Below are 60,948 nucleotides of genomic sequence, written 5' to 3'. Positions count from 1 at the left end.
GATGAAGATCTGTGGCGAGATCTGAATCTATAGTATTCCCTGCCTTACCCCTTGGTAAACATCGCCAATTTTACCCACTAATAAATTAAAGTTGTTTTAACAAAATATTAAAACAACGACTATGGGATTAAGCCTGACTATTTTGTAAAACAAAATAGAAGTCGTCATCCCAAACAAAAAAACGCCAGCCCTCATAAAAGAAAATATTTAATAACCGTTGTTTATTTTGCATATTATAATAGATTTATAAACAAATTTATAAAAATTCCAAATAGGGTCACTTCGACCTGCTTTTATACCAACTTATTAAACAAGAAATGTATATATTTTTTCATAAACACGCACTGGGATCCTATAAACAAAATCTGACCCTTTTAGTGTAAATTGATAAATTTTTTTTCGATTTTTGGCCAGGTTTTTTGGAAAATCGGACACTGTGCGTTGGTACATCTATCATACACTCCATCAGTGGCCCTCATTCCAAATTACAAAGTTCTAACTCTACCGGTTCGTCAAATACAAACTGTACCATATTTAGTACTTTTTAGTACTTTTCGTACCGTTCCCGTACGAATTTCCAAAAACCCAGCCTTATCTGACACCTTCGGACCAGGACTGGCCCTCAACCAAAATTTCAAGATTCTAGCTTCAGCCGTTTCGTCTGGTCGTTGATGAATCATAAAGTCAGTCAGTCCGTCAGTCAGTGAGTCAATCAATTTTCTCTTTTATTAATATAGATTATATATAAAGTATAAAAAATTAAAATATGAAATATTTATACGCATCTTTCGTAGCTCCAAAAAATCCTGCTAGAACCAACTTAAATGATTAATGAGCACGACAACTATGGAAAGGAGTGACTGTCATTGACATTCATACACCTCTCGCTCTTATGTTTTTAGTAGTCTTTGTGGTCTTTATTACAACGCTTTAATTTTATACTCCATACTTCTCTCGATAATGGCTCGAATGTTCAAGAAACACAGGTCAACTTTTCGTAAATTTTTGTGATGGCTTGTCAGTGAAATTATTTGGCCCACTGTATCTGATACTACCCGCACAAACGTCTAAAATGTACATTGTTAATTTCCAAAACTTATTTTGCAACCTACGAAAATGCTATTTATTTTTATAATCATAGTACATATAAGCCCACCCTCCAATTATTGTTTTTTTTTTGTACAGTTAAATAAATATTTGTTTCTTTCTGTAAAACAACAACACACACATTGTCTTTATTTTATGATTAAAAATATAAAAAAATTAAAATCATATTTAAATAAAATTACATATTAAAAAATTAAGGAATTAAAGGCAGATTGAAAACACATTAAAGTAGGTGTGTAGAGATTTGAAATTAGGACAAATATTATAAAACTTAACACTGGACTGAATGAACCATATTTTCAGTATGCAACAAATACTATAAGGGCAGAAAACAATAACAGAGAAAAGTTGTGAGAAAATACGGAAATGGCAAAGAACTAAGTAAAAGTCTAGTCGAGGGAAGTTTAGAGAGTAAGTATAAATTCAATAAATATACAAGATACACAGTACAATAAAATCACAGAAAAGATTCTTCGAAAGGATACTGTTGTAAAGGTAATGGAAAATAAATATTTAAAAAATGGAAAGTTATGTCGCCGTATGCTGTTTAAAAAACACATCAGGAAATTTTTTCACACAAAGCCTTTTTTAGTGAGCATTTCAATTCAATCACTTGTGATATGGTCCACCATAATGTGGTCCACCACCATAGTGTGGTCCATAATGAGGTCCCTCAGCTGGATATGGAGCATAACCATGATATAGGGCTGGCAGTGGAGCTGGTGCTGGGGCTGGTGCCGGGGCATGTGCTAATTTCGGTACTGGAGGTAATGGTGGTGCCGGTGGTACTGGTGCAACATGTGCTAACGGTTCAACAGGAACAGCCACTGGAGCATGAGCCTTATAGGCTAATGGTTCTTTGCGTACCACAGCATTAAAACCATTATGTGGATCGGCGGTATAATCTACGGTGCGTTTTGTACCATCAGGATCAACAACGGAATAGCTACCTTTCACAACATCGCCATGACGGGTCTCGTGTTGACTCTTCAAATCCCCCGTATAGCCATCTTGTATATCATAACCGAAACTGTATTTCGGTGCGGGGTCATAGGGTTCGGGAGCGGCGGGTTTGGGAGCTGAAAGGAAATTGAAAATTTTTATTAAAATAAAATAATATTTAGATTGTTTATAATGAAGAAGAATGAAATTATCTATAAAATAAACTTACCTGGTGCTACATGTGGTGCTGGACCCGGTCCGTAAGGTCCGTAAGGACCATAGTGTCCATAATGCAATGGCCCTGGATATGGTCCCACAACACCACACTCACATAGGGCTAGAAATGCTGCCACAAAGAGTATCTGAAACGATGAAAGAGAGGATTTTAACCACATGGAAACATGTAAACTTCTCTGCAAGTAGTGTCTTAAGATAAGCCGTTCGCACTCGGCGATAAACACTAGGTCCCATATCATTGAGCTTATACGAATCTCTCATTGATATGAGAGAAGTCTACATTGTCTCTTCTGGGAGGTTTTTTTATTTTTTGCATAATTTTTAATTTCTCATAGCAATGAAGAGCCCCGCGTTGGGCGCCACTTCTAACCACAGACAATTTTATAGAAATTCTTAACTGTAAGTGAATTATGACAAGGTTGTTTTTTTTGATACGCTAGAGAGTTAATGTGCTGCTGTGACTGACATTACCACGTCACGTGCCCTATATAATTTTACCCATATATCTGACTAGCAGGTATGTAGAGGTGATGTACGTTTGAAATAAATTTTGTACATTATTTCGGCCGAATCAGATACTTAATTCGTATGTTATCATGTAAAAACTTGTCCCGAAATAGTCGTAATAGGGGATATATTTTGGTCGCCTATAAAAACTACAAAGGCTAACGACTACTTACTATTCAATTAAAAGACTACATTCTGGTCGCCACCAATTATTCCCTTCTGGTCATCTATAAAGAGTTGGTTATAAAAACTGTCTTATGGTCGCCTAAAAAATTCCCATCTATAATTGTTCCACAAACATCCCAGATGGGACAGGGAAGACTTCTCTCATATCAATGAGTGCACCCCGATTCATATTAGCTCAATGATATGGGACCTACTGTTTATAGCCGAGTCCGAACGGCTTGACACCACTTGTAGAGAAGTTTTACATTGCTGAAATACTCAGGAACTGTCGCCAACATTACTGAGGGGTATTTTGCCACAGTTGAAAACTGTATGATGTTGCCTGGTCGGGGAATCTAACGCACGACCTTCAGCGTGCAAGGCGGGTGTGTATACCATTGCACCACGGTGGCACCCAAAAAAATTCCCATCTAGTCGCCTATAAAGTCTCCCTTCTGGTCTCCTATAAAAACTTCTATCTGTTCGCCTGCAAAGTCTTCCTTCTGGTCGCTTATAAAGACTTCCTTCTAAAACTAAAAAACTCCCATTAGCCCGTCTGTGAAAACTCCCATCTGGGCCCCTATAAAGACTTCCTACTGGTTGACTGTAAAGACTCTCATCTAGTAGTCTATAAAATCCACCTTTTGGTCGCCTATAAAGACTGCACTGTTCGCCTCCTGGTCGCCTGCAGTGACTTCCTTTTCGTCGGCTATATTCAATCACTTCTGGTGATTTATATAATCCTTTCTGGTCGCCTATAAGGACTGTACTGTTTGCCTAAAAGGCTCCTTTCTGGTCGCATTTAAGACATCCTTCCTGGTCGCCTATAAAAATTCCCTTCCGTTGGCCTATAAAGGCTCAATTTTTGTTTCCTATTGAGTCTTCCTTCTGGCCACCAATAAAAAATCCATTCTGGTCGCCTAACAAGACAGCCTTCAGGTTGCATAAAATGACATGGGCCACCTAAAAAACCTCTGTTCTGGTAGCCTATAAAACTTCCCTACTGCTCGCCTAAAAAGACTCCCCACTGGTCGCCTAAAAAGGCTCTCTTCTGGACGTCTATAAGGAGTCCCTTTGGGTCGCCTGCATCTTATCTTCTGATTGTTTATAAAAGCTTCTTTCTCCCATCAGCTCAAAAAAAAAAGATTACTTTCTGGTCACCTATAGAAAACTCCCTTCTAATCGCCTTAAAAGACTACCTGCTTGTTGCCTATAAAAACTATTTTCTGGACGCCTGTGTAGACTCCCATCGTGATCGTCTATAACGAGCTTCAAACGTCCCTTCTAGTCGCCTGTAAAAACTCCATTCTGATCGCCTACAAAGGCACCCTTCTGGATGCCTACAAAGTCTCCTACGGGTCACCTATAAAAACTTTCTTCGTGTCGCCTATAAAGTCTCCTTTCTGTTCCCCTATAAGGCTCCCTTCTATTCGTCTATAAATCCATCCTTCTGTTAACCTATAAAGAAACATTTCTGGTCACCTATAAATATCCCTTCTGTAGCCTATTAAGACTCCATTCTGATCACCTATAAAAGCCTATTAAGACTACCTTCTGTCCTCGTATAAAGACTCCCTTCTGGTCGCATATATAAACTCCCTTATTGTTGCCTATAAAAACTCACTTCTGGTTACCTTTAAAAACTACCTTCTGGTCGCCTATACAGACTCCCTTCTGGTCACGTATAACAACTCCATTCTTCTTGCCAATTAAGATTCCCTTCTGGTCACCTATAACTATACTTTTCTGCTCACCTGTAAACATCCCTTCCGTAGCCTATAAAGACTCCCTTCTGGTCACCTATAAAAACTCCCTTCTGGTCATCTATTAAGACTCCTTTCTGGACTTCTATAAAAACTCCATTCTGGTCGCGTATAAATCCCCCTCTTCGGATTGCCTATAAAGACTCCCTTCTGGTCACCTAAAAAAAACCTTTCTGCTCACCTATACAAACTCCTATTAAAACTCCATTCTGGACATCCATAAAAAACTTCCTCCTGATCACCTATAAAGACTTATTCCGTTTGCGTATAAAGACATCCGCATCACTTTTATAAAGATCCCTTTCACAGCTTGTCAGTTAATAGTTTCTCACAGTTTGTCTATAAAGAGCCTTCAATCACTTCACAGATTACCTCTGATCTCTTATACTGTCAATGTAAAATCCTTTATGACTTTTACGAAGCCTCTCATTTTTCTTTGCTTATACCAACATTTACACACACACACCTTTAACATTAACATATCACAAGGATATGTTACAACAATCTTCTTTCCGATCGTACGCACAAATTCACAAATCTCTGTGCCTGTTACAGCAACTTTTCTGGGATCCTTTTCAAAAATAATTATTTATTCAGATAACTGCGACAGCAACAATAACAACAAACAAATGGTCGTTCGTTTACACACTCACTATCCGTTGTTCGCGCTGTTCTCAATGGAAACGAAAAAGTTTAAAAAATTAACTGAGGCTCAAGCCCTGACAGTTCTTAACTTTTATAGTCAACGTTGGTCGTTTAGAAGCTGTTCAGGAACCCCAAAGACAAAAAACGCTCTTTTTGTTGTTGCTTCGTTTTTTTTTTTGTTTTTCAAACTTTATGTGGCTTTTGATTTGCTATGAAGTTTTCTTGCAGTTGTTTTTGTTGTTGATTTGTCGTCGCTAAATGTCGCCAGCTTCACATGCAGCTTCAATAACCAACATAAAGTCAAAATTTCCCGCTTAACTATGGAGTGTTTATTGGCAAGAGGAGCATGTAGCGATGGGGATAGCATTACTAGCTAGCTGCTAGAGTACGGCGGTATGCTATTATGTTTTTTATTTTTTGTTCTTGTTTTTGGTGTTGTTTTTGATTTTCTTAACTAACAATCGATTTACCACCAAAACTAGACATTTGGCCACTTGGTTTGGAGTGGTATGCGGAATGGTAAACAATGAGCTAATTTAAGTAACAAATCTTTAAGAAGAAAACCATAAGGACAGACAGATAGAAATACATAGTGACACTTAAAGGAACAGTGTGGCGAAATGGACTTAGTTTTTTTTTTAAACTAGGAAGAGAGTTTTTGTAAGCGATAAGAAGGGAGTCCTAATAGGCGATCAAAAGGGAGTATTTAAACGAGACCGAAAGGGTGACCTTATAAGAGACAAGAAGGGCGCACAGAAGAAGGTCTTTAAAGACGACCAGGAGAAGGTCTTTAAAGACGACCAGAGGAAGTTCTTATAAACGACCACAAGGGAATCTTTGTAGTCTTTATAGCAGGCCTGCTCAAGGTGCGCACCTGAGCTGTCGGTGTGTGTCAATTTTCTCACACACACAATTTAAAAAGAGAGCTTTTGTTTTTGTTTTGAATATTTTCAAAATTAAAAATCAGTCTCTATTGAACATTCAATGAGGAAGGTTCTGTTTTCGAATTTGTGTATGAATTTATATGCGTACACTGAAAAAATGAATGAAGATACTGAATACGAATTTTTATTTGCCTAAAATTTTTACGGCAAATTAGAGTGTTTGGTTTGTCAACGCACTTTGGTTTGTCACGAACTTGATTTGCAACAAATTATAACATCAACAGTCACATTTGGTCAAAATAAAATAATTATTCTACTCTATATTTTGAAATATAAAATAAAAAAAAAAACTGTTACGATATTTCTCACAGTATACAGAGAGACAAAGGAAAATTGAAATTTGTGTATTTCAAAACCAACACAATTACAAAATGTGTTTGTATGTGTCTGAGCAGGCCTGCTTTATAGGCAACTAGAAAGAGTATTGGTAGACGACAAACAGGGAGTTTTTACAGACAACCAGAAGGTAGTCTTTATAGACGACCAGAAGGTAGTCTTTATAGACGACCAGAAGGGAGTCTTTATAAACGACCAGAAGGGAGTCTTTATAGACGACCAGAAGGGAGTCTTTATAAACGACCAGAAAGAGTCTTGATAGACGACACGAAGGGGGTCTTTAAAGACTACCAGAAGGGAGACTATATAGACAACCAGATGGTAGTCTTTATAGGCAACTAGAAAGAGTATTGGTGGACGACAAAAAGGTAGTCTTTATAGACAACCAGAAGGTAGTCTTTATAGACGACCAGAAGGGAGTTTTTATAGACGACCAGAAATGAGTTTTTATAGACGACCAGAAGGTTGTCCTTATTGGAGACCAGAAGGGTGTACTTATAAGCGACTAGAAGGGAGTTTTATAGGCGACCAGAAGGGAGTCTTTATAGGCGACCAGAAGGTAGTCTGTATAGGCAATCACAGGTGAGTCTTTATAGGCAACCAGAAGGAGTATTTATAGGCGACCAGAAGGATCATTTAAAGGGAAAAGATGGGATTCTTTATAGACGTCCAGTAGGGAGTCTTTGTAGACGACCAGTAGGGAGTTTTTATAGGCGACCAGTAGGGAGTTTTTACAGGCGATCAGAAGGAATCTATGTAAGCGACCAGAAGGGTGTCCTTATAGAAAGAGTCTTGCTAGACGGCAGGAAGGGATTCTTTATAGGCGAACAGAAAGGTGTCCTTATTGGAGACCAGAAGGGTGTACTTATAAGCGTCTAGAGTTTTATAGGCGACCAGATTGGAGTCTTTATAGACCACCAGAAGGGAGTATTTATAAACGACCAGAAGTATCCTTTAAAGGCGAAAAGAAGACGACCAGTAGGGAGTCCTTATAGACGAGCAGAAGGGAGTCTTTATAGACGACCAGAAGGGAGTCTTTATAGACGACCAGAAGAGAGTCTTTATAGACTACCAGAAGGGAGTCTTTATAGATGACCAGAAGGGAGTCTTTATAGACGACCAGATGGATCCTTTAAAGGCGAAAGGAAGACGACCAGTAGGGAGTTTTTATAGGCGACCAGAAGGGAGTCTTTATAGATGGCCAGAATGGAGTCTTTATAGACGACCAGAAGGGAGTCTTTATAGACGACCAAAAGGGAGTCTTTATAGACGAGCAGAAGGATCCTTTAAAGGCGAAAAGAAGACGACCAGTAGGGAGTCTTTGTAGACGACCAGCAGGGAGTCTTTGTAGACGACCAGCAGGGAGTCTTTGTAGACGACCAGTAGGGAGTCTTTATAGACGACCAGGGGGCCTATTCTCTAACTTTTTAACAACTTTACTCATTGTTTATTTTACAACAATTTCATTTGTTTGTTTTATTTTTGTTACAATAACAAAAGAAGTAGAACATTGGTGGCGTTTATTTAATTGGGATAGCTGTTACAATTTTGATTTTTCAAAATAGTCTGGCTTAATCCCTTTTGTTGTTTTAATATTTAAAACAACGAGTTTATTAGTGGAGAAGGTTTGGCATTGTTCGCCAAGGGGTAAGGCAAGGAAGACTAGTTTCGATCCACGCCACTGGATCTCATCAGTTCCCTTTGTTTCTTGTTTGTGGATATTCTCCACCGAAGTTATTTTTCAATAACTTCTTCAACAAGGAACTTTTTATACCCAAACATCAATCGTCAGCTCGAAGTATAAACGTAAACGCATTTGTTGAAAAATCAACGACACATACGAGTGGAAGAAGGTTTGCTTTGTTTCGTAAACACTTTCGTCGGAGTTGTGTTAGGTTACCAAAGAAAAACTTCTCATTGAAGGGTTTTCTTTGTTTACGTTTATACTTCGAGCTGACGATTGATGTTTGGGTATAAAAAGTTCCTTGTTGAAGAAGTTATTGAAAAATAACTTCGGTGGAGAATATCCACAAACAAGAAACAAAGGGAACTGATGAGATCCAGTGGCGTGGATCGAAACTAGTCTTCCTTGCCTTACCCCTTGGCGAACAATGCCAAACCTTCTCCACTAATAAACTCGTTGTTTTAAATATTAAAACAACAAAAGGGATTAAGCCAGACTATTTTGAAAAATCAAAATTATAACAAAAGAAGTTTAAACAATATCGATAGTTGTTAAAAGTTACAGAATAGGCCTACAGAAGGGAGTCTTTATAGACGACCAGAAGGGCGTCTTTATAGACGACCAGAAGGGCGTCTTTATAGACGACCAGAAAGAGTCTTGGTAAAGGACAGGAAGGGAGTCTTTATAGGCGAACAGAAGGGTGTCCTTGTTGGAGACCAGAAGGGTGTACTTATAAGCATCTAGAAGGAAGTTTTATAGGCGACCAGAATGGAGTTTTTATAGACGACCAGAAGGACCCTTTAAAGGCGAAAAAAGACGACCAGTAGGGAGTCTTTATAGACAAGCAGTAGGGAGTCTTTATAGACTACCAGAAAGGAGTCTTTATAGACTACAAGAAAGGAGTCTTTATAGACGACCAAAGAGGAGTCTTTATAGACAACCAGAAGGGAGTCTTTATAGACTACCAGAAGGGAGTCTTTATAGACTACCAGAAAGGAGTCTTTATAGACTACCAGAAAGGAGTCTTTATAGACGACCAAAAGGGAGTCTTTATAGACGACCAGAAGGGAGTCTTTATAGACGACCAGAAGGTTGTATTTATAGACGACCAGAAGGATCCTTTAAAGGCGAAAAAAGACGACCAGTAGGGAGTCTTTATAGACGAGCAGAAGTGAGTCTTTATAGACGAGCAGAAGCGAGTCTTTATAGACGAGCAGAAGGGAGTCTTTAGACGACCAGAAGGGTGTCTTTATAGACGACCAGAAGGGAGTATTTATAGACGACCAGAAGGACCCTTTAAAGGCGAAAAAAGACGACCAGTAGGGAGTCTTTATAGACAAGCAGTAGGGAGTCTTTATAGACTACCAGAAAGGAGTCTTTATAGACTACAAGAAAGGAGTCTTTATAGACGACCAAAGAGGAGTCTTTATAGACAACCAGAAGGGAGTCTTTATAGACTACCAGAAGGGAGTCTTTATAGACTACCAGAAAGGAGTCTTTATAGACTACCAGAAAGGAGTCTTTATAGACGACCAAAAGGGAGTCTTTATAGACGACCAGAAGGGAGTCTTTATAGACGACCAGAAGGGAGTCTTTATAGACGACCAGAAGGGAGTCTTTATAGACGACCAGAAGGGTGTCCTTAAAGGCGACCAGAAAGAGTCTTGGTAAAGGACAGGAAGGGAGTCTTTATAGGCGAACAGAAGGGTGTCATTGTTGGAGACCAGAAGGGTGTACTTATAAGCATCTAGAAGGAAGTTTTATAGGCGACCAGAATGGAGTCTTTATAGACAACCAGAAGGGTGTCTTTATAGACGACCAGAAGGGAGTATTTATAGACGACCAGAAGGACCCTTTAAAGGCGAAAAAAGACGACCAGTAGGGAGTCTTTATAGACAAGCAGTAGGGAGTCTTTATAGACGACCAGAAGGGAGTATTTATAGACAACCAGAAGGGAGTCTTTATAGACGACCAGAAGGGAGTGTTTATAGACGACCAGAATTGAGTCTTTATAGACGACCAGAAGGGAGTCTTTATAGACGACCAGAAGGATCCTTTAAAGGCGAAAAGAAGACGACCAGTAGGGAGTTTTTATAGGCGACCAGAAGGAATCTATGTAGGCGACCAGAAGGGTGTCCTCTTAGGCGACCAGGAAGAGTCTGGGTAGATGACCAGAAAGAGTCTTGGTAGACGACACGAAGGAAGTCTTTAAGGAAACCAGAAGGGAGTTTTTATAGGCGACCAGAATAGAGTCTGTATAGACGACCAGAAGGGAGTCTTTATAGACGACCAGAAGGGAGTCTTTATAGACGACCAGAAGGGAGTCTTTATAAACGACCAGAAGGGGGTCTTTATAGCGACCAGAAAGAGTCTTTGTACGACACGAAAAGAGTCTTTAAATACGACCAGAAGGGAGTCTTTATAGGTGAACAGAAGGGTGTCCTTATTTGAGACCAGAAGGGTGTACTTATAAGCGACTAGAAGAGAGTTTTATAGGGGGCCAGAATGGAGTCTTTATAGGCGGCCAGAAGGAGCCTTTAAAGGCGAGAAGAAGGGATTCTTTGTAGACGACCAGTAGATAGTTTTTATAGGCGACCAGAAGGAATCTATGTAGGCGACCAGAAGGGTGCCTTTATAGGCGACCAGAAGGAAGTCTTTATAGGAGATCAGATGGGAGTTTTTATAGACCGACAGAAGGATAACGTTATAGGCGACCAAAAGGGAGTATTTATTGTTGACCATAATGCTGTACTTTTAAGCGACCAGAAGTTGGTTTTTATAGGCGATCAAAAGGGAGTTTTTATAGGCGACAAGAAGAGAGTCTGTATAGGCAACCATATGGGAGTCTTTATAGGCAACAAGAAGGAGTCTTAATAGGCAACCAGAAGGGGTTCTTTATAGAGTTTCAGTAGGGAGTATTTATAGACGACAAGAAGGAAGTGTTAGAAGGAATATTGATAGGCGACCAGAAGGGGGTCTTTATAGACAATCTTCTGTCTTTGTAGGTGACCAGAAGAAGTTTTTGTTGTCGACCAGAAGGAGTCTTTATAGACGACTCAATAGGCAGTCTTTGTAGGTAACAAGAAGAAGTTTTTGTTGTCGACCAGAAGAAGTTTTTATTGTCGACCAGAAGGAGTCTTTATATATGACCATAGGGGAACCTTTATAGATGACCAGTAGGGAGTTTTTATAGACGACCAGAGGGGAGTTTTTAGAGACGACCAGAGGGGAGTTTTTAGAGACGACCAGAAGGGGGCCTTTATAGACGAACAGAAGGGAGTCTTTATAGACGTCATATATGATCAGAAGATAGTCTTCATTTGCGACCAAAAGCAGTTCTTGTATATAACCAGAAGTGAATCTTTATAGACTACCGGATGACAGTATTTATTGCCTGAAGTAAGTTTTTTAAGGAAGGCTTTGTAGCAGTTCTTTTGTTTGCTCAGTAAAAGCCACATTTTCCTCTATTTCTCCACACTGTGTCTACCCCATATGGTTTCGGCTATCCGAGAAAAAAAATAATAGCCAATTTAATATGCCATTGCTGGCAAGGAAAAACAGCAACAACTACCAACTCTTTGTACACTTTAGGGATTTTCCTTAAAGACCAATACGATACAAAAATACCCACCTCCACCTTTATTATACTGAAAGTAAACATGAAATAAAACACACCAAGCTGAAGCTGAGACGGCTAAATAGCAAAAGGTTACTTTTCAGCACACACACATAAATAAAACGCTAAGTAAGGGCTTTGAACAAGTTTTCCCAATTTTTTTCTTCTTCTACCTCTTTTATTCCTAAAATTACACTAAACAATTTGGTGATTATACAATTCTTCAATTGGAAAATAATTTGGCCAATGGGTCAGTGGTGGATATGCAGCAAAACAATGGACATTTTCAAAGACATGAGGAAATATGTGGCAAATTTTAAAGAGAGAGAAAAAAATCCCATAATTTATTGTTTATATTAAACACAAAGAACAACAACAACTACAATCACTTTCAATTGTCTTGTAATTGTCATTGATTTACATCTTTGGCTCATAACCTCTTTTTTGCTATCGAAGAAGATGACGATATGTCTTCATCATTGTTTTGCTATTGAAATCGAATGTTGCGGGTGAATTCTTCTCTCCAAGTCATTCATTGATGCTGCAGCCTGCCATAATTTCGATCAGTAACCATGTAGAGGAGCGGGGAGGATGTTATGCTCATTAAAATGCTTGTCAAACCGATCTCGAGAGGATTACTTTTTATAGAGATTCCAACATTTGGTGGTGGCATGAATGAATGGAAAGACATGTCAACTTCGTACTGATGGCAAATAAATTAAATTATAAAAGTCGTTTAGAGACAAAAAAAAAAAAACAATGACAAACATATAGAGAGATTTTTTGCATAATCGAAGTATTGAGATCGAATAAGGACTGTTGAGGAACGGGCAAAATATTTATATATTTATATAGGGAGGAAATCTTGCAAAGCTAGTTTTTTTAAGGCGATCAGAGTGGAGTATTTTTAGGCGTCCGTAGACAGTCTTATAATCTAGCAAAATAGGGGCATTAGAGCTCAAAAAGGGAGTCTTATAGACATTCAGAAGGGAGTCTTTATAGACTAACAGGAGGCAGTCCTTATAGAAGAGCTGAACGGAGTCTTTATAGCTCAACAAAATTGTGTCTTTATAGATTTCTATGGAGTATTTATATACGAGCATAAGGTAGTTTTTATAGACGTACATGAGGGAGGCAAAAGAAAGTCTTTATACAACAACTGAAAGCAGTCTTTACAGACTTTATAAAAGAAGGAAGCCTTTATAGGTAACTAGAAGTAGTCTCTATAGGTAACCAAATTGTTTCGTTAAAAGTGACCAGTAGGGTGTCTTTACAGACGAAAGAAGAAAGTCCTTATAGGTGACGTGAAGGAAGTCTTTATGGACGAGCAGAACGGAGTATTCGTATGCAACCACAAGGAGTCTCTATAGGCGACCAGAAGGCAATCGATAGAAGTAGCCAGAAAGGAGACTTTATATGCGACCAGAATTAGTCTTTATATTCAACCATTTAAAACCATTTATTAAAAGGTGACCAGAAGGTAATCTTTATTGGAGACCAGAAGGGTGTATTTATATGCGACCAAAGGGGTGCTCTTATATGTAACTAGAAGAAAGTCTTTATAGATCATCAGAAGGGAGTATTTATAGACCACTCTGCGTAGTATTTATAGTCGGTTTGAAGGAATATTTATAGGGGACCAAAAGGAAGTCTTTTTAGGCGACCAGAGGGAAAGTCTTTAGCTTTGTTCCTTTTCTTTTTTGATAGTAAAAGTAGCAAAAGATAGAAGTTCTCTCTTCTCTCAGAAAACTGTGAAAATTGCTCTTACGTAACAAGTTTTGCACAAAAGTAAAGAAACGGAAAAATAGTAGATCTGGCAGCAATCTCAAACAAACATGGCTGTTAAAAAAATAACAAACAAAATAAATTTCACTGTTTTTTATTTTTTATTTCACTGGTTTAATTTTTTATTTTTTTATTTTATTTCTTTTTATTTTGATTTGACAAAGCTCGTAGTTTTCTTTTTTTCCTTTTGCCTTAATTGTCAGATAAATGTCAAATCAGCAGTTTGACAGATTTTCCACTTTTTACACAACGAAATTTGTCGAGCAGAAAGTATTAAAAGAGAAAGCCATTTTTGATCTCTCTCCTCTCTCACTCTCTTAAAAATTGCTTCCAGTTTTACTACTTTTTAGGGTTAAGGAACGCTTTCCGAGTTAAAAATGGTAAAACTGGTAAAACTTGAAGAACTTTAACGTAAAGGAACAAATCTCTTGTAGGTTACCATAAGGTAGTATTTATAGGTGACCAGAAGGGAGTCGATCAAACGGCAGTACTTATAGACAACCAGAAGGAAGTTTTATACACGACCATAAGGGAGTTTTTGTAGGGAACAGAGGGTAGTCTTTATAGGAAGCGGAAGCGAAGCGAGTATTTATAATTACGTAATCGGGATTGTATGCCGGCGCATGGCGTCAGGTACCACCGTTGATAACATTAGTGTCATTAGTCGAGTTCTTCCTTCTGAAGCTCCCACCGAAAGTGCAAGTCGATAGGTTAATAATTCCAACCAATAATTTCCACAAAGTTCTGGTAGTCACATTTGATTTATTGTATAAGTCGTCCGCTCATCCCACAGCTACAGACATATATAAGACCTCTTGAGGTTTTCTATATCGAGAGGAAGAAGACCCCTTGAAGTCATCTATAAACAGAAAAAGACCATTTTAGGTCTTATTAAGAACGATGAAGACCTCTTGAGGTGTTCTGTAGACAGAAAAAGACTTTTTGAGGTGTTATATAGACAGAAGAATACTTTTTGAGGTGTTCTATAGACATAAGAAGACTTTTTGGGGTGTTCGTTAGACAGAAGAAAACCTCTTGGTGTCTTCTATAAACAGAAGAAGATCTTATGAGGTCTTCTATAGAGAGAAAAGAAGCTCTCTTGAGGTCTTCTGTAAACAAGGGAAGACCTCTTGGGATTTTCTATGTAAAGAAGAAGACCTCTTGAAGTCATATATAAACAGAATAAGACCTTTTTAGGTCTTATTAAAAGAGATGAAGACCAGTTTAGGTGTTCTCTGGACAGAATATTACCCTTTCTATAGGCAGAAGAATACCACTTGAAGTCTTCTATAGGCCGAATTAGAGCGACTGAAGTCTTCCATACACTGAAGAAAACTTATTGAGGACTTCTATAGACGAAGGAAAAACTTTTGAGATTTTCTTTAAACTGAATACGACCTCTTGTGGTCTTCTATAGACAGAAAAATACCTTTTGAAGTCTTTTGTAGACTGAAGAAAATCTCACCAGGCCCTCTATTGGCAGAAGAAGACCTCTTGAGGTGTTCTATGGACAGAAGAAGATCTCTTGAAGTCTAATATAGACAGAAGAAGAGATATCGTGAGTTCTTCTACAGACAGAAGAAGATCTCTTGAGGTCTTCTATAGACAAAAGAATACCTTTTGGGTTTTCCATATAAAGAAGAAGACCTCTAGAGATCATCTATGAACAAACGAAGACCTCTTGAGGTATTCTGTACACGTAATATTATCCTTTCTTTAGGTAGAAGAATACCACTTTTATAGACTAAAGAAGACCTACTGAAGCTTTCCATAGACTGAAGAAGGTTTATTGAGGTCTTCTATAGACGAAGGAAAAAGTCTTGAGGTTTTCTCTAAACAGAAAAATACCCCTTTAGATCTTCTGTAGACAGAAAAAGACCTCTTAAAGACTTCTATAGGCAGAAGAATACCTCTTGAGGTCTTCTATAGACAGAAGAAGGTCTCGTGAGTTCTTCTACAGACAGAAGAAGACCTCTTGAGGTCTTCTTAAGACATACGAAGACCTTCTGAGGTCTTCTTAAGACAGACGAAGACCTTCTGAGGTGTTCTTTAGACAGTAGAAGACCTTCTGAGGTCTTTTATAGGCAGAAGAAACCCTTTAAGGGCCTTCTACAGACAGAAGAAGGCTTCGTGAGGTCTTCTAGAGACTGAAGAAGACATCTTGAGGAGCTCTGTAGACAGAAGAAGTCTTTTTGAGGTGTTATATAGACAGAAGAAGACTTCTTGAGGTGTTCTATAGACAGATGAATGCCTCTTGAGGTGTTCTATAGACAGAAGAAGACTTTTTGAGGTGTTCATTAGACAGAAGAAGACCCCTTGTGGTCTTCTATAAACAGAAGAAGATATTATGAGATCTTCTATATACAAAAAAGAAGCTCTCTTGAGGTCTTCTGTAAACAAAGGAAGACCTCTTGGGATTTTCTATGTACAGAAGAAGACCTATTAAAGTCATATATAAACAGAACAAATAAAAAAGTATCAGTCGGCTTTGCCGACAGAGATATACCCTCAGCCTGTGTATATTAAAACAATTATTTCCCAAAAAACGTATGTATTTAGGGGGTTTTAAAAATTTTGGGCGTTTGAACCGACAAAAATGTTGATTAGGATTAAAGATCTAAAGTTTTGCGGAGGAGATACTAAAAGGAATGGATCGACATTGACCATTATGGAAGTGGATCTCCAGCCACTGCATATGGTGCCTATGGGGTTTTACACCCTTCGGACTCTTTGCTCAAGAAGTATGGACTTGCCCCTGAAAAAACTTTTACCATTGTAATTGAAGCAGTGAATGCAAGTTGCTTAAAAAAAATGATTGATTCGATATCAGGTCTTAAAGTGAACTTATCCGAAATTTTGTGTGGGAGGTACCGGATGGAATGGACAAATATAGTCTATATTTGAACCTGATCTATATCTGGTAGACATATTAGGATATGTAAAGTATGGACCAATTCGGCCACTCCCTTCAAGAGTTACCGTACGAAAAAATTTTCCGAACATTTTTGAACTTTTGTGGGGGAGGTACCAGAAGGAGTGGACCGATATGGCTTATCTTCGAACTTAAACTATGTTTGGACAAAATATTACTAAGGCCAAATGTTGGACCGAATCGGCAGATCCGTTCTAGAGTTATCTTGCGCTCCAACCACCTCACACGGTGTCATAGGGTTTTTTTGCACCTTTCAGGCTATTTTCTCAAGAAGTATGGACTTGCCCCGGATGAAACTTACACCGTCGTATGGGGGCAGTGAATACAAGTTGCTAAAGTAAAAATCAACGCGATTCAAGAGATGGCCCTAAACTGAACTTTTCCGAAATTTTGTGTGGGAGGTACCCGAAGGAGTAGACCGATTGAGCCCATATTGAAACCTTTTCTAAGTCTGGTACACATTTCACGATGTGCAAAGTATGGACCAAATCGGTTACTCCCTACAAGAGTTATGGTGCGCACAAATTTTCCGGACATTTTCGAACTTTTGTGGGGGAGGTACCGGAAGGAGTGAACCGATATAGCCCATCTTCGAACATAAACTAAGTTTGGGCAAAATATTACGAAAGCCAAAATTTGAACCAATTCGGTCATCCGTTCGAGAGTTATCGTGCGCTCCAGCCAGACTGACAGACGGACGGACATTGCTCAATCGACTCCAAATTGTCTGAAACACATTTCGTCCAAACATACTTGGCGTCTAAAACCATTATTTCGATGAGGCACATTTTGCCCGTATGAAAGTGTATATACCCTCGTTAGCATAAATGCTGAGGGTATACAAATACCTTTTTAGATCTTATTAAGACAGATGAAGACCCCTTGAAGTGTTCTGTAGACAGAATATTACCCTTTCTATAGGCAGAAGAATATCACATTAAGTCTTCTACAGGCTGAAGTAGAGCTACTGAGCTCTTCTATAGACGAAGGAAAAACTTTTGAGGTATTCTGTAGACACAAAAAGACCTCTTAAAGACTTCTATAGGTAGAAGAAGACCTCTTGAGGTCTTCTATAGGCATAAGAAGATCTCGTGAGTTCTTCTACAGACAGAAGAAGACCTCCTGAGGTCTTCTTTAGACAGTAGAAGACCTTCTGGGGTCATTTATAGGCAGAAGAAAACCTTTAAGTGCCTTCTACAGACAGAAGAAGTCCTCGTGAGGTCTTTATAGACAGAAGAAGACCTCTTGAGGCTTTTTTAGACAGAAGAACACCTGCTGGCAGAAGAATACCTGTTGGGTTCTTCAATAGACAGATGAAAAACTCATGAAGTCTTCTATAGAAAAAAGGAGACCTCTATAGGTAGAAGAAGATTTCCTGAGGTCTTCTATAGACGGAAGATGACCTCATGAGGTCTTCTGTAGACAGAAAAAGATGTTCTATAGATAGAAAAACCCCATGAAGTATTTTGTACAGACAAGAGGATCTCTTGAGGTCTTCAAAAGACAGAAGAACACCTCTTGAGGTCTTCTATAGAGAAATTAACACATCTTGATGTCTTCTATATACAGGAAAAACCTTTTGATGTCTTCTATAGGCAGAAGAAACCCTTTTGAGGTCTTCCATATACAGAAGAAATCCTTGAGGTATTTTAGACAGAGAAGAAGACCTCTAGAGGTCTTCCATAGACAGAAGAATACCTCTTGAACTCCGCTATAGACGGGGTATACCTTTTTCGGTCTTCTATAGACAGAAGAAAACTTGTTGAGGTCTTCTATAGACAGAAGAAGACCTCTATATATACAAGAAGACCTCCTGAGTACTTCTATAGACAGAAGAAGGTTTCCTGAGGTCTTCTGTAGACAGAAGAAAACCTCTTGAGGTCGTCTATATACAGAAGAAGGCATTTTGAGGTCTTCTATATACAGAAGAAGACCTCTTGATGTCTTTGATAGACAGAAGAAGACCTCTTGAGGTCTTCTATAGATGGAAGAAGACATCTTAAGATCTTGTATAGACACAAAAATTTTAAATTTAAATTTGAAAAATACCTCTTTAAGTCTTCTATAGACAGAAGAAGACCTCTTGAGATCGTCTGTAGACAGAAGAAGACATCTTGACCTTAACACTTACCCATATCCATAACTCCATTTCGTATTTTGCCACAAAACCTCAACACTTTTCTTTGTTTCGTGTTTAGTGACAAATGAATAGCAAACACTGCAAAAAATAAATATCATCTGGAACAGTCCACCATCTGACCATCTGTTGTTCATTTGGACACTCCACATGCATACACACAATTCCCCTTTTAACATATTTTATGAGTTTTGTTGTTGGTTGGAATTGTCTTCGCCGCGGTTGTGGCGCATGGAAAATCATGTCATTATGCTTCGTGACCTTTTCCTTCATGTCAACAATAGCAACAACAACAACAAAAGCGAACACCAATTCGCGGATACTCAGTAAGAAGTCGCACGACGTCTCAGGCGGATGGTCGAGAATATATGGCTCGTTGACACAATCGTTAAGTGCTTGGAACAAGTACTTCAATCCGGACTTGTACACAACAAACACTCATCTAATATGTGGCATGACTTCAGCAACAACAACAAAAATAAGCCTGTTGTGTTGTTTCAGTTTGTCACAAAAACACTGCAAGTGGTCACATTAAGCGTTTGGCATATATTTTGACTTTTGTATTTCGCGTTTTCCATGATCACCACGATATGCGTTTGATTCAGCGAGTTCAAATCAATTCAATCGCGTTGATGTTGTATTTAGGTCCGTGTACTCAAGAGACCATTCGCCAGCTGCCACATGTATTTCCTTAGACCACTGCTAACCTTTTCGTTATTGTCTATCGGCATGATTTTGTTTAAGTTTTTTTTTTTCATTTTTTGCTTGGTGTTCAACTACGATTTTATGATCCAATAAAGAAACAAGAAGAACACAGGGAAAACATGCAGCAGTGCAATTGTAAATTGTATTTTTTATGTTTGCTTAGATCTTGTTTTCCTATCAAATTTTAGGTTATTTATTGCCTGATCTTTAAAAGTGCAGGTGATTGTTTTTTTTTCTATTTTTTCTTTGGATCGTTTTGGAAATGTTGTGATTTGTATTAGGAAATACTTTGACATGATGTCGAAATGATTTCACGCAAAATTCTATGGTGATTTTATGTAATGTCCAATTTGAAATATTTTGCAATAAATAAAATATGTTCGAATAGATGACATTTTGAACGAGAGATTGGGAGTTTAAAAATTGCAAAGATTCATTTAAAATGAATGAAACATTAAAGACCTCTTAAATGAGGCAAATAGAAGAAGACAAGAAGTGGTTATTATAGAACAACAGAAGGAAATCCTTATGCAGAAGCAGAATGGAGTTTACAGACGACCTAAGGGCAGTATTTATAGACGAGCTGAAGAAAGTCTTTATTGAAGAGCTGAAGGAAGCATTTATAGACGCAATGATCAAGTTCACTGATATAATAACTTGAGGTACCTTCCTCACAAAAATTCAAAAGTTTAAGGGCTGTTCAAAGATGGTTTTGAAATTTCATCGACGGTAGTCCTTATTATACTTACTACAATGATATAATTTTTTCCATAGGTAACTCCATGCTTTCCAATATTATGACCCATAAGCTCAAAGAAAATCATACGGTGACCAGCTAAAATAATAAAATACTTACCAAATGAATGGCTTCCTAAATTACATTCAGATCCACAATGAGCATTCTCGGTCCATTCCTTCAGGCACTTCTCTAGAAAATTAAAATTTTTTGCATTTGAAGCCATTTCTCGAATCGTGTGGAAATGGTAATAGCGGGTAGCCTTTATGATCATGACTACTTGCCCAGATATGGGCCCCGAAATATCCTCCATATTTAGGGAGGGAGTCTTTTTAGACGCACTGTTGGCAGACTATATGAATGCACCGAAGGGATTCTTTATAGAATCACAAAAGGGAGTATTTTTTAGGCGAGCTGAAGATAGTCTTTATAAACGAGTCCTTATAGCCACACTGAAGGGAGTCTTTACAGACACTCGTCTAGTCTTTATAGATTAGCTTACATGAGTATTTATAAAGGATGTCATTCTTATAGACGAGTTGATGGTAGTCTTTATAGAGGAGACGAATGTTCTGTTAAATTTCTGTTAAGTAGCATATTCTGTTATGTGATATATATTCCTGAAAATGTTCTGTTAAGTAACACTGTATGTAGAAAAGTTTCTGTCAGTTAACATTTTCTAAAGAAAATGCTCTGTTAAGTATAATTTCTTTATGAAAATGCTCTGTTAAGTAACATTTTTCTAAGAAAATGGTCCGTTAAGTAATTTTTTGTGTTCTGTTAAGTAATTTTTTGTGTTCTGTTAAGTACAATGTTCTCCAGAAAATTTCCTGTTAAGTAACAATTTCTCCAGAAAATGTTCCGTTAAGTGATATTTTCTCAAGAAAAAGTTCTGCTAACATTTTTTTAGAAAATGATTTATTAAGTAACATTGTTGCTAGCTAACATTCTGTTAAGTAACATTTTCTCTAAAAAATTCTCTGTTAAGTTAATTTCTCTAGAAACTATTATACTAAATAAAATTTCCTTTGGAAAATATTCTGTTAAATACCAATTTCTCCAGAAAATGTTCAGTTCAGTAACATTTTATATAGAAAATGTTCTGCGAAGTAATATTTTCTACAGAAAATGTTCTGTTGGGTAACATTTTCTCCAGAAAGTGTTCCGTTAAGTAACTTTTTCTCCAGGAAATGTTCTGTTAAGTAAAATGTTCATTATCTGCAGAAAATGTTCTGTTAAGTAACATTATCTCCAGAAAATTTTAATTTTCACCAGAAAATGTTCTGTTAAATAAAATTGTTTCTAGACAATCTAATGTATTACGTAACATTTTCTTCAGAAGATGATCTGTTAAGCAAGATTTTCCCATAAAAAAAATTTTAACGTTGTTGGCGTTTTTTATTGTTGGACTGCAGAATTTTACATCTTTGTGTTTATTTCAGCTTTAGTCCATATTTTGTTGTATTCAAGTATTTGAATAACAACAAAATGTTTTACAGTGGATATGAAATTGATTAGTTGCGGGCGGAGGGTCGGGAATACTATAGTTTCAGTTGTCACCAAACAACTTCATCAGTTCCCTTTTCCGCCGACTCTGTATCGATAAACAGGTCAATAAGCCCATCCAGCAAATTAAACAAAATGAGAAATTTGCTATATGGCCCTAAAACTGATTACCCTACAATTTGAGTCGAACTAAAGAATTTTATATCCACCACTGTTTTTATGTCGTCTTTGCATTGCAAAGAATACGAACATAGTGTGTTGCTTCAATAAGCGGGGGTAAAACAACGAGAAAGTTGTTGTTTTTGCATTACGCATTGATCAACAAGGCCGTGCTGATGCCTATTATTGTTGTTGGCGTTTTTTATTGTTGGACTGCAGAATTTTACATCTTTGTGTTTATTTCAGCTTTAGTCCATATTTTGTTGTATTCAAGTATTTGAATAACAACAAAATGTTTTACAGTGGATATGAAATTGATTAGTTGCGGGCGGAGGGTCGGGAATACTATAGTTTCAGTTGTCACCAAACAACTTCATCAGTTCCCTTTTCCGCCGACTCTGTATCGATAAACAGGTCAATAAGCCCATCCAGCAAATTAAACAAAATGAGAAATTTGCTATATGGCCCTAAAACTGATTACCCTACAATTTGAGTCGAACTAAAGAATTTTATATCCACCACTGTTTTTATGTCGTCTTTGCATTGCAAAGAATACGAACATAGTGTGTTGCTTCAATAAGCGGGGGTAAAACAACGAGAAAGTTGTTGTTTTTGCATTACGCATTGATCAACAAGGCCGTGCTGATGCCTATTATTGTTGTTGGCGTTTTTTATTGTTGGACTGCAGAATTTTACATCTTTGTGTTTATTTCAGCTCTAGTCCATATTTTGTTGTATTCAAGTATTTGAATAACAACAAAATGTTTAACAGTGGATATGAAATTGATTAGTTGCGGGCGGACTAGAGCTGAAATAAACACAAAGATGTAAAATTCTGCAGTCCAACAATAAAAAACGCCAACAACAATAATAGGCATCAGCACGGCCTTGTTGATCAATGCGTAATGCAAAAACAACAACTTTCTCGTTGTTTTACCCCCGCTTATTGAAGCAACACACTATGTTCGTATTCTTTGCAATGCAAAGACGACATAAAAACAGTGGTGGATATAAAATTCTTTAGTTCGACTCAAATTGTAGGGTAATCAGTTTTAGGGCCATATAGCAAATTTCTCATTTTGTTTAATTTGCTGGATGGGCTTATTGACCTGTTTATCGATACAGAGTCGGCGGAAAAGGGAACTGATGAAGTTGTTTGGTGACAACTGAAACTATAGTATTCCCGACCCTCCGCCCGCAACTAATCAATTTCATATCCACTGTAAAACATTTTGTTGTTATTCAAATACTTGAATACAACAAAATATGGACTAAAGCTGAAATAAACACAAAGATGAAAAATTTTAACATTTGCCCCAGAAAATATTTCGATAAGTAACATTTTCTCCAGGAAATCTTCTGTTAAGAAACATTATCTCCAGAAAATGTTCTGTTAACTACCATTTTCTGTAGATAGTGATCTGTTTACAATATATTTCTGCACAATATATTGTTTTGAGTAACATTTCTGCTGAAAATGTTCTGTTAAGTAAAATTTTATGTTGATGTTCTGTAAAGTAATATTTTCTTTAGAAAATGTTATGTAGAGTAAAATTTTCTGTAGAAAATATTCTGTACAGTAACATTTTCTGTTGAAAAAATGTTCTGTAAAGTAAAAATTTTTGTAGAAACATTAAGTAACATTTTCTCTACAGTTAATTTCTCTAGAAATTGTTCTTCTATTAACTAAAATTGCCTTTGAAAAATGTTCTGTTAAGTACCAGTTTCTTCAGAAAATATTCTGTTGAGTAACATTTTCTCCAGAAAATGTTCTGTTAAGTAGTATATTCTATAGAGAATGTTCAGTTAACTATCATTTTATATAGAAAATGTTCTGTTAAGTAATATTTTCTCCAGAAAATGTTCTGTTGCTTAATATTTTCTTCAGAAAATGATCAGTTAAGTAACATGTTCTCCAGAAAAAGTTCTGTTTAGTAACATTTTCCCCCAGAAATTGTTTTGTTAAGTAGCATTTTCTCCAGAAGATGTCCTGTTAAGTAAAATTTTCGTTAGGAAATGTTCTGCTAAGTAACATTATCTGCAGAAAATTTTCTGTTAAGTAACGTTATCTCCAGGAAATGTTCTGTTAAGTAACGTTATCTCCAGACAATTTTCTGTTAAGTAACATTACCTCCAGAAAATGCAATGTTAAGTAACATTTGCTGTAGAAAATATTTTGTTAAGTAACATTTTCTCCAGAAAATGTTAATTTTCCCCAGAATATGTTTTGTTAAGTAACATTTTCCCCCAGAAAATGTTTTGTTTCTCCAGAAGATTTTTTTAGGAAATGTACTGCTAATTAACACTTTCTCCAGGAAATGTTCTGTTAAGTAACGTTATCTCCAGACAATTTTCTGTTAAGTAACATTATCTCCAGGAAATGCTATGTCAAGTAACATTTGCTATAGAAAATATTTTGCTAAGTAAAATTTTCTCCAGAAAATGTTAATTTGCCTCAGAAATTGTTCTGTTAAGTAATAGTTTCTGCTGGAAATTTTTTGTTAGGTAATGTTATCTCCAGACAATTTTCTGTTAAGTAATATTTTCCCCAGAAAACTATCTGTTAAGTAAAATTTTCCACCACAAAATGTTCTGTTAAATAACATTGGTAGAAAATATTTTCTTAAGTTACATTTTCCCCAGAAAATGTTTTGTTAAGTACCATTTTATGTAGAAAGCGATCTGTACAATATATCTTTTTTTGAGTAACATTTCAGCAGAAAATTTTCTGTTAAGTAAAATTTTATGTAAAAAATTTTCTGCTAAAGTTACTTTTTGTAGAACAAAATGTAGAAAATGTTCTGTGAAGTAATATTTGCTGTAGAAAATGTTCTGTAGGGTAACATTTGCTGTAGAAAATGTTCTGTAAAGTAACATTTACTGTAAAAAATGGTCTGTAAAGTAACATTTTTCATTCAAAATGTTCTGTGAAGTAATATTTGCTGTAGAAGATATTCTCTAAAGTAATATTTTCTGTAGGAAATGTTCTTTAAAGTAACATTTTCTTTTGAAAATGTGCTGTAGAGTAACATTTCCTGTAGAAAATGTTCTGTAAAGTAACATTATCTGTAGATGCTCTTTTAAATAACATCTTCTCTAAAAAATTTTCTGCTAACTATCATTTCCTATGGAATGTGTTATGTTATATAACATTTTCTCTAGAAACTGTTCTTTTAAATACAATTTTCTGTTAAATATTTTCTCTGCAAAGCAACACTATCTGAAGAAAATGTTCTATTAAGGAACAATTTCTGTAGAAAATGTCCTGCTAAGTAACATTTTCTCTAGAAACTATTTTGTTATATATCAGTTTGTGCGGAAAATGTTCTGTTAAGTATAATTTACCCAAGAAAATTTTCTCTTAGCTAACATTTTCTGTAGCAACTGTTCTATTAAATAAAACTTTCTCTAGACAATTTTTTGTTAATTTATATTTTCAATATATATTATATATTCATCCGAATATGTTCTGTTCAGGAATATCTTTTCCAGAAATTGTTCTATAAAGTACAATTTTCTGTAGAAGACGTTTTGTTTAGTTACGTAAAATGTTCTCCAGAAAATGATCTGTAAAATAACCTTTTGTCTTCAAACTTTTCTATTAAACACCATTTTTTGTAGAAAATTTTCTGTTAAGTAACATTTTCTGTAGAAACTGTTCTGTTGTGTAATATTTCCTCCAGAAAATGTTCTGTCAAATAACATTTCCTGACATTTACTTTAAAAAAAATATTAACATTTTGTCCAGAAAATGTTCTGTTATGTATTTTCCAGAATCTGTGATGTGAAGTAACATTTTCACTTGCAAAAATTTCGATAATCAAGCTTAACTCTAAAGGAGAAAATTAATAAAAATCATTAAAAAATTTCTAGTTTGTTTTTCAAAATAGTCAGGCTTAATCCCATAGTCGTTGTTTTAATATTTTATTAAACAACTTTAATTTATTAGTGGGACAAAAATTGGCGATGTTTACCAAGGGGTAAGGCAGGGAAAAACATTTTCTAATGTTCTGCTAAGAAACATTTTCTCCAGAAGATGTTCTGTTTGCCAACTTTTTTCCAGAATAAGTTCTATTAAGAAAGAAAATATGTTCTATTAAGTAAAATCTTATGTAGAAAATGTGTGGTTGAGTAACATTTTATATAGAAAATGTTCTGTTTTTAACGTTTTCTCGAAAAAGTAGTCTGTGAAGCAGCATTATCTCTGGAAAAATTTTCACTAACATGACATTCATATTAAAAATGTTAACTGACAGCATAGACAAATGAATTGTATAGACAACGAAATGCTCTCGCCAATGTTGTTAACATTGAGTTTGTTGACAGAAGACAAAGAAATACTCATGTTATGTGCTGTTAAACGAATCAAACAGAAAAACTCAAAATTGTTCGATGGCGATTTTTGGGGGAAAATGGAAAGATTTTCTTCTATGTTTCTATATAAGGATTAGGGTGGGGCGATTTGTGTGGAAGGAAAAAAAAACCTTAATGAGCCCTTCGCGTTTCTGTCCACTGGACCATATATCTACCGTGATAATCGAGCCTCCCGATTTTGACTTTAAGTAGTTTGCACATTCTTAAGGCCAAAACTGCCTGTAGGAGCGTTCCAATGCTTTTGCGATGTATTAGAGAGTTTTCAATTACTGTCTTGGCTACAATTTTTGTCTTTGTGTTGAATCGAAAATCTCAATGGTTTGGCTGTTATATGCCAAATTATCCAAAAAACGTCAATAAAAAACTTAAAGTCAAAATCGGAAGGCTCGATTTTCACGGTAGATATATGGTCCAGTGGACTTTTTTGCTCAGTTCAATCCCAGGAATCAGAAACGCGAAGGGCTCATTAAGGTTTTCAAATCGCCCCGGCCTAATAAGGATGTATGTAGATTTCGTTAAAAACTAACCCCATATAGTTTTTGTTAAAATAAAATGTTTATAAATTCGTGTTTATTGGCATTTTTAATTGAGTGGTTCTATCAGCAAACTCAATGTTAGCAAAATTGGTGAGAGCATTTCTTTGTCTATACAATTCATTTGTATATGACTGAATGTTTCCTAACTTTAAAATCGGCGTGTTTTTCATAACTTTAAATGCAAATATATCAATATTCATCACATTCATCCTCCTTCAACAAGTCCACGGTGTAAATATCTTTGGCAAAAGCTTTTCTTCTTGTACTATAAAATTACAAAAAATTCTGGTTTAGAATTCATCTAAAAGTATGCACTATTATCAGGATGACTGCTCGGTGCCACTGATGGTGTCAAAGTATCCACCGACTGTGTTCGCTTCTCCATAAAACTAAACATAAACCAGCGATCATTTTTACCAAAGTTTTCACCATCTTTGAGAGTAGTGGGAAGGGTCCTATAGAATATGAGTGAATGAATAAATATTTATTCATATCGAAATATATGTAACAGACCTGTTAAGAGTTTCCGGTAATAAAAGACATAGGCCAGCTCCCACCAAAGAAATGAATCCCAAAATTATTTCCGGTAAGGGGGAAAATAATTGCCGTGTATGTAGAATATATGAGCTGAAGAATGTAAAAGCATAACCCATAACATGCACTGCAGCCACACCTTGTCCTCGGACACATGTTGGTATTAGTTCTGTGGCATATTGAGCCCCCGAGTTGTAAGCGACAGTAACACCAAAACGTCCAATGACCGACAAGATAACAACCAATGTTACGTCTGTTAAGAGAAGAATAAAATAAATCTATAAAATATGCTCTACTGGGAGGCGCAGCTTTAATTTTAAATATTCCCTACTTTTATTTTTTTAGGTATTAGACTGTCTGACATTTTGATTTTCTTATCAACATTTATTCTAATTTGTACCTTTCATTTCAACCTTTAAACTCCAAACTACAAAAACTTTATCCCCTTTACTTACTCTGATCACTTGAATTTTCCACACTGCTGCGAAATAGTAGGGCGCCCGTACACGAAATGAATATACCACTCAGTAGCAAAGACATTGATGCCATGGCTTTACGACCGATACGATCTTGCAGAGCAATTAGAAGTAAACAGGCTGGCAAAATGGTTGTGGCACTCAATGAAAACATGACAAATGGTGAAATGCCAAGACCTTGTACGTTACGTGAGACAGCATCATAGCACAATGTAATCACCATTCTAAAGGCCAGGCGAAGATCAAAAGAAGGGGGAGGAGGGGTGGCCAACAGATCGCAACATCACGTTTCCGCCAAACATAATTGAACATTAATAACAGCTCATTAGCTATTAGAATTTTGCCTAAATGCTCATGCAGCATGAAGCGCATGCGCACACAACCATTTACTTACGATTTGAAAAATAATATCAAAGTATTACGCCTGAGACGTGGTGAGGCAAATAAACCCAAAAGATTTGGTTCCACTTTAGCTTTGGGCTGTAACATTTGGCTGCGCTTACACTCCTCGATGAATTCACCAAAAGCGGCATCATCAACAGTTTTGCCATTTATTTTGGCCACACGTCGTAGACACTCAACTGCTTGAACGTATTTCTGTTTAGAGATCAACCATTGAACACTTTCGGGTACAATGAAATAGAATAGGGGTATCATAACAAAGGGTATAGAGGTGGCCATTAGGAAGCCACGCCAAGACTGCATTAGCACGGCTATCCAAGGTGCGGCAATTGATCCCAGACAATAAAAGAAACCAATACAGATGCTGAGGCCGATGGTGCGCAGTGAAGGACGCAGATATTCCATAACTGTAAAAAAACAAAACGTTAATCAACAGGATAAAAGTGTTTGCATAGTGCTGTTAATAACATTGATAACATATAAAATGTAAACATACGGATTAACATAACATATGCCAAATGTTAACTAACAGAATATTTTCTGTGAAAATTTTTAAATAACAGTACGTTTTCTAAACAAAACTGTTAACTCACAGAGTATTTCCTTCAGCCAATGTTTATTAACAGAACATTTTATTTAAACACAGGTTAACTAACATAAAATTTTATAGATACAATTTTATCTAACTCCTATTTTTCTTTAGATAATGATAATTAACAGATTTTTTTAAATAACTAACAGATCAGTTTTTAAGAAAATGTTATTTTTTTCTGGGGAAAATATTAAATAATGTAACTATTCCTCGAACATTCTCTAACTAAAACATTTTCTAAAAAAAATGTTAGTTAAAAAACACTTTCTTGAGAAAATGTTAACTAACATAACATATTTAGGCTACATAACATTTTCCTGAGAAAATGTTGTTTAACAGGACATCTTCATAAGGAAATGTTAACTTACAGAACATTTCGTCGGTAAAATATTACCAACAGACTTTATAGACGGGAATAGCCATTTGTCGCTGGTTAATTCACACACATACGATCCGAACGCAAAGAAAGAGAGAGCAAATGTTCTTATTTGTTTTTGTTTTGTAGCTTGCGTGCATACAATCTCACTAACACACTGTCATAAATTGACAATGTTTTGAATACATTCACAATGGTTGCATCGCTATTCTTGGTCGGCACTGCTCTATATACGAGCTGTAGGACTCTTGATAGACAAGCTGCGGAGAGTTTTTACAGACGGGATGAAAGGACCCTCTATAGGCAAAATCAATAGGCTTCTTCCCCTCCGGGACCCCCATCAACACCCAAAATTTCGTGACGATCCGATCAAAATTGCGACCTGTAGCGTGATTTCCAAAAAAGTGGAAAAATGGGATGTATTACCGACTATTGCAATATCTCCGTTATTTGGTCACCTACGCCGACCTAGTTTGCATCATTGTAAAGATGGGATCTTCTACTTTCATAGTCAGGCTTTTCTTTTGAAAAGTCAATAACCAAAGTAGTGATATTCGTCATTATAATTAAAATCGCAAGAATGAAAATTTGGGTTTTATTTGCCACTATTGTAATATCTCCGTTGTTTGATCACCTACGAGAACTTACTTTACATCATTACAAAGGTGATATCTTCTACTTTTATTGTCAGGTCTTGCTTTTGGTATACCCTATATAGAAGCTGAGATATTCGATTTGCAAAAAAACTTTGTCTTCTTATCCACATAAGTTTTTTGCCCATTCCGACCCCTGAACATTATCCGACCATCACCAAAATCAATAGGCTTCTTCTCCTCCAGGACCCTCATCAACAACCAAAATTTCGTGACGATCCGATCAAAATTGCGACCTGTAGCGTAATTACAAGGTTTAGATGGACAGACGGACGGACGGACGGAATGACGGACGGACACACATAGCCAGATCGACTCAGCTCGTCGAGACATTCATTTTGGTATATATAAGTATGGGTCTACGACGATTATTTCGATGCGTTACAAACTTTTTGGGCAAAACCAACTTATAATACCCTCCCCACATAGTGGTGTAGGGTATAAAAATTTTGATTACAATTTAATTTTTTGTGTTATTTTTTTACAATTTCAAGTTCTATCGGGCTTAAAAAAACACCCTTTACAAAGCACACTTTGTAGGAATAAAAAACGGGTTATCGGCCAACATTTAAATACAAAAAGGATATAATAACGGGCCTAAGCATATTTATCTCTTTTATAATTGGAACCATGAATGTTAAATAAAGTTTAATTTAATCATTGCCCATCAATCCGGAAATCATTTCTGCAGTTAAGTCCCCTTCAGCAGTAGAAATGATGGAAAATGTTATTTCAATTCAACTCACTGTTCTAGTACGCTGTCAGTCGGCGAACCTCATGATAACACTTCAAATCTGTCATAAATTATTACAGCTGCGACCTGTTAGTATATGATGCATGTTATTTGTGCGTCACGCGTACTGAATTAAAAAAGATCAGATAATCTGAAGGAATTAGTCAAAAAAGAAATTCCCCAAAAATCCCCAAATATTTTTCAGATTTCCTCAACATTTTCCCAATTCCCCAAGCCGAAAATTTTTCCCCATTTCAAATAAAAATTCCCCAATTTGGGGAAAAATCCCCAATACTGACAACGCTGGCGTCAGGCACCATACTTTTCTATTGCATACTTTACGGGGTGTCATTGGGTGAGTGCATGCTTTTTCAATGGGTTGAATTGTGTGTGTGGAGAGAGCCTCGTTAAATGAGCGCACGTGGGCGCCCTCTCGCCTGACGCTGCTTTATGGAGTCTTTTTGCCGAGCTAGAGGGAGGCTTTTTAACGAGTGGAAGGTGCACTTTATAGGTGAGAAGAAATTAGGTTCATCGAGGGTCTTAAGGGAGTTCTTAACGACGTGCTGAGTGAAGTCTTTGTAGACGAGCTAATATCCTAGACAGTCGGCAGCGTTAATTTGCATTAACTGCCATAATTCAAATTAATTCGTGCATTATCCACATTCTTACTGCTCAAAATCAAACTGAATTTAAAGGGCATTTAGGTATTTCAATATGGCAATACCGTAAAAGAGAGCCTATATTCATATGAGGGAGAGGGCATATTCATGCTCTGAGACACAAGGAAAACTAAAAATTACAGTGCAAACAACAACAGCTGTTTCGTAAATGCAGAAACTGTCGTCTGTCAGGGTGAAATTAAATGCACATGTTAATGCATATTAACGCTGCTGTTTGTCTAGGGCATAAAGGAAGTCTTTACAGACTAGCTAGAGAGACTGCTAAGTGACAATTATTCAGAAATTTTTCTGTTACGTATCTTCTTCCAGAGGAAATGTTATGTTAGGTAACATTTTCTCTAGAAAATATTTTGTTTATTATTATTTTCTCCAGAACATGACACGTTAAGTAAAAAAATGTCTGTTAAGTAAAATTTTCTCTAGAAAATTTTTCTGTTAAATAACATTTTCACTAGAAAATGTTCAGTTAATCATACCTTTTACCGTTCAGTAACATTTTTTCCAGAAAATGTTTTGTAACGTAACATTTTCTTCAGAAATAATATTGTCTCCAGTAAATTTTCTTTTATTTAAAACTAGCAGACCCCGGTCCGCGTTGCTGGCCCGTCGTAATGAGTTTTAATGACAACTTTTTATCGACTTTATGCTTGAAAATTCAAAAATAGGTATTTTCTACCTCATTTCTTGGGTCTATTGTCAAACCGAGAAGGATTTTTTGTCTGTAACCTTTCTTTTCTCTTACGGACTTTGTCGGATTTTTTCGCCAATTTATGCTTTTTAGGATTTATTATCGTCCATGTCCCTGTCTTTATCCTAAAGCGATCTAATTTTAAAGGTTAAAAAGTGGTTAAATCGAATTCTCCCGCTTATTGAGACTTATATGTTTTAGCTTTTCATGGCTGATGGACCGTTGAACCTCACCATTCAAGTAAATTTGTAAATATATAGTTTTTTCTTGATCGGGGGCGCAACCACCGTTGTCTCGAAAACTAATTTGCAACCCGATGCACTCATAAGTTTAGCAAATATAGCGATTATAAAATAATAGGCCCCGAAATTCGTCTACAAATATATAGCATTTTGGACCACGGGACATTCCTGAACATTGTCTGAATATTAGCTTCAGTAGTTTTGGAAAAATAATGTTTTGAAAAGAGTGGGCGTGGTCATCAGTTTTCAAGATATAACATATTAAAAAAAGTAGGCCTGGTCTGGTATCTTGGCTCCAAATATGTACCTAGGGTGCACACAACTTCATTGCCTACCAAAATGTATGCCGAAACCGATATAATCATACATTTGGCTTATATATAGCGTTTAACAGAAAGGCATGGGGAAGGTACCCCACCTCTTCCGAAATTCATAATATATACATAACAACGGCAAACATTGAGCTTTTGTCGCAAATTTTGTGGAAATCCCTTCAGTAGTATTGGAGTTATGACATATTACAAAAAACAGGCGTGGTCGGGCCTATAGGCCCTAAAGAAGTACCTAGATTGTAGATTAATCCGTAAATTTTTAATCCGATACATGCATAATTTTTGCAAATATAACGTTTTTTAAAAATATCACATAGGGGAGGTACCCCGCTCCCTCTGGAATTCAATAAAATATGTAACCTGTTTTCGGGGGGCGTAGTAAACTTTTCTTTCCAAAAAACCTAAGTTGGGTTATGACAGCATTTGATTTTTATTTTTATTTTTATTCAAGAAAATATGCCCGTACATTCCCTGACATTTTCAGGAAAATCGGTTCAGTAGTTTTGTAGATGTAACATATTTTAAAAAGTGGGTGTGGTCAAGTCATTGGATCCTAAAAAAGTGGGTAAGGTCTTCCGAAATAGATACATTCGTAATTATTGTAAATATAACATTTTTAAAAAAGTAGGGTATAGGGGAAGTAGCCCGCCCTTCCGAAATTCAACTGAATTTGTAGCCTATTTTAAGCGGGGGCCATCCTTGTACATTCCCTGGCAATTTCAGGAAAATCGGTTCAGTAGTTTTTGTAGAAATGATAAAAATTGAAAATTGAAAAAAGTGGGCGTACATTTTCTTTGCATAAAAAAATATAAAAATCGGTCCAGCCGTTCTCAACTGATGCCATGACCAACGAACGACATTTGATTTTTATTTTTAAATACTTAAAAGTTTACACAAATCGCGATTTACTTGAAAATCCCTTCAGTAGTTTTGTAGATATAACCTAATTAGGAAGTGAGCGTGGTCGGATCTTGAGTCCCAAAATAAGTACGTAAGGTTGGAGACACAATCGCCATTGACTCGCAAATAAATTCCGAAACCGATACATTCGTATTTGTTGCAAATATTGCATTTTTGCAAAAATAGGGCATATGGGAAGTACCCGCCCGATCCGAAAGTCAAAAAATATGTAGCCTATTTTTTATCGGGGACCAACCCTGTATATTCGCTGAAAGTTTCAGGAAAATCGATTCAGTAGTTTCGTAGATATAACATATTTAAAAAAGTGGGCGTTGTCCAGTCTTAATGTCCCAAATAAGCACGTAAGGTCGGAGACACAATCGCCATTGACTCGGAAATTAATTTTCAAAGCGATACATTTGTAATTGTTGCAAATATTGCATTTTTACAAAAATAGGGCATAGGGGAGGTACCCCGCCCGATCCGAAATTCAACCAAATGTGTAGCCTATTTCAACTCTACATTCCCTGAAAATTTCAGGAAAATCTGTTGAGTAGTTTCGTAGATATAACATATTTATAAAAATGGACGGAAAAGTGGGCGTGGCCAATTTTTCTTTGCATAAAAACCTAAACTGGACTATGACTAACATTTCCACAAAAAACTATCCAAATCGCTCCAGCCGTTTTCAACTGATTCAATTACCAACAAACGACAATTGAGTTTTATATATAAAGATTTTCTCTGGTAAATGGTATGTAAAGTAACACCTTCTCCTAAAACATGTTGTGTTATGTACAATTTTTTCAGAAAGTGTTCTGTTAAGTAATATTCCCTCCAGATAATGCTCTGTTAATTAACCTTTTCACAGAAAATGCTAAGTAACATTTCTGTTAAGTAACACTTGCACTAGGAAATGTACTGTTGAGTATAATTTTCTATAGAAAATGTACTGTTAAGTAGCATTTTCTCCAGAAAATATTCTGTTAAGTAACATTTTCTCTGCAAAGTAACATGTTCTCCAGAAAATGTTCTGTTAAGTAATACTTGCTTTGGAAAATGCTCTGTTAAGTAACATTTTCTCAACAAATGCTCTGTTCAGTAACATTTTCTCAAGAAAATGTCCTGTTAAGAACACTTGCACTAGAAAATGTACTGTTGAGTTACATTATCTACAGAAAATGTACTGTTAAGTAGAATTTTATCCAGAAAATATTCCGCTAAGTAACATTTTCTCTGCAAAATGTTCTGCTATGTAAAAGATTCACTAGAAAATGTTCTGTTAAGTAATTTTCATTAGAAAAAGTTCTCTTTAGTAACATTTTCTCTGGAAAATGAACATTAAGTAACATTTTCTTTAGAAAATGTTCTGTTAAGTAACATTTTCTTTAGAAAATGTTCTGTTAAGTAACATTCTCTTTAGCAAATGTTCTGTTAAGTAACATTTACTTTAGAAAATGTTCTGTTAAGTAACATTTTTTATACAAAAAAGTCATATTTTCTATAAAAAAAATGTTCTGTTAGGTAACATTCTCTCTAGACAATGTTCTGTCAAGTAACATTTGCTGTATAAATGTCCCGTTAAGTAAAAATTTCTCCAGAAAATATTCTGTTAAGTAACATTTTCTTTAGAAAGTGTTCGGTGTAGTAAAATTTTCTTCAGAAAATGTCCTGCTGTATAACATTTGCTCCAAAAATGTTCTGTTAAGCAACATTTTCTTTTAAAATTGTGCTGCTAATTAACATTTTCTCTATAAAATATTATGTAATGTAACAATTTCCTTACACATTTTCTGCTAAGTAACATTTTCTCAAGAAAATGTTCTGTTAAGCTACATACATTTCCTCTACAAAATGTTCTGTTAAGCAACATTTTCTCTAGAAAATTTTCTGTTAAATAACATTTTCTCTACAAAAAGTTCTGTTAAGCAATATTTTCCCCAGAAGATATTCCGTTTAGTAACATTGTCGCCGAAAAATGGTTAGTTAATTGACATTTTCTCTAGAAAGTGTTCTGTAAGGTAACATTGTCTCCAGAAACTGTACTGGTATGCAACCTTTTCTCCAAAATGTATTCTGTTTATTAATGTTTTCTCCGTAAAATGTTCTGACAATTAACGTTCCCTCCAGAAAATTTATAGTTAAGTAACATTTATTCCACAAAGTATCTCTTAATTAACGTTTTCCCAAAAAATGCTTAAGTTGTATTTTCGCCAGAAAATATTCCGTTAAGTAAAATTTTCCTAAGAAAATGTTCTGTAAAGTAACTTTTCTTCAGGAAATAGTCTGTTAAGTAACATTTTCTCTAGGAAATCTTCTGTTAAGTAGCATTTTTTTTTAACATATTTAACATTTTCTTCAGAAACTCTTAAGTAACATTTTATCCACAAAAACTTTTGTTAAGTAATATATTCTGTAGAAAATACTCTGTTAAATAACATTTTCTGTACAAAATATTCTCCTAAATAAAAATTTCTGTTGGAAATGTTCTGTTAAGTAACATTTTCTATACAAACTGTTCTGTTAAGTAACATTTTTAATAGAAAATGTTGTGTTAAGTAATATTTTTAATAGAAAATGTTCTGTAAAATAACATCTTCTCTAGAAAATTCTCCTAATAAACATCTCCCCAAAATGTTTAATTACTTAATATTTGCCACGGAAAATATTTTGTAGCGTAACATTTCTCCAGAAAATGTTATGTTAAGTACAATTTCCCTAGAAAATATTCATTTTAATATATTTTTTTTTTTCAGAAAATGTTTTGTAACATTTAAACTAACATTTTTCTTGAAGGTGTTATGTTACTGAGCATTTTCTCTAGATAATGTTCTGTTAAGTAACATTTTTTGCTAAAAAAATTCTGTTAAATAACATATTCTGTAGGTTACATGTTCTCTAGAATTTGTTCCCTTAAATAACATTTAATCTTGAAAATGTTAACTAGCATTAATTATGTATGTATTCAACCGATTTTAACGATCAGATCCTGGAATTCATATATTACATTCCAGTTACTACTATTTATAATTTAAACCGTTTTAAAGCGATGTTAAATACACATACAGTGTTGGTCACACAATTAGCACACCCCACTACCAACATATATTTTGCCTAAAATTACCTTCAAAAGTAGTTGTATTGAATAAAGTATTTGCACTAATATATTCTCAGTAGTATGATTAAAGAATACAACGCAATATAGAAACTGAAACATAACTATCAATTTGACTAACCCCCAAAAATGTAAAAAATGTCCTAAATTCACTGGACACGTAATTAGCACACCTTAAAAGAATCACTAATATTGTGAATAGTTTCAATATTTTCGTCCATATTCAGTTTTAAATCCCTCTCGTTTGGGAATAAGTTCCAGTCTGCTAGTTATACTCTCCACCAGTCTCCGAAATTTCAGTGTCAGAAGGGAATTATATGGGGTACACCTTGGGTCCTAAAGACTGATGGAAATTTCAGTTTTTAGTGTTTTTTTTTATCGATTTTTGCACATGTAAACAAATTCAATGAGGCAAGTAGTTCATAGAAACATCAAATAAAACATCATATTCTTGTTCATCTCTGTAAATTTGCGAATAGTGGGATGTACCCACCAGCAGTGTGCATCGGTAAAATCCGTTTGACACAAAAATTTTCATTAAGAAACTGTAATATGATGCTTTGAGCTATTGATTATATAAATACTTATCCATCTGGACTGAATTTTACCGATATGTCGTGATGTATGCCACGATAAACCTACAGTGGTGTGAAAAATAATAAGGACACTTCAATCCATAACCAAGATTGCATTGAAAACTGACTAAAAAAGTGAAAATTACATTAGTTTATAAAATTTATTGTTTTCTTAAAATGTTAAGAAAAGTATTATACAAATATGTTGATTGCTTGTAACCATATTTTATTTATCTTTTATATTTTATGCGAATTGTCATAGTTTGGTGTGTGAAAAATAATAAGGACACTTCATGACATCTTTTAATAAGGACCAAACTTGAAAGAAATTAATGCAGGTTTTTACTAAATAATGGTAGATAAAGTGTTTCAGTCTCATTAATACTTTGTAGACGATCCTTTGTTTTCTAAAACGGAAGCGCATCGTCTGGGCTTCGAGTCGACCAAATTTTGGCACTTCTCTACTGGTAACGCGTCCTACGCAACCTGTATAAGTTGCCAAAGGTCGCCATAATTTGATGGACACTTTCCCCTGCTTGATTTTTTAACTTCATTCCACAACATTTTTCAATCGGGTTCAAATCAATGGATTGTATGGGCCATTCTAACAACTTAACTTAATTATCCTGGAACACATTTTTTTCATTTTGCCGTCATTTTTGGGTCATTAACCTTGCTGAAGACTCATTTGAGAGGCACACCCCCTTCAGCATACGGAAGCATTATATTTTTCAAAATTTCAATGTAATCTGGTGAGTTCAAAAACACTTTGAATACTGTATAGAGACCCCACAGCATAGTAAGAAAATGAGCCCCACACCATGCTGTTGCCTCTGCCATATTTAGACGCCTTCAGAGCATATTTTGGGTTATATTATTGATTTTTAGGTCTTCAACCCTGATAAACTCCTCTATCGGAACAAAAAAATATATTTGGTTTCATCACACCAAAGAATGGTACGCAATTTTTCTTAGACCAAGCGATGTGATTTCTAGCAACCTGTATTATTTGCTGAATATTTTTATACCCTACACCACTACGTGGGAAGTGTATAATTTTTCGATTAAAATGATACTTTTCTGAACCTGTAAGTTCTAATGTGGCCACCACAGAGTGTTTTAGGAGTTGTTGATGCGTTAAAATTAATATTTAAGTAGTTTTTCATTTGTTAAGATGTGGTAAAAGGATATTTTTTAATCATCGAATAACGCATTTATTATTACAGGTGCAATTTTTGAAATTCTGCTACGACTTTTATCTTTGAAGTTCACTTAGCTGCATCCTCCACCATTGTTTTTAAAGATTCTAAGCTTTTTCTGTAATTTTTCTGTATGAATTTCCTTCTTTATGTAAACATTTAATGATTTCTCGAATAGCGTGACAACAATGCGTATTTTTACCCATATTTGCAAAGAAAAACTTAAAAATACCGGTAGATTTAACATTTAATGAATAGAAATTAATTCATTTTTCACTTTTACTTACAGGAAAGAATCACAAATAAATAATATCAATTTATTTCTACTAAAACGAAAAACTGTCCTTATTATTTTTCACAGCAGAAATCACGGATTTTACGAAAAATATTTGTTTTGTATAAAAACTAAACAGAAAGAAAACAAAATCGTAACGGGATTTCTTATTGCAATACATGTACATTTTCAAAAACAAATTTCCATCGCAAATTCTTCCATTTGACACATTTTTTTTTTATTTTTTATTTTATTTATAAGGCAAATTTGAGATATTCTAGTGAGACCGCAAGATAATATGTTTCCCGGAGCTTAAAACGATTAAATATAAAATCAATAATCCAGAAAACATTTATCTTGAATAGTATATGCCTACTTTCATGGATTCTGACCACTTTCAGCAAACCTTAAAATCCTTTATTGTTAGAAAGGGGTTATACCTTTAAACATACGCATGTGCTACGTGTTCACCTAGCGCTTTGTTGACAGTTTTGTAGTGATAGGTCTTTGGTGTTATTCAGACTTGTAATTTTGAATAACAAATGGTGTTATAAGTTGATCCTTCTTTACATAAGGGTGCATTTTATTGATCTTCATTCTATAAACCCCTTCCAAATCGAAAATTTTCTTGAATGAATCATCTAACTTAAACACTTTTTGAAAAGTTTTTGCACTTTATAATTAAATTTCAGTAATCGGTTAACAATTCCAATAATTTCAGATCCAATTGTACATTTGTTTTTAAAGTTCTGGCGACTTTCTGACGTTTAGGTGTACATTACGAAAAATGGTCCGCTATTGGCATATATTTTGAGATTCCGGGGTGATAAATTATTTTTTCTTTGAAAAAATGATTTGCACAATGCATTTTGAATATGAATTAACTTCAATATAAATTAATTGTTGTATATTAATTGAATTAAATTAAAAAATCATAGGGTGTGCTAATTATATGTCCCCTTGATAATTTGGGCGTCTTCACAAAACTTTTATTTTCAAAAAAACACTGATAATACTATACAGTTATATCGTTAAATCTTAATCGTTAAATAAATACATTATAGAAAAGGATTTTGTTACGAAAATATTTCAATTTGCCCTATCAAAACTCTTAGCTGACTGAAATCATTTTGCCCCAAAGGGGTGTGCTAATTCTGTGACCAACACTGTATATCTTTAGTGTTTCTGTTGTGTTCTGTTTTATTTCTGTTATACAAAACAGCCTTCTGTAGCTTAATGGTAAAATTGAACTGCATATGCATTTTTTCAATTTTTACTTTGGTGATCTTCTGTGCTTTTATAAAAGTAGTTTTATTATATTGAATATCTTACCCAAAATGTACATCATTACGAAATTACTATCGGTGGCCAGACCAGATATAAATCTAAAAAACGAAAAGCTGACCAAATCCGTGCCAAATATGGTTAAAATATTGCCCAACATTGCAACCATATTGGCTATAATTAAAATTGGTAAACGGCCTGCAAAAAAAAACAAAAATAATTTTTAATATTTATTTAACTGCTACCAATAAAAACATGTCTACTTACCCACCATATCAGCTAAAATGCCAAACACCAAACTACCCACCACGGAGCCCACAAAGAACATACTTTGACCCAGTGTCAATTTCCAGGCATCATCACATATCCAATTTAGTTCGCTGGTTAAACTCTCATAACCCATAAAGTATTCATAGTGAAACTTCTGACAGCTCTGCGATGAATCATTGTGTAGGGAAATGCATGAAGATTGGATGGGAACAAATGGTTCATAGTCTTCTGTAGCTATTGCATCCTCAGCACACCTAAACGTTATTTGAAATAAGTTTGTTTATAGTTTTTTTGAACTGCATTATCGACCACAAAACAGTGTTGGGTAACAAAAATAAGGTTAGCCCCCCCTTTTTTCCGTTATACTCACCAATACTTGGGCACAAAACTGATAATTGTTTGTGAGTAATAATGCATAGCTGAGAGTAAATTGATGACGCAAAAGAGCAATAACATGATCGTCTGTAAACGATGACGATCGCCACACTTCTCTAGAATCTTATCGAGTTCTAGCATATTGTTGTCTGTGGTCGTGTCGTTTGGCCAAGCAGCTGTTTTCTATTGTGATTTCTCGCACGTCTCTCCCTCTTCAGATTTGTTGTTGATAGCTTATTGCTGGTCAATGCGCTTAGTTAAGTGTCAAATTAAATGTCATTTAACGTAGTTTGTGCATAGTTTGTAAACATGTGATTTGTTTGGTTTTTTGTTTATAATATTTTTAGGGAGCGTGTAAAAGTTGTTGCTTTTTCTTTTATTTATTCACTCTCACGTTATATTTTGATTGTTGTTGTTTGGTTTTTCATATTAAGTTTTTTGTGTTTATTATGAGAACTCACTCACATGTGTTTTATAATAATAATTTAGTTAATTATTCCATTCAGGCAAGTCGGAGCATATAATTATTGTAGGCGTAATGGCTGTAATTTTATCCAGAACAAATTGTCTTGGAAATTTGCGTACATCAAGCCAGTTAATAAGTATTATTTTATTCAAGATATTTCTGTTATATAAGCAGATTTTTTAATGGCCTAACGGAATAAGCAAAGTAGATTTTTTTAATTTCTTGTTTTAAATATATCAGACTAAAAACGCATTTACATTACACCAAATTGGTTTTAATATGACGCGCCATCAAGTTGTCAATTTCATTTAAATATCTGACAAAAAAAAAAATTGCATTTTTTACCAAAACACAAGTCCAAATAAGGACACTGTGTGAATCCCAAGAGCATCTGTCTGGGATCGTGCGACTCTCGGGTCAGCACCTGTTAGAGATTCGAACGATATGGGGAGCGAAATCGATTCGACCCATTTCGTGCCATATTCCTCTCATGTTACCCACTTGCTAAAACACAACATTCCTTGTCGCGATAATATTGCAGCGCAATGGCAAAGAATTACCCACTCATATCGTGTCGTTTGGCCTTTTAACTGCCGCAAAATGTATACATATATGGTTAACAAAATCCACCACATAAAAATCCATGACACGATCGGGACTAAAAAGAAGAATGCGGCGCACAGAGCAACCCTGAAGTCAGTAGTAAAGAGAGTGCTACGAAAAAATCGGGAGAAATGGGTAAGTGTTAGAAGCATATTTTCAGAAGAAAAAAGAAAGAATAAGTAATAAATTATCTGTCAGCTGTACTGACGGAGATATTCCCTCAGCCTAGGTGAGAGGCTAGAACTAGTTTACTTGAAAATACGTAGAATCTGTAGGTACAGTAATGTGGGGCGGAACTATGCCAAATCATTGAGATATCGCTCACACAAGTTGTATTGAAGTAAAATGGAATAATTAGTTTCCTTTCGTGTATGAAGAAGACTTAATACTAAATTTCAGCAATTTCGGTAAAACAATGTGAGGCACCATTCTAGGGGGGCTATTTCAAAACGTCTATCTATACCGACAAATTTCTGACGAAAAGTTTTTAGGCTCAAAGAAGACTAAATACCAAATTTCCTATATTTCGGTGAGAGAATGTGGCTAAAACTAAAAAAATACCAAAAATCAAGAAGTAAGCTTCTATGGGGATATAGGAAGACGTGTACCTATACTGATAATACTCTTCTGGAATATTTTATAACTCTTGAAAAACGAAATAACGAATTTCAGCCATTTCGGTTGGATATTGACGTCACAATCTTCAGTATTACGAAAATCCGGGGTACCGTTCTATGGGGGCTATATCGAAACGTGGACCTATTCCGACGAATTTTAGTCAGAAATGGGGCAATATGAAAGCGTGGACCTGTACAGACATATTTCTGGCCAACAGTTTTATATCACATTGAAGACTAAATGCCATTTCGGTGGAATATTGAGGCCACAACGTTCAAAATACCGAAAATCGGGAGGTACCGTTCTATGGGGGCTATATGAAGGCATGGACCGATACCGACAAAGTTCTGGGGGAAAGTTTTATACCACCAACGTAGACTAAGTACCAAATTTCAGCCATTTCGGTGTGATAATGAAGCTAAAACCTTCAAAATACCGAAAATCGGGAGGTACCGTTCTATGGGGGCTATATGAAAGTGTGGACCGATACCGACAAAATTCTGGGGTAAAGTTTTATACCCCTAAAGAAGACTACGTACCAATTTTCAGCCATTTTGGTAGAATAATGAAGCTAAAACCTTCAAAATACCGAAAATCGGGAGGTACCTTTATATGGGGGCTATATAAAGGTGTGGTCCGATACCGACAAAATTCTGGGGGAAAGTTTTGTACTCCTAAAGAAGACTACGTACTAAATTTCAGCCATTTTGGTAGGATAATGAAGCTAAAACCTTCAAAATACCGAAAATCGGGAGGTACCGTTCTATGGGGGCTATATGAAGGTGTGGACCGATACCGACAAAATTCTGGGGGAAAATTTTATACCCCTAAAGAAGACTACGTACCAAATTTCAGCCATTTTGGTAGGATAATGAAGCTAAAACCTTAAAAATACCGAAAATCGGGAGGTACCGTTCTATGGGGGCTATATCAAAACGTGGACCGATATATCCCATTTTCAATACCAACCATCCTGCAAGTAATAAAAACTTCTGTACCAAAATTTGACTCTCTATCTTTAAAATTGCGAGCTGTATCTTGATTTCAACAGACGGACATGGTCAAATCGACATAGAATTTTATGCTGATCAATAATATATATACTTTATAGGGCCTCCGACGAATATTTCGATGTGTTACAAACGGAATGACAAATTTAATTATACCCTCCATATGGTGGAGGGTATAAAAATTGAGTTTCGAGAAAAACGCGTTTTAAGTTGGCGATTGAAATTCGACTTCCCAACTTCAAATGATTATTACACAAAAATTAAAATAACTACTTGGACCATCTTTTGTAAAGAGCTAGCCAGTTATCAGTACTAAATTTCTGTGCAAGATCAAGCATGATTTGAAGTGTTTTAGTGGTTCATAAACTCAAAAAAATTGTTTGCTGAATTATGCCAAATTCCTAGTAAATAAGCTGTAACTCCTCGAGTTTTAGGGATATCAGCATGAAAATTTGACACAATATAAAGTAGAAGTCGTAGAAAAAATAGAAATTGCTAACTCAGAAAACGCAGTTTTGAGTTATGCCACTCTTTGAGTAAACGAGCGATATGTATATCAACAAGTAAAAAAGTATCAGTCGGATTTACCGACATAGATATACCCTCAGCCTATGTGAATTGAAACTTTCATCTACGGACAGATCGAACGTATATGAGGTCTCTTCAGAATTTTGTGACCCTTTTTGAACATGCCAACAAAAATGTGGATTAGGATTAATGTTCAAAAGTGTTGCGGAGGAGGTCATACCTTTTCGATAGGTGTCGCGCCCACTAGTCATTTCAGTGGGTCGTCGTATAACTTTTGGACCAGTATGCCAGGTAGCACAGAAAACATAATATGGCTGTACACAGGGCCACAACGAACAGAATCGGTATACGTTTCCAAAGGATCTTCGAACAGACCCTAAACTGCTCTTCGACACAAAAGTTATTAGGAGATCCAAATTTGGACCAAATTGGTTGTCCCGTTCATGAGATATCGTGCATACCATTTTAGTGACATTTTTAAATATTGAGGGAAAGTATCGGATGTTGTGGACCGGTATTGCCCATCTTGGAACTGAAACTAAGTTTCGACACAATATGACGAAGGCCAACTTTTGGATCAAATCGGTTGATCAGTTCGAGAGTTATCGCGCTCTCCAGCCACTACATATGGTGCCATAGGGGTTTTTTTACAACTTTCGGACCGTTTTCTCAAGAAGTATGGACTTGCCCCTAAAAAAACTTTTACCGTCGTAATTGAGGCAGCGAATGCAAGTTGCTTGAATATAAATCAAAGTGATTCGAGAGCAGGTCTTAAACTGAACTTGTCCGAAATTTTCTGTGGGAGTTACCCGAAGGAGTGAACAAATATAGTACATATTCGAACCTGATCTATATTTGGTAGACATATTAAAATGTGTAAAGTACGGACCAAATCTGGCACTCCCATCAAGATTTATCATGTGCACAATTTTTTCGAACATTTTTAAATTTTTGTGGGGGAGGTACCTGAAGGAGTGGATCGATATGGCTTATCCTCGAACTTAAACTAAGTTTGGACAAAATATTACGAAGGCTAAATTTTTGACTGAATCGGCAGATCCGTTAGAGAGTTATCTTACGCTCCAACCACTACACACGGTGTCATAGGGGTGTTTGCATCTTTCAGCATGTTTCAAATCAAAGCGATTCGAGAGCAGGTCCTAAACTGAACTTATCCGAAATTTTGTGTGGGATGTATCCGAAGGAGTGGACCGATTAAGTCCATATTGGAACCACATCTAAGCCTCGTAGAAATTTTACGATGTGCAAAATATGAACCAAATCAGTTATCGTGCGCACAAATTTTCGGAACATTTTCGAACTTTTGTGGGGGAGATACCGGTAGGAGTGGACCGATATAACCCATCCTCGAACTTACACTAAGTTTGTATAAAATATAACGAAATCCAAATTTTGGGCCGAATCGGTTGAGCCGTTCGAAAGTTATTGTGCGATCCATCCAGCCAGATAGACAGAAATATGGACATGGCTAAATAAACTCGAAATTGTCTGAAACGGATTTCATACAAACATACTTGGGGTCTAAAACCATTATTTCGATGAGGCACATTTTGCCCGTATGAAAGTGTATATTCCCTCGTTAGCATAAATGCTGAGGGTATACAAATAAGCTATAAGCTAAAAAATATTTTATATTTTTAGAACAGTTGAGGTGGAATTTGTAATCAATTTCAACACTATGATTAAGACTTTTTGAAATTTATTCTCAAAAATGATTTCCTGTAGTGAGAATGAATGAACTTTTGTCTACTATGTAATACCTAAAATAACATTCATTCCATTTTATTTTAAAAAAAGTTTCCGCACAAACCACTTTGATTTTTTTTTTGTGAAATGAAAAATGTTTGTTCTTAAAAAATTATTTCCTGTTGCACAAATGAATGATCTTTTACCCATTCAAGACTGAAATAACTTTTATTCCATTTAAATATTAAAAAGGTCCCGCACAAACCACTTTTAATTTTTATGATATATAAAATACAGTCATCTATACTTATAAAAGAGTTGAGTAATGATGACTCACTGACTGACTGATAATCAACGCCCAGACTAAACGACTGATGCTCATGAAATTTTGTGTGAGGGTCACTCTTGGTGCGAAGGTGTCAGATAAGACTGGGTTTTTGGAAATTCGAACTGGAAGGATACGAAAAGTACTAAAAGGCACTAAATATGGTACCCTTTGTATTCGGCAAACGGAAAGAGCTAGAATTCTGAAATTTGGAATGAGGGTAAATGATGGAGAGTTAGAAAGATGTACCAAAGGGCTCTAAGTGTACGAAAAGTACTAAATTTAGTACCAATTGTACATTTTGAACAGATTTAGCTAGAAACTTGAAATTTGGTATGGAAATGAAGATTGGGGAGTGGTGTTTATAAAAGGAAATGGTTTGTGAAATTCGTACTCATGTGTACGAAAAGTACTAAATGGCACTAAATTTGGTACAATTTGGATTTGGATAGACCTGGAAACCTGAAATTTGAAATTAAGATTACTATTGGAGTGAAGGATTGAGGTAGTTTTGGAAATTCGTACTTATGGGTACAAAAAGTACTAAACGGTACTAAATTTGGTACAAATTGGATTTGGTTGTACGGATAGAGCTGGAATTCTGAAATTTGGAATTTAATTACTTTTGGAGTTTTGGAAATTCCCACTTATGTGTACGAAAAGTACTAAATGTACTAAATTTGGTACAATTGGGATTTGGGTGAACGGATAGACCTGGAACGCAGAAATTTGGAATTTATATTACTGATGGAGTGATGGATTGAGGTAGTTTTGGAAATCCATACTTATGGGTACGGAAAGTACTAAATGGTACTAAATTTGCTACAGTTTGGATTTGGGGGAACAGATAGAGCTGGAATGCTGAAATTTGGAATTAAGATTACTGTTGAAATGTAGGATTGATTTATTCTTGGAAATTCGTAATTATGGGTACGAAAAGTACTAAATGGTACTAAATTTGGTACAATTTAAATTTACGTGGACGGATAGAGCTGGAATCCTGAAATTTGGAATTAAGATTACCTGTGGTGTGTAGAATTGAGGTAGTTTCGGAAATTCGTACTTATGGTTACGGAAAGTACTAAATGGTACTAAATTTGGTATAATTTATATTTGGGTGAACGGAAAGAGCTGGAACCGAGTTAAGCTTATTGTTAGAGTGTAGGATTGAGGAAGTTTTGGAAATTCGTACTTATGGGTACGAAAAGTACTAAATTTGGTACAATATAGAGTTTGGTGAACGGATAGCGCTGGAATCCTGATATTTAAAATTATGATTGCTGTTGGGGTATAGGTTTGAGGTGGTTTTGGAAATTCGTACTTATGTGTTCGAAAGTACTAAATGGTACTAAATTTAGTTCAATTTGGTTTTGGGTGAACGGAGAGAGAGCTCTAATCCTGAAATTTATATTACTGTTCGAGTGTATGACTGAGATAGTTTTGGAAGTTCGTACTTATGGTTACGAAAAGTACTAAATTGTACTAAATTTGGTACAATTTGTACTTATGTGTACGAAAGTACTAAATGGTACTAAATTTGGTTCAATTTGGTTTTGGGTGAACGGAGAGAGAGCTCTAATCCTGAAATTTAGATTACTGTTCGAGTGTATGACTGAGATAGTTTTGGAAGTTCGTACTTATGGTTACGAAAAGTACTAAATTGTACTAAATTTGGTACAATTTGTACTTATGTGTACGAAAGTACTAAGTGGTACTAAATTTGGTTCAATTTGGTTTTGGGTGAACGGAGAGAGAGCTCTAATCCTGAAATTTAGATTACTGTTCGAGTGTATGACTGAGATAGTTTTGGAAGTTCGTACTTATGGTTACGAAAAGTACTAAATTGTACTAAATTTGGTACAATTTGTACTTATGTGTACGAAAGTACTAAATGGTACTAAATTTGGTTCAATTTGGTTTTGGGTGAACGGAGAGAGAGCTCTAATCCTGAAATTTAGATTACTGTTCGAGTGTATGACTGAGATAGTTTTGAAAGTTCGTACTTACGGTTACGAAAAGTACTAAATTGTACTAAATTTGGTACAATCTAGATTTGTTTACACGGATAGAGTAGTACTTTCATATGAAAAGTATTAATGGTATTATGAATAGAGGTGGAATTCGGAAATTTTGTATTATAGCCGCTGTTGGTGTGCAGGGTTGAGATATGGATGTGGTTGTGTAAGTGTACGAAAATTACTAAATGGCACAGAATTTGGTTCAAATTGCTATTGTGTAAAGGAATAGAGCTGAAATTGCGAAATTCGGTATTAGTATAGCAGTTGACGTCTAGAGTGGAGATAGAGAGGAAGTTTTGGAAATTCATACTTATGTATACGAAAAATACTAAATTGCGGTTGGGATATAGTTTTGGATAAAAGAAGTAATTTTTGAAACTTATACATATTATAAGTACTAAATTTGGTACCATGAAGGGATATAGGTGGAATTTTAATTGTTGTATGAGGGTTTGTGTTGGTGTTTAGATAAGGACTTTTTGAAATGCATACAAATTCTGAAATTAGGTTGAGGGGTGGCTGATTTATTGTGAAATACTAAATGTACTAAATGGTATTAAATTTGACGTTGTGTGAAGCTGGAATTACATAATTAGTGTGTGAAAAGTACAAAATTGCAATAAATTAGGCTAAGGAATAGAAGTGGAATTCTGATATAATATTTATTTGTCAGGTTAATTGTTAGAGTTGGTCGTACAATAAGAGTACTAGAAGTATTAAATAATACAAAATATTGAAGCACTGGTATTGAGTGAATCGATAAATGATTGGATCAGAATGTTTATTAAAATCCGTCTTTAAATGTATGAAAGGTTTCTACATGTAATACCATTAGCATTGGGGGAACAATTAGAGCTGAAACTGTAACATTTGAGATAAAGTCCTGGTTTTTAAAAATTGTACTGAATAATGTACTATTGTTTCTATGTTAACACGAATTCGGTTTGTAAATAATGTACTAAAATCAAAAAGTCAAACGTACCTTTTCAACAAAAATGTTTTTATTTTTGTAGTCTATTCTGAACGTTATAGTAAGTTCATTTGAAAAGGTAGATCTATGTTTTGAAAAAAGGTTTTTACAGCCCTAAAATAAAGTGTCTCAAAAATTAACTGTTATCTAGGGTAACATCTTTTGAATAAAGGTTTTTTACACTTTGATATCACAAATTCCAAAATTCGGTTGGAAAATGTGGATAAAATTTTCAAAATACCCATACCGTTCTAATAAAATATGAACTGGAATTTAAAATGTAGGCCGATGTTGAAATGTAGAGGTCTTTTTTTTTGAAATTCGAACAAAACGTGTACGAACAGTACTTGAAAGAAATTAAATATCAATTCGAACAGATATTAATACATCAAAATTTTCAGTGTTCGCCTTATTAAATATTGTTTATTTGTATATTATTACTTTTCCGCATACGAAGTAGCGGGCATTTTGCTAGTATATAACACTGTGCAACATTTTTAAGGTGATCTTGTGCAAACAATTCGAACTGAGGATTTTTTGAAAGTACAGACCCAAACGACAAGAAACCCTAGTTGGGTTTTGTTGTGTCAGATATATCTCTGAAACCAATGCGAATCTTCTTCTGACCTCTGAAGCAAATTTGTAGATAAGGACAAGAATAAAATACTTGGAGAAATAATGAACTCGAAAAACTACATTTATTGCCTCAAATTTCAAAATATATGCAAAAATTCCACAATTTTTATACATTTCGCACCGTATCTCCAAAACCTTTAATTTTTTTGAATATTTTCTTTTGGAAAAATATTCCCTGGAATGTAATACACAACTCTTCAGAACATGTCATTGTTGTAAAATGCCTCTATGCCGTTGTTTTCAGTACATTTTTCAACGACGATTTAATAAAAATGTCAATAATGTAGTCAAATTCGAAATGCGAGAATAAACTGTTGGTGTGAACTGTGTTTGAAATACGTGTTGTAAAATATATGATGCAAAATACCGCTGAAACAACATGAAGTAAGCATTTTAGAGTTTCAGAATGTTCTAAAGAATTGTTGAGAACATTATTAGGAAGATTTTTGCAAAATGTTACTTTGTTCAACTAACAATAGTTTAGCCGATACTGACCAGAATTTCAGCAATTATGTAAAATTTTCTATATTTTATAGATTTTGATGTCCTAGATGGAGTTTTTCTTGTGTGGTTTTTTCAAAATATAACGCTCATTTACTCAAAGAGTGACACATTTCAAAAAACCCAGTTTCGAGAAAAACGCGTTTTAAGTTTGCGATTGGAATTTGACTTCCCAAATTAAAAAGATTATTACACAATAACTAAAATAACTACTTGGACCATATTTTGCAAACAGCTAGCCAGATATCAGTGCTAAATTTCTGTGCAAGATCAAGCATGATTTGAATTGTTTTAGTGCTTCATAAACTCAAAAAACTGTTGTGTTGAATTATGCGAAGCTCGTAGTAAATGAGCTGTAACTCGTTGAGTTTTAGAGATATCAGCATTAAAATTTGGCACAAGATAAAGTAGAAGTTGTAGAAACAATAGAAATTGCTAACTCAGAAATCACATTTTTTGAGTTATGCCACTCTTTGAGTAAATGAGCGATAAGTTCTACTAGTTTAGGGCTACAATATTGATAAAGACAGCAAGGCCAAATTCCTATTCGTTTCTGAGATAAAGGCCTGATAAATGCAAAATAGTGTATATTTAGCCCGGTTTAGATGAGGCCATAAAATCCGAACTGGATCTGACAGGACAAAACCCTACTAGGGTTTTTGTAGTCTAAATATGTACTTTCAAAAATGCATACTAGAAGTTGTTTGCATTTTCAGTGTTGCATAGTGTAATATAAAATGATGAGCAAAGGGTTATGTCATTTTAGTTATATCGTGTACCTTATACCTATACCTTATACCTATACCCTATACCTTGCTTTTATTTAAATATCGGCTTACAGTGACTTCAAACAATTTTCCAAAGGTCTGAAAAATAAAAACTTTAAAAGCTTTTTGTGCGAAAGCTTTTTTATCGTATCACTTTATAATTAAAACTTTATGTAATTTCAGGTAAAAACTCATCAAAATATCATACAGGGATACGAGGTTGTAAAAAAGTCTTAACCCTATTAAACACACTTCATATTTTTATTTTATTTCGCTCCTTGCTGGATTTGAACACACGAACTTCTGCTTTGTAGTCGAACACACTGCACACTATGCCACGCGTACGATCATTAAGGGTTGTTTAAACGCTTACATGTGTACCACCAACTGTTCTTTGTGTTGTTAACATAAAGTACCCGGCCGACGGTGAGGGTCGGAAACACACGCTGTGTGCCACCGTTCTCATAACTCCGTAAGGAGTAATATAAGTAGTTATTTTTGTTTACATTACTTCGTAATGGGTAGACAGCGGAATCCTATGCAAATACATATATGGTTAGGATGGTCGTAAAGAAAATCTGATTAGACAGAAACTCGTTTTATCAGAAAATAAAACGAATTAGGCCCAGACATTTTTGCATATTTTTACATTTTTGCATAAAATTAGCATATGCAAAACCATATGCAAAAATATATGCAAGGCTTTGTGGCCTGAATATCCCACCGAAATGGCTGAAATTTAATATTAAGTCTTCGTTTGGGGTATGAAACTTTACACCTGAAATTTGTCCGCATAGGTCCAAGTCTTCATATAGCCCCATAGAATGTTAACTCCGGTACCCCCCCCCCGATTTTCGGAATTTTGAGTGTTGTGGCTTCAACATTACACTGAAATGACTGAAATTATCTTCATTTAGCCCCCATAGTGACGTAGGGGATGAATGATGTAGGGGATGAATGATACAAAGCAACGGTCTTGACCGGCTTTAACATGGCAAAGCCCAGGATTTATCTTGGTCCCTCTTTCATCTCAAGTGGACACTGACCTCCCCGTGGTGTCACCTGGGGAACTGCCTTTAACACCCGTTAAAGGTAGTGAGCTAACATGTGCCGCGCGTTCACCCATAAGAACGTTAAAAACTTGGGTTTGGGCGTCGGGTTAGTAACCCTCCCCTAGAAAAAAAACATCCTACTATGAAAAACGAAAGAAAAGAAAAACAAACCCCTCTAAAGTTGACGAACACGGCAAACGTTTTAAGGACCATGATCTGCGAATCTGCACCTGGAATGTTCGCACTCTTTATAGAGAAGGTGCAGTCTTCGCATTGGCAGACGCACTTGAAAAGTACAAGGCCGATATTACTGCCATACAGGAAATACGATGGATTGGGAAAGGCGTCACAACAACACCTAAAGGTGACGCACTGTATTATAGCTGCTGACAATGGTATGAGGCTGATAGACTTTGCAGCTGCAAAAAACATGGTAGTTAGCAGTACCAGATTTAATCATCTCAATATTCATAAGGGCACCTGGCTGTCTCCAGATCAAAGAACAAGTAATCAAATTGATCATGTTGTAATAGATGGAAGACATTCATTCAGCGTGTTGGATGTACGATCGTTCCGAGGCGCAAACATTGATTCGGACCACTACCTTGTTGCAGCAAAGGTACGTACCCGTCTAAACGTTGCAAATAAAGCACGAACAGACACAACGCGGAAGTTGGACATCGATAGGCTGCAAACACAACAGATAGCCACAGCATATTCCACTCAACTAGCCCAATTGCTTAACGCGAGCACTCCTTGTCCCGATAACATAACAACACAATGGCAGCATATTGCCCACTCCATGCAAACAGCCGCAAAATCCATACTTGGATTCCAGAGACCTCCACAAAGGAATTCATGGTATGACCAGGAGTGTCGTGCTGCTACCGAAGAGAAAAATGCGGCATATAGAGCTACTTTACAATCAGTAGCAACGCGTAGCGCACGAGAGAGATATCGGGAGAAAAGGAGAGAAGAGAAACGTCTTTTCCGCAAGAAAAAGAGAGAAATGGAAAAGCGGGAGTGTGAAAAAATCGAGATGTACAGGAGCCAGAATGAAGTCCGAAAATTCTACCAAAGAGAGAAGCATCAAACAGATAGCTTTGGTACAGGCACATCCTCCTCCACAACCTGAGCATCCTATGTCCCGTCCACAAGAAAGGAGATAAGACTGTATGCTCAAACTATAGGGGCATAAGTCTTCTCCCTATTGCCTATAAGATAGTGTCAGGGATATTGTGCGAACGACTAAAGCCAATGGTCAACGAAATAATTGGACCATACCAATGTGGCTTTAGACCTGGCAAGTCCACCATTGACCAGATATTTACCCTGCGGCAAATCCTAGAAAAGACCCAAGAGATGCAGATCGACACATTTCACCTTTTTGTCGATTATAAAGCAGCATTCGACAGTCCCCTCCGATCAAAGGTATTCCACGCAATGTCTGAATTTGGTATCCCCGCAAAGCTCATCCGGCTTTGTATGATGACATTAACTGATACTAGGTCCTCAGTTAAAATTGGAAAGAACCTCTCCGAAGAATTTTGTACCAAAAGAGGTTTCAGACAAGGAGACAGCCTTTCGTGTGATCTTTTCAACATTTTGCTGGAAAAGGTAATACGAGATGCAAATGTCAAAAGAAATGGCACAATTTACACCAATGGCCACATGTTACTTGCCTATGCTGATGACATAGACATCATGGGACGATCAGTAAAGGAAGTAACTGATACATAGAGCTCGGACCAACTGTGGAAGTTGGTACCTACAATTTTGAGGTAGTTAAAGACTTCGTCTACCTCGGCGCTGCCATAAACACAATAAACAACATCAGTTGTGAAATAAGAAGAAGAATTGTATTGGCCAACAGATGCTACTATGGTCTAAGTAAGCAATTTAAAAACAAAGCCACATCTCGTCAAACAAAAATAACACTATACAAAACGCTGATACTACCCGTGCTAATGTATGGCTCCGAAGCATGGGTACTTGCGCAAGCAGAAAAGGCAGTGCTTGGTGTGTTTGAGAGGAAAATTCTTCGAAAGATCTACGGGCCGATTTGCGTTGACGGTGAATATCGACGTCGTATGAACCACGAGCTATATAAGCTATACAAAGACATGAATATAGTTAAACGTATCGAGATGCAACGATTGCGTTGGCTAGGCCATATCATACGAGTAAGAATGAGCGATGATGAACCCGCTAAAAAGGGTATGAATACATGCCACATGGCTGTGCACGCAGAATCGGCAGACCTAAGCTTCGATGGAGCATACAAGTGGATGAAGAAATGAAAAGGCGCGGTATTCCAAAAAGTCAAGCGAAAAACAGAGAGGAATGGAGATCTTTTCTTAGTTCGGTCTATGGAACAAATGTTCTGTAATGGGCCAACTAAGTAAGTAAGTAAGCCACCATAGTACGGTATCTCCCGATTTTCGGTATTTTGAAGGTTGTGGCCTCAATATACTAACGAAATGACTAAATTTTGTTATCTTGATTTCGTTGGTGGTATAAAACTTTCCACCTGAAATTTTTCGGTACAGGTTCACGTCATCATATAGCCCCCATAGAACGGTACCTCCAGATTTGCTGTATTTTTAAGGTTGTGGCCCCAATATACCACCGAAATTACTGAAATTAGGCATTTAGTCTTCGTTGTTTTTTGTATAAAACTTTCCACCTGAAATTTTTTGGTATAGGTCCACGTCTTCATATAGCCCCCGTAGAACGGTACCTCCCGATTTCCGGTATTTTGAAGGTAGTGACTGTGGTTATACATTACTCCATTTTATTGACTTGTCTGAATTGAATTTTAAACAGAAAAATTGTACACACAAACATTTTTATACCTATTATTGAAATATTTGTTGCATAAGAAAATATGTAAAATGCATAAATTGTGCATATGCACATATTATTTGTTGCATATGCAAAATTATTCATTTTGCATATGTCATATGTTTTGTTTGCAATTTAATCAGAAGCCAAAAATACGTCCAGTCCCAAAATTTGACAGGAATCGGACCAAAAATAGGGCTTGCATAAAATTCCGCTGTTTAGTAATGGGTTACATAGCGGATCCGAATTTTTGCTGGGATGTCTTTTAGTTCGGAAGATTGGCAGTGGATTAGAATGCCAAGATCTCCTCAAAATTACCTGTTGGTTGGCGTGGACCTAGATTCAAACCTCAACTATGTATATATTCTTAATTAATTTTCTAAAGATCCATTGTTAATTTGAATTTATCGATTTTTGTATTTCCTTGTAATTACCACTTATTCAGTTTCTCATTTTTTTTAATATTTTAAATTATTATTGGCACATTTTACATTAATTATTTTCACTTCACTGTTATCTTGTAATTCCTTTAAATTGATTTTTAAAATTATTTTTACAAATTACAACGGCTGCCAATGTAAACAAAAATTCACGAGTTTCAAAATAGTATGTAGGTGAACAGCCAAGCGATAATCAAATATTACTGTGGATGATGACGATGAGATGCGACAATGATGAATTGTGGGTTATTGTATTTATTCTCTTTTTCACCAACGAAGAAAAGAAAAAGAAAACGCTGTAGAGTATACAAAATTGTTTAATTTCACTCAATTTGCCAGAGCATGCTTATTAATTAATTTTATTTGTACAATTACAAGCAGAAGACAAAAAAGGAAAATGCAATGAAAAACACCAAATCACTGAATGTAAAATAAAACCCACTGCACTGATTTTTCTTCTTTTTTGCTTTTTCAGATCAAAATTTTATTTCTGTTTTTGTAGAAATTTTTTTTGAGCAATTTCCTTTTTTTGCGATATGTTTCTTAGTAAAGTTCGTTCTATACTGAATTGAGTTTATTAACCGTACAGCTTTTGTTGGAAAATGTAACTTTTTTTGTCGGAAAATTTGTCACAGCACAGATTACTTAAAATTATAGATTTTTTTTCAGTCTTAGTATATGTTTTTATAGTTTTTTTCTATTATTGTTGCTTTGTATTAGAAAACACAGGTGAAATTTTTAATGAATGATTTGTCGTTACCCAATATCAATTTAATACAAAAAAATTATATTAACGGCAAAACAGATGCACGCGATATTTCCGTTTTTCGTAGAGTGATTTATTTTTGCTAAATATCTAAAAAGACAATTGAAGAAAGTTAGAGTATTCATCAAAATATGGGTGTCATCTAAAACGTGTGTGCAGGAACGTATTATGGAAAATAACTAGGGCCCTTGAATAACGGACAGGCCATAGACCTGAACTATAACATTTAAATTCATACAACACTATACTCCTCAAACTTATATAGAGATAGTAACAAAGGTCCTACTTGTCTTTAATATTGCCAAGTATAGGGTACTAAGATGCGCGTGGTGTCACCTTAGATAGTTTTTCAGACATCCATAGATCATTTGATGAAACCGATTGTAGAACCTGGGGATTCAGAAAAGGAATCCCGAATACTGGAGGGCAGGAAAATTGTTGTGAAGATTGGCAAGGATGTCAAAATAGCCAAGAAAAATACAGAGGCGAACTCTACTAAGTAGAGAGAGAGAGAGAGGTCAATCCCACGGCAACTGGTTCTTTCGTACCGGATTAACCCGAAACCGAAAGTATTTCGTCATATGCTGCTACAACAACAACTAAGCAGAGATCGATATCAGCATGGAATCTAACAGACTCAACAGAGACCAGCAGCACTGAAATTAAATAAAGTTTAAAATTTATCCGTGAATACTGTTTCTATACCCTCAGCCTTTAGTCTAGAAAGGGTATATGGTAAATTTCAAATTTCCTTTATAATTCCATTGAAAAAAATTTAAAAATTTATTTCCGAGCACATCCGCAATTTTTGGTACATGGGTTGCGATAAAAATCGTGATTTGAAATCTGTTCGCGTTCACAAAATTGGTTGCTGCGCTCAAAAGTTATGGGGGTTTTAATGCCTTATAAAGAAAAAATTTTTAAAAATATCCTTTGTGTTGTAATAAGAAAATGTATATATAAATCCTCAATAGCATTTGATATCTATCGGTAGATGCTTAAATATTTGCTAAATTTATTTTTATTTTTGCGGAAATCAAAAAAAAAATGAAGAAATTTTGGAGTAAATTTTATTTATTCTAACTCAGCCCCCCTATTCGGTAACTTTTTAAAAACTTTACTCATTGTTTATTTTACAACAATTTCATTTGTTTGTTTTATTGTTGTTACAATAACAAAAGAAATTTAAACAATATCGACAGTTGTTAAAAGTTACAGAATAGGCCCACAGAGTCTATAAAAATCTCTAAAAAAAATAAATTAACAAGTAAAAAAGTATCAGTCGGCTTTGCCGACAGAGATATACCCTCAGCCTGTGTATATTGAAACAATTTTTCCCCAAAAAACGTATGTATTTAGGGGGTTTTAAAAAGTTTGGGCGTTTGAACCGACAAAAATGTTGATTAGGATTAAAGATCAAAAGTTTTGCGGAGGAGATACTAAAAGGAATGGATCGACATTGACCGTGGATCTCCAGCCACAACATATGGTGCCATAGGGGGTTTTTACACTCTTCGGGCTGTTTGCTCAAGAAGTATGGACTTGCCCCTAAAAACTTTTGCCATCGTAATTGAGGCAGCGAATGCAAGTTGCTTCAACACAAATCAAAGTGATCCGATATCAGGTCTTAAAGTGAACTTATCCGAAATTTTATGTGGGAGGTACCGGATGGAGTGGACAAATATAGTCCATGTTTGAACCTGATCTATAACTGGTAGATATATTAGGATGTGTAAAGTATAAATCAATTCGGCCACTCTCTTCAAGAGTTACCGTACGAACAAATTTTCCGAACATTTTTGAACTTTTGTGGGGGAGGTACCTGAAGGAGAGGGCCGATAGGGCTTATCTTCAAACTTAAACTATGTTTGGAAAAAATATTACGAAGGCCAAATTTTGGACCGAATCGGCAGATCCGTTCGAGAGTTATCTTGTGCTCTAACCACCGCACACGGTGTCATAGGGGTTTTTTTGCAACTTTCAGGCTATTTTCTCAAGAAGTATGGACTTGCCCCTCATGAAACTTGTACCGTCGTATGGAGGGCAGTGAAAACAAGTTGCTAAAACAAAAATCAACGCGATTCGAGAGATGGCTCTAAACTGAACATTTCCGAGATTTTGTGTGGGAGGTACGCGAAGCAGTGGACCGATTGAGTCCATATTGAAACATTATCTAAGTCTGGTACACATTTTACGATGGGCAAAGTATGGACCAAATCGGTTACTCCCTTCAAGAGTTATCGTACGCACAAATTTTCCGAATATTTTCGAACTTTTGTGGGGGAGGTTCCGGAAGAAGTGGACCGATATAGCCCATCTTCGAACTTAAACTAAGTTTGGGTAAAATATTGCGAAAGCCACCGAATCGGTTTATCCGTTCGCTCCAGCCAGACAGACGGACGGACATTGCTCAATCGACTCCAAATTGACTGAAACACATTTCGTCCAAACCTACTTGGGGTCTAAAACCATTATTTCGATTTCGATGAGGCACATTTTGCCCGTATGAAAGTGTATATACCCTCGTTAGCATAAATGCTGAGGGTATAAAAATACGTGCAGAATCTAGACCACGCGTCGAAAAATGTGAGACCAAAATTATAAAGATTTTGTTTATAACTTGCATATTACAGCAACAACAAAGGGCAAAAACGTATTGTTGGAATATTATTTCAAAAATATATTTTTTGGTTTTGCTTATATTTTGCTCACACAATGACACCCCTAAAGTATGCAATAGAAAAATATGTTGCCTACCATTGGTTTAACCCTTCGTTGGACACCGATATTGTTTGTCACATTCGTAACACAAGAGTAGACATCGGATTTTGCATATTTGCATATTTTTTATTAATAAAGATACGAAAATTCTGATTGGACCAAAATTCGTTTTGAAGAAAACTGAATGCAATGACCGGCTCATATTTTTTTATTTTATTTTTGCATATTTTGCATATGCAAAAAATATGCAAAAAATATGCAAAAATGCAAAAAAATGCAAAATATGCAACTAATTTTTTTGATGAAAATAGTCAAATTATATTTGAAAAGTCATCAAAAAGTGTTATAAATTAAATTTATTGTCGTTAAACGTCGATTTCTTAGCAGATTATTATGTTATTAATTATTATTCCGCCACAGCAATAAATCTGGACTAAAAGACTTAGAAAATTTCCTATAACCCAGCCTTCTTATTACAACATAAGTTGCTTTCAAATACAAATTTGTTCAAAAACTCAATCAGAAATGTCAAAATTAACGTATCCAAATATGTTGATAGTTTCTGCTCGGCCAAAATTGTCTGACAGAATAACAAATGAGCTAGAAATTAAGACTACATAAAATCTTTCATATTTTACTAAAACATGCAACATATAACAAGTAAAAAAGCGTTAAGTTCGGCCGGGCCGAACTTTTCATACCCTCCACCATAAAATATTCTGAACTAAAATGGAATAATTAGTTTTCATTCCTGTCCCCAACTTTAAGTGGGTACGTTAAAATGTCAGATAATGTACATAAAATGTTTCATTCGGTAGGCCCTTTTTTATGGTGCCTATATCTAACTATGTATGTTGACAATTTTTGGTGGACTAGAAATTGGGAGGTACCGTTATATAGGGGTTATAATAAAACATGGACCTATTTTGACAGTTTTTGATGGGAGCCTTTAATGTCAAATAACTCCTAATTCGGTTAAAAATTGTAGCTAGAATCCTCAAAATACCGAAAACCGGTACATAACGTGGGAACTTCAAATGTCATTAACAGCTAGTTCGGAGGTATGTGGGCTATACGAAAATATGAAATTAAATGAAAAATTTTTGTTGGCTTTTAAATTTCAAATTACAGAAAGTTCGTCCAAAAAATAAGGCTAAGGTACGAAAAATCGGGAGGTTTGTTTTGGGGCTACACCAAAACATGGACCTACGTTCGGTTAAACATTTTGAGTAAAATCCTCAAAGTACCGAAAATCGGGAAGTATCGTTATATTGGGGCTCTGTTGAAAATTGTTGATGCAGATGTGTGGTGACCACTACAACCTTCATATGTCAAATTACAGTTAGTTCGGTTAAAAATTTTAGCTAAAATTGCCAAATTGCTGAAAATTGGGAGGTACCGTTATATGGGAGCTATATCCGAACATGGACCTATGTTGAACATTTTTTATGGAGAGGTTTTGTGACCACTAAGAACTTCAAATGTCAAATTACTGCTAGTTCGGTTTAATATTGTAGTTATAATCATCAAATTACTGAAAATCGGGAGGTACTTTTATATGGGGGCTTTATCAATACATCGACCTTTCTTGACAATTTTTGGTGGAGAGGTGTGGTGACCACTAAGAATTTCAAATGTCAAATGTTCAAATTACAGATAATTCGGTTAAAACTTGTAGGTAAAATTCTCAAAATACCGAAAATCCGTTATATGGGGATACCAAAATCCGTTATACCGAGGTACCGTTATATGGGGCTATACCAAAACATGGACCTATGTTCATAATTATTTTGAATATAAGTTTTTTGGTCACTAAGAGCCCTAAATATCAAATTATAGCTAATTCGGTCTAGAAATGTGAATTTAAGCGTCAAAATACCTGAACTCGGTCGGTGGTGTTATATGGGGGCTATACCCAAACCACAAGTTTTGTTATATAACTTTATTGACATTTAAGAACCCTAAATGTCAAATTAGAGCTAAATCGGTCTGAAAATGTAGCTAAAAACGTCAAAATACCGTAAATCGGGGGGTACCGTTATATGGGGGCGATACCAAAACGTGGACCTATGTCCACAACTTTTGTTATATAAGTTTATTGACACTTAAGAACCCTAAATGTAAAATTATAGCTCTATCGGTCTGAAAATGTAGCTAAAAACTTCAATATACCGTAAATAGGGGGGTACCGTTATATGGGGGCGATACCAAAACGTGGACCTATGTCCACAACTTTTGTTTTATATCAGTTTATTGACACTTAAGAACCCTAAATGTCAAATTATAGCTACATCGGTTTGAAAATGTAGCTAAAAACGTCAAAATACCGTAAATCGGGGGTACCGTTATATGGGGGCTATACCAAAACGTGGACCGATATAGCCCATCATCGAACTTGACCTGCCTGCAAACAAAAGACGCATTTTCCCAAAATTTCAGACAATTTTGGTGGAGAGGTGT

The 60,948-nt window shown here is 35.6% G+C and overlaps 2 protein-coding genes across 49 annotated transcripts; both read right to left on the bottom strand.

Annotated features, from left to right (window-relative positions):
• Positions 1-1,196: 1,196 nt before the first annotated feature.
• Positions 1,197-5,443, bottom strand: Cpr92A (Cuticular protein 92A). Its single transcript, XM_073982242.1, has 3 exons — positions 5,188-5,443; positions 2,279-2,411; positions 1,197-2,186 (listed from the first exon to the last, which is right to left on the bottom strand). The coding sequence occupies exons 1-3, from the start codon at positions 5,200-5,202 to the stop codon at positions 1,717-1,719; spliced, it is 618 nt and encodes a 205-aa protein (XP_073838343.1). The 5' UTR covers positions 5,203-5,443; the 3' UTR covers positions 1,197-1,716.
• A 21,609-nt stretch (positions 5,444-27,052) lies between these two features.
• LOC141401555 (organic cation transporter-like protein) lies at positions 27,053-55,859 on the bottom strand. 48 transcript variants are annotated; one of them, XM_073981953.1, is made up of 9 exons: positions 55,444-55,859; positions 54,880-55,088; positions 40,512-41,169; positions 40,139-40,395; positions 39,920-40,069; positions 28,221-28,635; positions 27,806-28,050; positions 27,330-27,603; positions 27,053-27,271 (listed from the first exon to the last, which is right to left on the bottom strand). In XM_073981953.1, the coding sequence occupies exons 3-9, from the start codon at positions 40,655-40,657 to the stop codon at positions 27,118-27,120; spliced, it is 1,641 nt and encodes a 546-aa protein (XP_073838054.1). In that variant the 5' UTR covers positions 40,658-41,169; positions 54,880-55,088; positions 55,444-55,859; the 3' UTR covers positions 27,053-27,117. The 48 variants fall into 48 exon arrangements, with proteins under 48 accessions (XP_073838054.1, XP_073838151.1, XP_073838237.1 ...); XM_073982050.1 differs by having other exon boundaries at positions 40,512-41,084; positions 55,444-55,588; XM_073982136.1 differs by having other exon boundaries at positions 40,512-41,058; positions 55,444-55,588.
• Positions 55,860-60,948: the final 5,089 nt, after the last annotated feature.

The sequence above is a fragment of the Musca autumnalis genome, unplaced genomic scaffold (genome assembly GCF_047663935.1).
Source record: "Musca autumnalis isolate F117 unplaced genomic scaffold, ASM4766393v1 scaffold_1, whole genome shotgun sequence".
Taxonomy (NCBI): domain Eukaryota; kingdom Metazoa; phylum Arthropoda; class Insecta; order Diptera; family Muscidae; genus Musca; species Musca autumnalis.
This window is presented reverse-complemented; position numbering and strand designations above follow the sequence as displayed.

Bases quoted from the DNA above. Each gene is read 5' to 3' on its own strand.
- Cpr92A (XM_073982242.1), bottom strand. The intron at 2,187-2,278 runs GTAAGTTTATTT...ATTTCCTTTCAG, and splicing joins AGCACCACATGTAGCACCAG to CTCCCAAACCCGCCGCTCCC.
- LOC141401555 (XM_073981953.1), bottom strand. From the start codon at position 40,657: ATGCTAGAACTCGATAAGATTCTAGAGAAGTGTGGCGATCGTCATCGT. The intron at 28,636-39,919 runs GTAAGATATTCA...GTTTTTTTACAG, and splicing joins CGTAATGATGTACATTTTGG to TTATGGAATATCTGCGTCCT. The intron at 28,051-28,220 runs GTAAGTAAATGG...CCTGGCCTTTAG, and splicing joins TTGATATTATTTTTCAAATC to AATGGTGATTACATTGTGCT.